Consider the following 60948-nt stretch of genomic DNA (forward strand, 5'->3'; position numbering starts at 1 on the left):
ACACACAGTAGCAAGGCAGTGAGCCTGCTAAGACACACATATTGTGCACTGATTTTACACGGGTGTATTAATAACTTCCTGTATGAGAAATATTTTAAAACTGATGTCATGTTTGCATGTGGGAATGTGTAACTTGTAATCATCCATTCCTAAGCAAGTCTGCAGGCTATGCCATTGTTCCCTTCCTTGACTCAACTCTCTAGGGTATAGAATCACTCTACCTGGAACCTGAGCTTCCAATGCCAATCAATTCTCACTCGAGAGTTATTTTGGCAGTTATTTTGGCTGCCCAGCTATGGAGAACACTGCATGGCATCTGATATACAAATGCTGTTTCTAAAACTGGCTGGTACTGGCTTTAGAGTGCACCCAGTAATCGGTACCTATGTAATGTGAATTTAACTGAGAAACAATGAAAGCAGAGGCAAAAGTACTGATGCTGGGGTTGCTCTTCAGTGTAAGGTGCTGGCCTGTATCAGCACTAGGGAAGTGATTGTCCGCTGTACTCGGCATTGGTGAGGCCACACCTGAAATCCTGTGTCCAGTTCTGGGCCCCTCAATTCAGGAAAGACATTGAGGTTCTGGAGCATCTCCAGAGAAGGGCAACAGAGTTGCAGAAGGATCTGGAGCACAAGTCCTATGAGGAGCAGCTGAGGGAGCTGGAGGTGTTTAGCCTGGAGAAAAGGAGGCTCAGGTGTGACCTTATTGCTCTCTACAACTACCTGAAAGGAGGTTGTAGCCAGGTGAGGGTTGGCCTCTTCTCCCAGGCAACCAGCAATAGGACAAGAGGAAATAGCCTCAGGCTGTGCCAGGGGAGGTTCAGGTTGGACATCAGAAAAAATTGCTTCACTGAAAGGGTGGTCAGGCATTGGAGTGGTGGAGTCACCATCCCCGAAGATGTTCAAGAAATGACTGGACTTGGCATTTAGTGCCATGGTCTAGTTGACAAGATGGTGATTGGTCAAAGACTGGACTTGGTGATCTTGGAGGTATTTTCCAACCTTAATGATTCTGTGAAAGCAAATGAAGGAACAGCACATTCAGTTTGTGTTCAGAACAATAAAAGGAAATCAATACCTATTTAACATAAAGTATCTTTAGAACATTTTGAAAGAAAAAAAAGGGATAATGCTAAAAAGCATGGGTTTAAATTATTAAAATAAATGCAGAATAGAGGAAAAATTTCTGACAAGAATGAAATAATTTCTTAGGAAAGACATGGAAGGTTCTTACAGTTATCGTGGTACTGGGAGGCAGGGTTGATAATAGTCTAAAATTCTGCACTAATCCACAGAATGAACCAAATCATCTTTCCTATCTCAACTAGTACAATTCATATTTGACCTGCTTGTAATGTCACATATTAGGTAACCTTATGGATAGTGATCAGTCAAAGAGTCATGATCGTAGAATCATAGAATTATAGAATGGCTTGGGTTGGAAGGGACTTAAAGTTAGTTCCAACATGATCTTGTTGAAATTGTTGGATGTAGCAGCTGCCTTTTGTTCAGTCTAAGCAGATTAATGCTCCTCTGGTTAGAGATGGATGAAACATTGACAAATGGTTGTCCCAGGGCTAAACCATGTGGCCAGTGAGTTGGAGGTGTAATTGGGAGCAATTAATGTGACCTGCATGTGAAGGGGAAAGCAGCATAAGCACCATGGTACTGATTTGCACCAGGAGCTGCTGGTCTTTGACAATCCCAATAAGAAAGGCACTGTGCCTCTGTGAAGTATCATTTGAACTGCTATTTATTACAACCAGCACTATGAGGAAAGAGAGGATAGCACAGATAATCCTACAACCCTGTACATGCTGGGAACCCTCAGCTGTGCAGCATCAAGTGGGCACAGCACGCTCCACAGAACCCATCCCTGGAAAAGGGTTTCCCATGTCAGGTGTTACAGCATTCTCCTGCAAGACAATAATTCTGTCCATTATTTCTACTGACAAAGGGAAAGGGTGTTGACATGGGAACATCTTGCTGCACTTTTGGATAAAGCCAAGGACCCGCAGATGGTGCAATCACTGGTAGCAAGTGGGAGCTGCCTATAAACTCCCGGTATAATGGGCTACAAAGTTTATCCTGTGGCCAAGGGAGACAAAACAGGTCTGAAGGCCAGGCAGCATAGCACAGTCTGATTGTTATGTGGGTCACTAACTCCTCCAAACACAGTGCTCCTGGGGCCAGGATCACCACAGGAGCCCAGCAGAGGAGGTGGCAAGGAGACATGACTGTCAGGAGAAAGACTCTAAAATGCAGTCTGAAAAGAAGGTATATTTGGACAGACAGTCTGGAAAGAAACCTGGAGCTTGAGAGAAAAGTAGTTTTCTTCTACTGTATTCAAACCTGGAGCAGAATTGGCTTATTGATTGTCAGTACTGGAATGGCACTAGAAAGGATTGATATCTCCTCTTAATAAATGACAGCCTGAAAAAAGTCTGTTCATAAGGGTAGTAAGAACTCTGGTAATATTTTAATCTGTGTAACTAAAGAGTCATGCCTATGGTGCTTCTCCAGGAACACATTTTGTGTCAGCCTTCCAAGTTTACATTTTGCTCTTGTTGAAATCACCTGCAAGGGCTTTCATTGACCTTACTGGTGCCAGGTCAAGATTTATTCAACAGAGAATGCTTAGATGCTATAATGGTGGGGCTTATATACAATCACGCAGAATCACAGTCAGCAATGTATTTCTGACTAATTTTTGTTAATTCATTTATATGACACTTTTTCATGTGTCTTCTACGCTTCACTAAGTGTTTTGTATTTTTCAGAATTTTGGTGTGCTAAAAATGCTGAATAAAACACTGAAATATTTGCTTATTTTAAGTAGTATCCTCTGAGTGGATGGAATATAAAGTTATTCCCTCTGGAACTCTTTTACATCTACATTACAAATCATATTGTTACTTTTAAATGCCCATGACAACTTTTAATTTGATCTTATGAAAGGCCCATTGTCTAAACTTTGTATAAAATCCCACATGCAATACTTTTGGGCATACCCAAAGCATTATGTTCTTTTGAAGCTATTGTGAAGGTCAAACCAAAATATTTGGTCTTTTTTTGAAAAGCCTTGGTATGTCAAGAAGGTTGGAGCTGACAACCGGGAACTGCCCGTGCCGGATAAGAAGTTTCATAAGTTAAACCAAGCAAAATTCAGTGTAGTGGAACAGAACAGAACGCAGCGGAACAAACCACCGGGGTCGGCAACTGGCGAGCGGTGAAAGCATTTATCCCTCCAGCCAAGCCCCGTGTGCCGGGGGCTCCTCCAGCGTCACTCCCCGGCCCTTCCCCCGCTCCCGGCGGCTGAGGAAGTCCATTGTGTCCGCGGCCCCCCCGCCCCCGACGGACATTTCTGGTGCGTTGAGCAAGTTCCCAGCCATGCCGCGCATTCCTGGGAAGATCGGGCGATAAGGGGAGGAAATGACGGAGAGCCACCCCAGCGCCACCACCCGGCCCCCGCGGCCCAGGGGCTCGGCCACCCCCGCGTTGGGGCAGGACCCCCGGGCGGGGCCGGGCGGGCCGGGGGCGGGGCGGGCCCAGGTGAGGCGGGGCCGGGCCCGGGGCCGGTCCGAGCGCAGCGCCCGCCCCCCCGCGCGCCCGGCGGAAGTGAGCGCACGGCGGCGGGGCGGGGGGAGCCGCCCGCAGCCTGGAGCGCTCCCGGCGGGAGCCGCGGGACCGGGGGAATGGCCGAGGTAGGCGCGGGCAGCCCCCGCCGCCGCGGGTCGGGCCGAGCCGGGGACTCCGCGCTGTCCCTGTCCCGCCCCGCCGCGCTCCGCTTTGCTCCCCGCGCCCCGTGCCCTGCGCCGCCCGCTCCCCTCGGGGGTCGCCCCGCCGGGACCCTTCGGCCTCGGGGCGCTCCCGCTGCCGGCCTGGGCTCGGCCCCGGCGGCGGCCGGAGCTGCCCGCGCTGCCGGGCGGCACCTGCGGGCGGCGGGGCCCGGGGGTTGCGGTCCCCGCACGGCCCGTCCCGTCCCCGCCGCTCGGGGTCTGTGCGGGCTCTGCCTGCGGGACGTGCTGCCAGCGGGGAACTGCGCGTCTGGAGAGGCGCCGCTCCGGGCGCGGAGCCGTGCGGGGGAACTGCCCGCGCCCCGCAGGTGCAGGAGGTGGTTTTTGGACCCGAGGTGAAGTCTCCGGGGTGCGGGGAGCTGTCACCGGCACGGGGCAGGGAGCTTGGGGAGGCTCGCCCTGCGTAGGGGGCACCTTGGCGGTCGCTGGAAGAACGCACCAGGTTTACATTTCCTTTTCTTCATCTCCTTGTTGGCTTTTGAGGGGGTTCGCTTGCCCCGAGTTGGTGCGTTACTGTGGTTTTAGAGAAGTTGGATGTTTACAAAGCTGATCCTTAAACAGCTCTGCTGTTTTCTCCGGGAGCTTTTCCGAATTACTAGTGATGGATGGAAGTGTGTGACTGGCTTACTGTTCTTGACTCGATCGAGTTTATTATTCTGCATCAACACAATAAAAACGGTATACCTGCACCTTTGTTAGCACAAGTAACCTCCCAGTCCAGCTATGCTGTTGTTGGGAAAAGGATGTGGCGTAAGATGCACTCAAAAGAAAAGAGTTTGGAAGAAAAAAAAGATGGTTTTCCTAGTCATTGTATTACTTATTACAAGTGTGATGCTAGAGCATAGCACAAACTGATTTGGGGTAGAGGAGAGTTGCAGAGGTTTTAAATAAGAACCTTGCGTGTTTAATGCAGATATCTTTCGAAACGGAACTGAAAATTCAAGAAAAAACGTGTGATGTTTGTACAAGATATTGTGCAATATTCGTTTAGAATATAATCTGTGTTCAGGAGTGGTAGTGGTGGATGATTTATGAAGAATCCAAAGGGGAAGCAGAAATGGGGCAGGGGAAATGAAATCAGACACACAAAAGTATTTTGTTAGTTGGCTTTGTCGTCTTTGAAGGCAATTGTGTCCTTCATTCCCCTGACACTGAGAGTGGGCCTGGAAAAAACTTTATTATGTATCTGGGAGAAAGAGAAGTTGCTTAAATTGAGATCACTTAAATTGGAGATCACTTAGCATATTTGTGGGAGGGGGGAAAAGGGACTATAATTGCCACCAAGTTCTGTTGTTTGTGTTTTGGGGTTGTGTTTTTTGTTCTAAAAGCAAGTTGAAGCAAAGCTAGTAAGAGAAAGTAGGCAGTGAAAGAAAGTTGCATAGAAGATAAAGGCACTGAGAGAAAACACAGAGAGACTGACAAATACTGGAAGTAAAGTGCCCTTTTGAGGACGGGACCACAAACTAGACAACTGATAGGTTATTTAGAGTCCCATCTTCTTAAATGATGTACTCTATTTGAATTTTCTTTTATGTTCAAATTTCCTTTACATTCTTTTACATCTCTTAAAGATGATTGTTTTTAAAAAATACATGGGAGATGTCAAAAAAGATTTAAAATTTTGACTGATTTAATAAAATAGATTTGCCCTTCTTGATTACAATGCAACAGTAATCCTGATTTAGATACTTGAGGTTCCTCTCTCCTTTGGGTAATTATTGTCATTGTTAAGAACTCAAACATAAATGTTCATCAGTATAGGTAATCAGTGTATTTAAATTGATTATTTAGTTATTTTTATCTGATTTGAGTAGCACTCTGTGTCATAACAAAGCTAATTGAATACCTTAAATAGAAAATGATGCACTTCAAAATGTCAAGTAAAAAAATATTTTCTGAATTTGCATTCCTTTGTTTCTTACTTCTCAAACTAAGTTGAAACTGATGATATTTCTTATCCAGTTCTGCTATTATATCTGCTGTGTAGCTGGAGAAACTTGGATTACATTGTTTTAGAAATAAAAATGCTGAGATGATGTTTTGGAGCTTTTTTTTTTTTTGTCGTGTTAGACTTTTATGTGGGATCAAAACCAGACCAGTATGGGATTATTTAGAAAAATGAATGCTAGATTTGAATTTTATTTGAGGAGGATTGTATATTGTTTGCCTTTAAACTCTTAAAGAATCTTAAGGCTGACTTATGGGAGCTTTAAAAATTGCAGTAAATTATTACTGGTAGGTAGGCCAGTGTAAGTATAATGCTAACATGACTAGAATTCATAAAATATAGTACATGTTTTAAGGTCAGCCTTAATGACATTCAGATGATGATGTTCCATTTTTTTATTTTAGAAGTATTGTCTTTTAGTGTTTACAGTCAGTGCAGAAATTACTTGGTATTTATTTATTTTTAGAATAGTACAACAAACTTAAAAATGAGGCAGTACAGCACAAATGCAAATTGTTTGCTTCGTGGAAGTGTAATTGTAAACATGTTGCTCCATTTTAAGCAGAAGATGTGGATGTGTGACTAATTACCAGAACCAGAGTTCAGTTTTTATCAACAGTGGTCAATAAAATCAGTCATCTAAAGAGCATCGTCCAGCCTCTTTGTAGGCGAGGAGGTCACGGTGAAGTCAGTTTCTGCAGAAGAATGATGAAGTTGTTTCCAGACATGGAAGGGAAGGAGGAAATGTTTCAAAGCGTTCCAGTAATGATAAACCTCACTCGAGCTATAGAAGTTTCAGAATAAAATGCTTTCCTCAAAGCTCACATTCAAAAAAAGCTATGAGAAATATTACTTTAATCTGTACCTTAGTCTGTACCTTAGAAATGCAACCTGACATTATTTCCTTAGATTAAGTTTAGTTTGTTCCAAGCGATGGTCACTTCTGAGTGCTTTCATAGAAGAGATTGAAATCGAGGGCAAAGGTGTGTTTGCATGTTTCATGTAACTTGTAATTTGAAGTTTACAAACAAACCATCACTTACAAAAACCCAGCCACAATTGGAAACTTGCAGTAGGTAGTGTATGAGGGCCTCATGGTATTTGTGCTGAGAGGATGTCGCTGGTTCCCGTCTGGAGATTGGTCAGTGCATGATGACCTAGAGTAAATAATTTAGCTTGTAGGTTTCGATATAGTAGTTGATATTTTTAGGAGGTGCATTTAGAACAGGTCATCAACAACTGATGTGATCTTCTGCTTAGATTGTAGTCACAGTGAAGAGCAGAGCATGGTGGCAGTGCTGAGTTATGAGGCGAGTGCTGAAGGTTTAGATGAGATCAGCATTCGGCTGGACAATTTGTGGATGAAAAAGTTCATCAGGAGTCTTAATCTTAGAGAAGTTACCTCAGGATTCAGGAAGTACTTGAGTGGCAAATCAGTGGGGACTAGAAGGGTATTTTGAGGAAGTGTCATTACATGCTTGTCTTGGTTTAGGTTTTTCCCATTTGCATTTCTGAAGCCACCCTTAGAGACAAGATAAGGATGAGATGAACCTTTGGTCTGGCAGGGTGTAGCCACCCTATTCAGCTTTCTACCTGTATTGTTAAAAAAAAAAACAAACAAAAACAAAACCCAAACAAAACCCTGTGATCATTGAATCAATACATGTAATAAGCATTTAGTATTTTCTAATGGATAAAGCAAAAAGGTACATGTGAATTGTGTGTTTGTTCTGTCAATTAATAATCAGCAATTCTGCTTCATAGTTCTGTGAATGTGAGGTTTGTTGACTAAGAAGCATCTGCTGGTTATAACTGAAACTTTGCAAGTTTCCTGCCTGAGGGGAAACTCATCTGCTGAAGCAAGTGGTGGAAATAATTTGGCTACTGCAGCAGAATCGCATTTGGTTAGACTGGTAGGGTGATACTAATACAGTGATACAGACTTAGGTGTCAATGTTTCGTCTCAGTGCGTGTTTTTGATTATGTTTGGTTGAAGGTGTGTACTATGCCCTGCTGCACAGGGAGTAAAATTGTGGTGGAGGGTTGTTTTCATCTCCCTGTGTTAACAGCCACTGTACCTTGCATCATGAACTTCCTGCAGATGGCTGCATTTTGAATGTTTTGTGACATCAGGAGGATATCTGCAGGGCTTACTTCAGGCATGTAACTTAAGAAAAAATGTGTTTTAACATGATCCTCTGTCTGTGCTGTAGAATGTTATAAACCTGTGTGAAAGGTGTTTGGGCATTGCTGCCTGGATAAAGCCCTGAGCACCCTTGTCACCTTCTCATAGCTGACCCTGCTTTGAGCAGGTAATGAAACTAGAGACCCCCACCGAGGCCCCTCCCAGTCTTAATTGTTCCATCAAAGTGATATTCCAGAATAAAGTTACTTTGCAAATCAGGGATTACAGCACTGATTTTTTAGCTGGGGAATCAAAATATTTGAATAGAAATGGAAGAATAGAAAAAACCAAAACACCTAAGCCAGTAGCTAACGTTGATTCTGTATGAAATATTTTGTGTTGTATGAGTGTTTTCAAGAACCCTTTGCAAAGAGGGGTTCGTGGGAAAAATAGGGAATAGGGTGACATGGAAAAAAGCGCAACTTCAGAGGTGTCTGTAAAGCAAGAGAACCAGTAAAAAGTTTGTAAAGCCAACTTTCAAAACACGGGGAGTGCAATTGAAAGTATTATTCTGTAAGGAGAAACATTGCAACAGAACTAGAATTCTTAGCCTTTGTCGAACAATGCTGGTAATAAGCTTGGCTGTAAGGCATGGGGAAAAAAAAATCTTGGCCCAGTACATCAGAATGAAACAGCCTGAGATGCCATCAGTTTGATTATTGCTTTTTTCTGGTACCTGCCTCAAGACAATACTGGGCAGGAACAGAATAGCAGGTGTGCTGCTAGAGAGCTGAGAACAGAATAGGGAGAAATATAGGGATGCAAAGGTTGATGAGTAGTTCTGCAGCTGATGGAACTGATGCCAAGTTTCCTGTTGATTTGTGTCTTCACAAATTGGCCTTAAGGACTTCTTACCACAGTTCAAGTATTTATAAAGATTATCCTGCTAATAAATCTACAGTGTCCAGTAATATGAGCACATGCTGCAGTTTTCTTCTAGCTGTGACACCCAGTGTTCTTGGCAGGGTCTGGCTGCTTGCTTTTATAAAACTTAGATGGAATTTAATTATCTTTAAGACCCCCATCTCTTTAACAGACTTAAATGAAATGGTGATTGGATTTAGAATTTGAGGGGAGGAGTATAACAGCACAAATATGCTGGATAGCTTGCAAACCTGGGGTGGCAAATCTGGATGTATCCACATCTACTGATGGAATGGCTTGCAGGGGCTAATGATGCAAATGCCTGGTTCCAGAAGGGGAAGAGTACTCTGTGGCAATGGAAAACACATGATCTGTAGGTAGCTGTGGCTGCCTACACTGAGGTTTGGCTGGAACATCATGACAGATGCTTGTTGGAACATTGACCAAAACCTCCAGATTCTACAGTTAAAAAGTATGCCATATAAAATAATGGTCCTCTGCACAGTGTCCTGCATGAAAATTGATTTCAGTAGAACACTTCATAAGCTTTTATAAGCACTGAAAGAGCAGGGGGTGTATTTTTCAAGGGATTTGCTGCTGATGTTGAAAGATCTTGAAGTTGGAGGCTTCCTGTTCTAGTGCTAGAAACATCCTATTCTTGCCTAGCCCTCAGGATTAGAGGTTTTGTGATGAAATTTCAAAATCAAAGTTGAGAAGCAGTTCCTGCTTTGGTATTTATGAGCTGAATGATTTGAGTAAAACAAATGAATTGAGTGTTGGTTCAGAGTTTGTGCCCAGTTAAAAATTGCACCTGTATTTAAGCTAGTGAAATTTAATTTGAAGGTTCTGTAGATGTGACATGAAACAAAATAGATTCAATCTTCTGGTTAACTGTCTTAATCTCATGTGTAAGGGGGCACTTTCTAATTTTTCTAAATGACTGGATTAAGGAAGCTACTAAGTTTTTAGTGGAAAGATAGCATGTTAGAACTATATAGCTTAAACACTGATCTTTTGGAAGTGCATGTGTACACATGATTGAGAAACTTCCAATTTAAATTTAGCAGTATTTTAAAAGAATAACAGCCTTACTTCAAGAAGTCATGTCATGAATATCTGTTCATTTTTTTTCTCTGTTTGTAGCAATTTGAGTGCATCTGGCAGAGAGGGCTTTTGAACATCAAAGTGCTTCTGATTTTTATTTTTTTTTCTTGCTAAGGAGTTTTCCTGCTGTGGTAAATGTCTCGCTATGAATTCCTTTGCAGATGGTTAGTACTTTCCACAGTATATTACTGCTGTCGTAGTTTGCTAAGTTTTCCCTGGTATCCCATAAAACTGCTGCTGTCTCTGGTATGCAGGCAAGATTTGTTAATTCTTAAGTTAGCTGTCATTCCATGTTAGGCAAATGCCTCAAATATTTTTATTTTTTTTGTAAGTAATGGCAAAATAACTTCAAAGTTACTGTGAAAATTGCACTTGTTTTGAGGAAGCTTTGGCTACTGTATGCCAGGGCATTACTTTATAAGGAATGCAGGAAATGGCCTGACTTGTTATCGTTGCTTCTGTATTTAGTGCTTGGACTCCAGGGAATTCATGTGCACTGATTTGTGATAACTATAAAGTACTTCTTGTGAATAAATTACCAAATAATATGTTCTGTTCTTGCATAGCACTAGAACAAATTATAAATAGAATATTACAAGCTATGGGGTTTTTTGAGGAGAAAATTGTGCAACTCATCTTAAGTAGAGAAGATGTTAACATGTACATGAGCATATGGTGAGATTACCTCTGCTTAAGGTAACAGGATTTATGTCTAACAAAGTCATCCCTGGATCATTAAGATAGGAAACTAATTTACATTTTGGGAGTCTTTGTCCTGGTAGAGGTGGAATGTCCTGTATTGGTTCCCCTGATGAAGTTTCTTACCACAAACCTATAAATTCATTATTGGGAAAAAAGTTCTTCCCAGTTCCATTTTATGTATTTGCTAAGTTAGTATATGGTTGTTTGTTTTTTTAATGTAAGCCACTGTAAGTGAAAATCTGGTTTGAAATTAATTACCATTCCATGTAGAGGTTTTGATCTGCAGGAGATGATTGGACATCTTGTAGTTTCTTGGTTCTTGATATTAATAAAGTTTTGTTGCTGCCTTTTTTTTAAGTGCATTTTACTCCTTTGAAATAACGAATGATGTGCAATACTCAAAGTTACATAGCAATACACAGGTACTTGAGTGATATAAAATTAACTTTAGACTCTAAACACATTTATTTAATATTGTCACCAATTTTTTGCTTTTATGGAAACTGCTAGGCTGGAGCCAAAGGGGTCTGCAAACTCATGTCTGATCACAACTGGTCAAATGGTTAAAGGAGAATTTGCTTGAAGTTAATGAAGTCTCACTGCAATAGGCAGATTATCCTTCATCTAGGCTGCAGATAAATTGGGTGGTTGAGATTTTAGACTTGCTTTTAAACAAAGCAGGCAGTATTGGTGAAGTATGGCAGCGTAAATGTGATGACTTCATACAAAGTATGAATGTGTCTGTTTAATTTCAAATTTAGGGGAGAAATATGTGGTGTAGCAGATTATAACAGAAATTCATAAGTGAGAAAACAATCTCTTCAATTGCTTCTAGCTTTCATTAAAAAAAAATGAAATGTTTCTTACATTCTTTGAGTGCTTGGCAAGAGTAGTGCTCTTGAAGGTGAATAGATTGGCAGCTGAAAACTGATTATTACTGTTACTTAAAATAGTGTGCAGCAGTTGAGATGAGAACAATCCTGACTCTGTAAGGATTACTGCTAGGTCTTCTGATGACCTTCACTTGTTGCAAACTTCTGCTGAGTTCCTGTGGCACGGTCAGTAATGGTTCAGGCTTCTGGAATTTGAACTGAAACACAGTCTTCTGAGTGAGAGGAGTTCCCTGCTGATAGATGGTCTTAATGGAATTTGCCCTTCTGTTTGCAAATATTGGAGAAGTTTAAATTCTACTCACTCTCTGCTTTGAACTTGGACGGCTACAAAGTGAGAGGTTCAAAGCGAAGCTGAACTTACATGAAAATGTTAACTGGTGAGGTGTAGTTAGCATTTAAAAGAAGGTCTATCGGTATTTTAATCATGCTTATGCCTAGGGAGGGAGCTTTTCTTCTTCTGATGTGTTGTGTGGATTTACTGCTTAAAACTGGCATGCAAATAGTTTTTGCCAAAAAACCTGCAGTCTACTTATAAAATGTGACAGAAATTTATACACTGATTTGATTCTAGAAATTTCCCAAGGACAGGACTTAAATACAGCAATCAAGTTAAGTATATGTATGCTGATGAGACTGTCTTGCAAAAATAAAAACTAAAATTCAATTTTTCAGATAACCACTAATAATAATCTTCTGTCTTGAATGCTGGAAGCCACTGACAGAAATACAGCACTGTTAATGTAAAATTGTAAAATAAACAAGCAGTTATTGAGAGATTGGGATTCTCTGGATGTTATGAATGAATGTGCTGTGATAGCTGTGCACCATGTTTCTGAGTGCTGAGGAATGTATGTTTATCTGCAGTTGTGACTTTGTGGAACAGTGACTCCTTGTGAGTAGGAGACTGCTTGGCAATATGGAGATCAAGGCTGTTGATTTCAGCACAAAAATAAGGCTTCCTAATTTTTTAGAGACCTGGTTTTTGTTGTTGTAATTATCAAGCAGCACCAGAATGCACTGATAATCTTCAGAGTTGTGGCCCAAACAGTTCTGAATAGTCTCAGAAAGTATGATCCTATTTTAGTTTTTTAAATAAAATTCAGATAAAAGTCCCACTGCTATTTAGAATCGTTAGGCAACAGCAAGACAATGAAAACTGCACTTACCTCATGCTGCTGCTTCTTGGAAAAACCAGATAGGAATTATTGAGAGGACTTCACAAGTCAGGGTGTCCTTGCATCTGAAAATTTGACGTAGCAATTTTAACCATCTGTAAGTTAATAAAGAGATTAAAGCCTGCTTGACTTTCTAGGCAGTCTGAGAAGTTGGTGTCAAGTATGTTAGACTTCTTGTTAGGATATTATCTGTGGCTAGTAGGCTTAGACCATCTACAAAATGTTCTGTATATCTTTAGGAGAAGGTTTAGTATGACTGCCCTGCTAACAGGAGCACAGTAAATAATTGAAGGCCACAGCTGTGCTATTAATGGGACCAGAGACCTGCACTATCTATAAAGGAACTCGGCAAAAGGGTTTGGGTTTTGTTTGGTTGTTTTTTTGGTTTTTTTAATTGATTCCCTGATTGGGTTAAACACTCAGCTCTGCAGATAGCCAGTAGAGAGAACTTCATCCTAAAGGCAATATTTATGGCTTAATGTTTGTCAAACTCTGCAGCTTAGTATATTGTTCAGAAAGAATCTGGTGTGTGCTTTTTTCTGTAGACTTAGTCTGTGTTGAACATTTATATAATTATCCTGTGGCATGGATACATACCTGTGACCTCCTAAGCTTCTCGTTAAGACTTTATGCCCCAAGACTTCACCTGTGTGATTTTCAGGGTTTTACTTTGTTAATCTGTCATTGTTTCAGTCTTTCTGGAGACACCCTCTTTGGTTTGAATCTTGTCTTGGTACCTGTAACATCATTTCTGTTTTAATTTTGCTTTGTGAAGGGTTTCACTTGACTATGTCTTCAGACTTAGCTGAAATGTGTAGAACCTCTTATAAACATGTCTGTCCTTCACACTATAAGCCATTGAAATGAAGCAGATAAAACAAAAACTTGGCCAGTCTTAAAGAATTTAGAGAATCTGTTGAGAATCTTGCTATCCATGTGGGGAATACAGAGAAATACCATCACTTTCTTTGAAGCACATATCTCTGATTTGATTCAGGGAGGGGAAAAAAAAAAACCCAGCCCAAAATCCAAACCCTTCTGATGGGTGTGAATACAAGGGATCATAAAGAGTTTAGAGTTATCTACATTATTTGCTGCAGAGAACTCTTAATTTGTAGATCATTGCATGACTTAAAACTCAGGATGATTTGCATCTGTAGGGCTCATCCAATTCAGTGAAACTGTGTTTTAATGAGGATTGCTGATTATGTAAGCCTCCTAGCAGAAACTCATTATTCTTGATTTTTATCTTGCTACTTGATATGCACACTAGCTGTTGCTGAAGACATCTCCTGGACTCAGCTCTGACCCAACTGTGTGCAAAAGCTGTAGAATAAAGCAGAAGTAACACTGAAAACCAACACAGTTCTTGTGGTTATCTCTTACAAGATTATTTTAATAAAGAGGCATAGATACTGTGGTGAATATGGGAAGTTTTATCGTAGTCCTAAGCACAAGACTGGAAATGTAGAAAGGTAAGATGTCATTTTCGTGGTGGTGGCCCTAAGCAAAAGTGACCTTTCAGAGTTTCTTCCTTTACCTAGTAGTGAATGACACTTCCTTAAGGGGCTGTTAAAGAGATTACTCAATGAGCAGCTGTACTTAAATAGTTCAGTTTGCTTGTCCAAGAAATAGCATTTCATAAGCATTATTTTTCTTGTTAAGAGGGTAAAGTACAATATTTTCCAAAGGAAGAGAGGTCCTTCAGTGTCATTATGACCATTATAATCATGGTACAGCAGTCTGAAAGGTCTGTTGTTTTTGTAATCTGTTGAAGTAAGCTGGAAGTCCTCTTGATAATGTGCTTTATCAATGCTAGATATTTGTATAGTCTTTAGAATGATTTCTACTTCCAAGATTGCACCTGTGTAATTGCTCAAATCTGAAAACCACTAGGTACCTGAAGGGGAGCTTCTCTGTTTTGGGTTGAGTGGTGCAAAAAGAAACCAAGTAATTATTAGTATTTACCAGTGAGTAGAGTAAGAAAAATAAATGGGTCTTGCATAATTCAAAGACTGTGGATTTATTTCTGTGGCTTCCTTTTAAGTTTGACACCCCCCAGACAAATAAAAATTGGTCTCTTGAAAATTTTATGTCCTGGGTTTCTGGAGGGCATATGCGGCCTTGTCAGTTGGTGATGTATGACATGATTTCTTCTCTACGTTTCTAATGTTTCATTTCCTTTTAGGTCTGCTAGATCTATTCTGAAGCCAAGAGTAGACAACCAGGGGAGTGTTGCTGCCTTAACTGGACATCTGCTCTTGCGGCATGGCCCAGATATCCAGCAGCAATGGGTTCAAACAGCGCTCGTCGCCTTCTCTGTCGGCCGCAAGGTCAAAAGACGTGGACAAAGAGGAGGCATTGCAGATGGAAGCTGAGGCGTTAGCCAAGATGCAGAAGGAAAGAGGTGTAGCTGGTAATAAACAAACCTTTCATTCTTTAAGCAGCCCCAGACAAAAAGCACAGCCTCATAACAAACAGGACCATGATCTCATGGTGTTTCCAGAGTCTGATGCCAAGAGCATGGAAGATAAACTAAGTACCATTGACATAGAGAAGCTTACACATGCTGAACTAGAGAAACTGCTGCTGGATGAAAATTTTGAATCTAGTAAAGTACCTACATTACCAGCAAGTCCTATTTTGAGCCCATCTTTGTCTTCGCAATTTTATCTTGGGCCTGCGGGTCAGAGGAGACAGTGGACACCTGGGATACCAGCACCTGTGACATGCACTTTACCTCCTATTTACACCTCAGCTTCTTACACAAAACAGACTGGTGTCTTTCACAACGGATTCCATCCAAGTATGTCGTCCTATCCCTCCAGAGAGCCTATTTATCTTGGTCTTCCAAGACAGTCACAATACATTTCATACCCATTGGCAGCTACCACACCTTTCCATCCACAAAGAAGCCTACCTATCTATCCTCCAGTACTCACACCAGAAATGGCAAAAGTATTTGACAAAATTGCAAGCACTTCAGAATTTCTGAAAAATGGGAAGTCGAGCACAGACCTGGAAATGACTGCTATAAAGTCTGCAGTTTCTAACCTGCCAGCCTCGGAAAGCTGTGGGGATGTTAGTAAATTTGACTGGTTAGATTTGGATCCCCTAAGTAAACCGAAAGTGGATAGTGTGGAGACTTTGAATAAAGCAGAGAATGATGGAGAGAGGGCTTCAACTATGACTGCTGAAGATCCATGGGAGGCCGTGCTGTTAGAAGAAAAGCTGTTAGTAAATTGTCACCTGGAAAGAAAAGTTAATGGGAAATCTTCTGGAGCAACAGTCACAAGGAGCCAGTCCTTAAACATGCGAACAACTCCACTTGCAAAGTCACAGGGCCAAACATCACAGGTATGTAAATTGGTATCTTTAAATTGCAGTACAGTAGTCAAGATTAATCACAATATTTAAAGACACTTTAAGGTCTGGGTTTGTTTTGTTACTTGGCTTGAGCAGTGTCCAAATACTGTGATCTTATGGCATATGTATTAGTGCTGTTCAGAAAATTGAACGTTACTACTGAATTATCTCCAAAATAACTCTGCCCTTGTGTAACATTTCCATGTTGACTGAGGAAATTGCTGTTTTTCAACACACTCCTATAAGAAATGGAAATAAGATTTAGAACAATTAAGTATTTAAATCCTATTGATAAATATTTAAATTTTATGAGTAGTTCACCTGATACTGCAAAATAAAAGGATGGTGAGTTAAGAACTGAAAATTTTATCTTGAGCAGCCTTTATTTTGATTTAAAAAAAAAAAAAAAACAAAATTTTTTTTTCCTTATATTTGAACCTTTCAGCATTTTTTTTGTTTTTATTTTATTTTAGAAAAGGTAGCATGGATAGGTGGCGTAGTCAAAGATCTTTTCTGCTTTCCTAGTGTCACTTGCAGCCTTTTACGGGACCACTTTGGTAGGCAGAAAGCTTTCCTTCTGTGCAAGAATGCTAGAGAACTTTTTGATTATACTGTCTTGGATGGTGGGATGCCTGTTGGGTCAGAAACACTGTACTTCTGTTCTGGAAGAAGGGAAACCATCTTTGTGTGATGTTACTTTTATCAGGCAGGGCAAAAAGGTGACTTCTGCTCTAGGATCAGGATCACTTCAATGAAATATTCAAGACAAAACTGTCAACAGGGGCTTTAGTTATGACACTCATATCTTTGGACATTGAGCAGATGCAGTTTGTGTCAAAACTAAAGTGTGTAGCAGGTGATCAATACTGTCACAATCTCATCTGGTTAATTATGCCCCCATAAGTGCATCCTGTTGTTTTCCAAGTCCAGTAAATGACTGTAGATTATTTAACTTTTCCTATATTTTTAAATTCTTTCTGTGATAATTCCATCATAAAACAAGACATTAGTCAGCTCACGAGAGAATACTTCTGGGGTTTTGTTTGGGTGTTTTTTTTGTAAAGAGTAGAAAGACTGAAAGAGAAGACTTCAGTGGAAGAGCCAGCACCCTGGCAAGGATGGTAATGGCAGAAAAAAATTGTACTTGTAGAGGCTGATTAGAGAGGGAGGAGTAAACTATTTGTTTGCCTTGGAGACTTTGGGTTGCAGCTGTTTTGAATCTTAGGTATTGTCTTTCTAGGTGTTTTTAATAGGCTAGGGACATGCCATAAAAAACCCAACCGTTATCAGTCAAGGATATTTTCCAAATTACTCCTTAATTCTTCCCTCCCCACCTCCAAAGTGGAGGAGGTTTTTCTCAGAAATACGAATATTTACTAGACTTTGGCCTAAAGGGCTGTCTGAGTTTCCACTGGAGTGAAATTTTTGGCCCCTTGTTTGAAGGATTTCCTGTTTTTTCTGGGTTAGTTGTCACTATCCTGGCAAAAGTTTAATAGGAGGCTCATAGAAAAGGACCAAAAAACCCCCCTAAACCCAAAAAAACCCTTTACTTCTGTTTTTATGGGATCACATTTTTAGCATTGCATATGTGTAGATCTTGGGTGTGACTTAATTTTGCTCCCCCTCCCCACCCCCCACAGTTGAACTGTGATATATTAACTCAGTTATTTCCTAGTATTTGGAAAGGCATGTAAATTTGGGCTCTATAGCAGTTTGCTTCTCGGTTTGCTATGTCATCTGGTGTTATGTTTGTCAGTTTTCCAGTGGTGTTTGGTTGGTTGTAATGCAGCTGCTGATGGTAGTAGCTGGACTGTATTGGATCAGTGTTTCTGAGGTGTTGTCTGTAGGAAGAAGTATTTGACTGTTGCTGAATGAAATCTGTTTTTATAAATTCCATTTTTTTTTTCAAGAATGCAGGTTTTAAAAGGGGCTCTCCTGTTCATAAGGTCCAGTCTCCTGCTATTTGCATGTCACATAGGAATTGGTTCATAAATGAAGCTCAAGCTCTGCCTTCACATGTGGTCTTTTTCCTCCTGCCACGTTTGATTTAAAGGCTGTTCTGGACCCTTACTGTCCTAATCAGTCATCTTATTTTCAGCAGAGTACATTTGTAACTAGCTCTTAGCAAATGTTCTTCTTTCAGGGTAGATCAGCAGGTATTTAAGATAAAAGAATCATTTTGATATTTACCTCAATGTGCTATAAAAGTGACTTTGTCAGCTTTCACTGCAAGCTTTGTGTGAGAGCTTCCCTTTTATGTCATGTTTTTTTGAAGATGGCTTATGAGAATTTTAGTTCTCTATGTGAGAGTATAGTGTGCCATGTGCCTTGTACAGCAGCATGAATAAATGCTCATTACAGGTAGGGACATCCTTCTCAATACACTTCTGTTGCATTTGCTTTATTCACCGTGGGATCACAACAGCCCATATCAGTCTTGTAGTCAATGAATCTGATTTTCTTAAGCCACCATCTCTTTCAAACAAGTTCTTAGGTTATGGCAGATTTCTGAAGTGAATGCCCATTTGAAGGTTTGAGATTTACTTTCCACTTTTTCTCCTCCAGTCTCTGATTCACAAGTTTTGGCACCAGACTCCAGTTCTAGTCTGTATTATGAGATTAGCTGATGATACAAGACTGTAAATTAGCATGGTCATTTCTGCTAAGTTATTAAAGAAGATAATTAATAGATTTAAAGATGAGTGTCTCAAATAGATATCTTTGCAACATAATCTGGCTCTTGTATCTTTTGCCTATCCCATGCTTCTACTTGCTCTTCAAGTTTAAATATTTTTCCACCTACTGTAGTAGGAAGCTGAGTTATGTAGCCCTTGTTCTTGGCAGCTCTCTTGTATTCTATCCAATTTACCCCAGGTATCTGTGTTCTTCAAAGTGTATTCTGAAGTCTTGCATCTTAACTGATCTGGATCATTCTCCCCCACCCTTTCTGAATAACTCGGTCTCACTGCCCCTTTAAACAAAACTATTAGTAAAAAATTCTGGTCATATATTTTGATTCTATCAAAATGTATGACTGCTTAGTCTCTGAATCAAGAGATTGCTTTGATCAAATAGAAGAATCTATTTGTATTGAGAATCATATTTGTTATGATACAATTGATGTATCTATTTGTATTTGAAGTATTCCCCTTTAAATACTTCAGTGTTTGTCACTCTTTCTGAAAGCAGAGGCAAAAGTCATAATTTTGTTGTATTTTATGTGCTGTGTTCTCTTCCTTTCCTTTCCACAGAGCTGAAGAGTCTTTTGAATTTATATACTTGTGGGATTTTATTTAACATGACTTTTGGTAAATTACTGGATTTTGGGTTTGCTTGTCATTGTTCAGAGTAATTGTATTTACAGACCTGTTCTATTTTTGCAGCCTGTGCTGATATGAACTATCTATCTTACTTGGCCTGAAGCCCTTTCTTACAAGTTATTTCCTGTTTGACTGATAGCTTTTGCACCTCTTAGACTGGCTCTTCTGGAAGTTAAAGAAATTAAAGTCCTTGTTGCTCAAAACCCATCTGAGTCTAGTGGATTTTAAATAGAATTCTTGGTTTTTCAGAGCTTGTCATCCTGAAATTGTTTTCCCAAAAATGATCAAAACTTAGTATTGAAATTCAACTAAAAAGCAAGGAGGTATTTAATGTTCTTATTTTTCTGCCAGGAGATATTGTCCATCGTTGCATATCTGTAGTAACATTAGGTTTCTCTCGTTAGCCAAACGTGACCCTGAGGTCACCCATGGGGAACAAAGCCTTTTTTTTCTTTGCTCATTAGATTAGAATTTATTGTTTACCCTGGCTAAACTTGCATGTGTTCACATGCCTTGCAGTTCCCCAGACTTCATTGAATTTAACAGCAGAACAGCCTGCAGATTTTGCTCTAAGTATTCAAAAGTGTCATATAGTGGCATGAAGTGGAGATGTTGCATCACTGGTATGACTTTAAGTATTCCTCTTCTGTAGTGCTTTTATGCTAGGGTTGCATAGTGCTTTGTGTACTTATTTGCAGTATTCTTTAAAAAGAGTTCCTCAGTAGAATTTAACATTTGTAATAGGCAGCTACTTGGTTTGAAATGACTGAGTTTTGTCTTGAGTGCCGACCAACAGTTAGTTGAACTTTTATTCAAAGTGTTTACCTTTCCCTTGGTCACCTTCCTGTTTCCTTGTGTGATTTTTTTGTATTGTTATTGTGTAATTGCTTAGAGAGTATGTGTACTAGATAGAGTTGCATGGGTTAGTCAACAAGTGTTGTGCAGTTGCCCTAAAGTATTTTTATGTGACAGAACTTGTCTGAGATGTTAGAATAGAAGAACCCTTTAAATTTAAGGTATTATACATGCTCGTGAAGCTCATTCCAGGTTTTGTGGCTTTACAGCTTCCTGCTCTAATTGCCCCCTTTGGTATTGCTAATCCCCAGTTATACAGAATTTATCCTTTTGACTGATCACTGTTCATGCAACGAATATTTTAGCTGAAATAACTAGGTTTAAATGCAATTCAAGAGGCAATTATAGGTTGTATCTCTTCCAAGTTTGTGTAACAAGTTAATTTGGAGGGAAAAAAGTGCTAAAAGGAAAAGACCTGACAGTCACTAGCTCTGCATGATTTAACCCCTTTTCTGAGACTGTCTAATTCAACTATGTTATGTGATATGCTCTAATGACATTAGTTGCCTAGCTGACTATTTTGGCTAATAATAAATAACCCACTTACTAGTTAAGTAATTAATCACTACTTCAAATATAAATAAGTTGTGATGATTTTTTAGAAAAATTATCATACAGTCTGCTTTGTTTTTGGAGTTGTGGTTGAATTAAAGGTTTCTATAAGCATTGTAGAAGCTTTGGGTGATGAAGGTAACTGATCAGAAGCCTTTATCCTCTGTGTGCAGTGACTCTGGGTTGGACATGAGCAAACTCTTCAACTTCTTCCAGGAAGTGTCTGGCTGGAGCTACATGAATCCTTTAGGCCAGTGGTGGCTGTTAGACTATGGACAACTGAGTTCCACCTCAACCCCACTGGTTATTCCACTGCTTTTTGTTCACTTCAGCAGTTCTGTGGCTGTGTTGTGAATTGGACCAGAAAAAGATACAGATTTAAAAACTGCTGCAGATCTCTGTTTGTGGTTTTGTTGGATTTTTAAAGTTTATTAGATTTTGTTGTTTGCAACTTCAGCTCTCTTTTAGCAGTTGTTTTTTAGATTGGATAATTTAAAGATTGTGGTTTGCAGCTTTGGGAGATGGTGGATGCCTGTGGCATAAAGGATAAAAACAGCAGTAAATTGATACCATGAGATTAGTCCTGAATTTCATGTTGTGAGTGCTACTTCCTTGCAGTGTGTAACTTCCTTCCAGTGTACAACTTGTATTTTCCTCCTTTGTAGGGAAAGGTAATCGTGGGAACAACTGGTTTGTAATGGCTCTTTCTGGAACTATACTGAAGGCTGAATTGGAGAAGTGGAGGAAAAACATTTGTCTGTCTTCCTCCTCTGGTTCAGCCAAATCTAGCCAAATTCTAATGCAACAGGTCTCTGCTGGGAGCTCAGGAACTGTTATGCTTGCAACTTAATCTTAACTGATAGTGGTGCTGTAAATAAATTACCTTCTGTCAAGGTCCAGTGAATCTTTACTTTTCAGCTTAGTGATTATATACATTTTTCTCTATATAGCAGTAGGCACAAAAATAACCTTAGACTTATGAAAATTTATTATCTACATGGGGCTTTGCTGGCTATAGAAATATGTTTGCAGCTGTTTAAATACTGTATTATCTTTGAGTTGCAGAAAGACAATGGGACCACTGGCATACTGACAGAAAATGTGCTTCTCCAAGCAATTGAAGGACAGAATCAAGAGCTGTCAGCTTTTTCTCAAGCAGTTATGAAGTAAGAAATTATCGAATACAAATAAGCTTTCAAAACGAAGAAAAAAAGCTAAATGACTCATTTTCACTTAGCTTGACAGGGATAGTCCTACATTTCTTTTTGCTTGATGAGGCAGATTTCAGTATGTGCCCTTTTTCCTTTTCTTATCCCAGTTTTTCCTGGTTTTGTCCTGTTTCGTTTAAGAATGCAACAAAATTGCCAAAACATTGAGTACTAAGGTTTTTGGATTATCGCATGGCCTCTTTATTATTTTGGTCTCATGACTTTCCTCTCACTTTTTCCCTTGTTTTTATAACACTTCTTTATCCTCAAACTATTTTTCTGTATTTTCTTCTGGCTATTTTTAATATAAATTTTTTTTGCATGAATTTAAAGTATTTTTTTTTCCTTCTTAGCTGATGCACCTCACTAAATCCTGGCTTTCCAACCCTTAAATGATTTCGTTTTTATTGCTTCCACAACTGGAATACTTTAACAAATAAAACCTTCAAACTTGTTGCTGCTTTGATCAGGTGGTGAAGTTCCTTAAAGGCCACACCAAAGAAGATGACAGAATGCTCCTTCTGTGGTTTTTTTTCTTACTGCCACAATTTAATGAGAGATTATTTTTTTTGCTTTCTTCCTGGAGAAGACAAACTAGGAGTCTTGCCTTTCTAACTTTCAAGATCAAAATCCAAGAAATAATGGAGGAAATAGAGATCTTTGAATCTGAAGGACAGCAGCTATTTATTAAAATGGGAATGTTTATAAAATCAAAAGCAAACGCCATAAAACCAATGAGAATTCATATACTTGTGAAACTTACTGATTAACAACATTAAGAAAAAGCTCATGTAAAATAGGCTTGTTGCAACAGTTTCTAGTTAAATCTAATTGTTGCCTTTTTTTTCAAGACCCAGTGCTTAAAATACTGATGGCTTTTGGACTGGACAATTCTTGCTAGAGGGTTTTGGGTATTTTTCCCGTTCTTGCTTTTGTTAGGAATCAAGATGATGAAATAAATGACCCTTATAGAGGAGTTCTGTTCTTAATGTCCCATAATACCACTTTAATGTTGATAAAAGTTTTGAGTTAAATTATTTTATCCATGTTAAATAGCAGAAAATAAAAAGCAGCTATCAAAGTACTGTCTATTCTCAAATAGGTGAATGTTTTATACTGTTTGTGTCCTGAATAAAAGCCATTCCCTTAACTAAGGCCTCTTTCTCAACTTCCACAACTTGGAATAACTACCTTCTGCGTAGCATCTAAATTCAGAATAGACTTCTAAAAATTGAAAGATGTGAAGATTTTTATTGTCTTTTCTACATAAAAGAAATTATTAGTTTCTAAAATTATTTTTTCGTAAATGATGTAAATTACATTTTTAAAAACTGTTTTAGAGCTTAGCTTCTTCAGAAGATGGATATATCCTGTAAGCATTGACCTGTTAAATATTTGAAGCTATGTGGAAAACCTGCCTAATTATAAGCTAGGATTTTTTCCTGTCTAACTACTACTTGTATAATTATTGTGGGCAGTGTTCTGTGGAGAGCAGAAAAATTAAATGGTGTTTTGTACATACAATTTAAGTAGAGAGCCAAAGGTAGTCTTTACCTGGCTTGTGGTTATTACCATGTTTTTTTGTTTTAGTCTTAGACTTCTCCATTGCAATGTTTCATATACTTTTTTTACTTTCAGATTGAGGACCAAGTTTCCTTACTCTAATCAGCAAACAAACCCAGGCTTTGTGCTGAGTCCAATCATGCTGCAAAGAAATATAAGTGGGGAGAGTGCCAGTATCAAGGTTTCCATAGAAATTGAAGAATTCCAGCAACCAGTAACTTTTACATGTGATGGTATGTTTCTGCTTTTTAAACTGGAGTTTGCTTGTTAAGACTTACAATGATGGCTTAAGACTGTACACTGAGCCTAGGCCAGTGGCTTTCACTTTTTCTAATCCCTGTGTCTCAGATGCATGGATTGTTTGTGGGAAATGTGGAAAAGGTAACTGAGGAAAGACCTAATTCTGGGTCAGTGCCTCCATTAGAAAATATGTAGAAGTTGACAAAGTGAAACATTTAGTTTAGAAAAGGAAAGTCAAGCAAACCAGAAGCACTATTCTATCCACAGCTGGATAGAATAAAACAGTTTTTCAAAACTTTGACCTACTTTATAGTAATTGAGGGGACGACGACACCAGGACTGGGATTCTTAATGTTCAATTTTTTATTTCAATACTCTTAACTTATTTTTAAATAAACTTCTGTAGCCCATCTAAAAATTCAGACGAATTGCTGCTGGAAAATAAGAATAGGCACTAAAACTATCTGTTATTTGACTTCAATATATACTTATGAACACAAACACTACAATAATACTGTCGTGATGTGCCGCAACCTGCTGTCCTGGTTTCGTGGGTAACCAGGAATATTGGTTTGGGGTGGACCTTTTAGGTTTCCCTTGTACATACATTCATATATTCTGTGCAGTCTTGACTTCATGGCATTTGTATTCAAGGCTGTAACTCTGCATGCTGTCAGCTTCTGGCAGTTTTTGGTGATAAAATATATGATAATAAATTACCTCAGGAGCAACCTCCTGACAGTGGATCTGCGCTGTGATGTTTGCTTGTCCTTTGGTTCTCGACCTGTAATGGTGTAGATGCTTTAGAGCTGGTTGTTCCCAAAAGATATGGAGTTGCTGTATTACTCATGTAAACTAACTGCTCTCTTGGGAAAGGAGCTCTCAATGCTTTCATCCTATATTGATTTGCTGGACCTTTTATTTATTCTGCTGTGATGTAATAATCTTTTGTTAAGAAATGAGGGAGATTGTAAGTATAGCCTAGGAAGGGTTTCTGCTCTTAATCCTTAAGATTATACTTTTCTAATATAACAGGCTTAATCCTTTCCTACAAAAGGCTTTGTTAGAGTAACTAAAATGTTAGGGCTTCAGCCCTTTATTTCTATTATTTTTCTAACTAGCTTGGAATGTGTTTTGAATTCTAACCCCACATATCTTATTCTTTGCGCTCTCTGTTCTCTTCCTTTTTTTCTGATGCTGAAACTTATCACAGTAGAACTACTTGTCTTCCATAGCTGATGAAAGATGGGTATGTGACTAGTAATAGGCATATTTAAAGTTATTCTCTACCTTTAATTCCTTCTGTTCTTGGTCAAATTATTGCATACCTTAGCATCCTGCTGCTTTGCTTTAGTATGCCTTTCAGTCTTGCTCAGAAGGAACTGCAGCCTTTCAGTGCTCTGACAGCTCAGTGTGTAGAAAGGACCAGGAGGGAAACAGATGAACTTTAGAGCTTATTTGGATTCATTTTGTAGTCATTTATTAGACTTTACGTAGAAGTACAAGTCTATCTGAGCAATCATCTTGTGTCAGCAAGAAATGAATGTCTTTGAAGTAGGGCAGGGAAAAGGTGGTACCATTATCTTTGTCTTACTTCCCTGGGCTTTCCGGGGCTGGCAGACCTTTGCCAATGCTTCCTGTGACTACAGCCCATAAACTATCATTGCATCTTTTTTCTCTTCAACTACCATGTTCTCTGCGGAAGGTATTACAGCAGGTTCACTCTAGATTAATAATAGGTTAAACAGTCTTAATGAGTTAAATCATGTTTCTGAATTCATACTTCCTTGCTCTTGAATTTCACAGTCATTTTTCATATGCTATCAGATACCTCTGTGCTTGTAATACCAAATCATTTGTTAATTGTATGAAGCACATGTGTTATCCTGTGGAAAATACTGTGGCATTACCACTGTGTGTCCACCATAGCAGTAATATTTCTTTCTAAAAAAAAAAAAAATTGAGAAAATTAGGAAAGTCCCTGGAGGGGAAAAAACCAATCTGAATTAAGTTGCTTTTATACAGTGTATTTTAGAGGATTTTGAGGCACTTAGTGATATTGTTTGTAAACGACTTACAGGAGATTGCTGGAAACTAGGGAGAGAGGGCTAGAGAGCATTTTGTATTTAATCATTTGTGTTATTAAAACATATCTGTGTATTTTTCATCAGTGACAGCTGGTGGGTGTGGAGGAATGGATTTGCGGTTTGACTGGGATTATTTCTTTTGCTCTGTAGTTGCTGGATAGAAGAGAAATTATCTTCAAAAAAAGCATTTGGAACATGATGTGAAAGTACTGGTAGCTAAGAGTTGCTTTTTGGAAAGGCTTGCTGATGCTGAGATCTGCTCTGTCCAAAGTGGAAACTGCACTAGACAAACAGAAAGGAAAAAGTAAAAAACACTTTCAGTAGGATTTGCCTCAGCTGCAGCTGATATGCAGTTCTTCCAAAGCAGAACAAATAGAAGAGTTCCACCTCCAGCTCTTCAGATAATGATTTTTAAACTTTAAGTGCCTCTGGGATCACTTACCTATTTGAAGTCCTTGCTAAATATGGCAAATTTATAATAATAATAAAAAAAAAGGCTATCTTCAGTCCTGCAGACTGTGTTTGTACTTCTGGTCAAGTGACTGCACTGTATCCTAATTTTAAAAAATTTATGGGCTTTTTATAATGACAGGCTAGTTTTATGGGATACCTTTCTTTGTGAGAAAAAAGTGAACATCTCAAACTATGACATTTAGGAGACAATAGAAGCATAAGAGTCTTTCCAGCAAATATAAAACCCAATTTCATTAAATAACTACAATTTGTGAGTGAATAATAGTTAGTATCACTCGCTATAGATTTATATTTAACTTTTAGATGTAATTTCTTTAAACAGTGAGTTCCCCTGTTGAGCTTATAATAATGCAGGCACTTTGCTGGGTGCATGATGACTTGAATGAAGTGGACATTGGCAGCTATATCCTGAAAGTCTGTGGCCAAGAAGAAGTTTTACAGAAGTAAGCAAACTCCTTTTCATTAATATTTAATTTCATGCTTTTTCATGACACAGTTACTGGAAAGTATATCTCTAGTGATTGTATGTATGAAGGCAGAAATCTTAAAAATGTAGAAGAGTCACTCTTTGCACAAAGACCAGAAGTCTTTTGAGTTGCTCTGGGATACATCGAAGTAGTTTCTCAACACCTTCCTAAAAATATGTTCTAATCTGCCATCTGTTGTGTTGAACACAAACAGAGCATATTTCAGATGCAGATTTTGAGAGCATTTCCATAGATGGATCTTGTAGTTTTCAGCTGCTCTTCAAATCCCAGCAACCAGGAAAAAAATCTACTGTTTTCTAATAATCTGGGGGTTTTGTGGTTTGTGGTTTTTTTGGTTGTTGGTTGGTTTGGTTTGATTTGGGGTTTTGGTTCTTTTAAAAAAGCAAAACAAAACAAAACAAAACCACAAAAAAACCAAAAACAAATGGTGGTTTACAAAACCCCATTAGTTTTCTGGGTTAGAATATTTGGTTTGTGTATTACTCACTGTAGGTAAGAGCCTTGGTAAAAATACAGGTGTCTGTAATAGTGTATCAAAACTTCTGCAGAAGTGAAAATCAGATCAAGTGTGGTGTGGGAGTTGATTGACCACTTCCTTACTTCGAGGCAACAGGTTGCCTTAAATATTTCATGTGAGATTTTTAAAAGGCACTGCGTATTTCTGTTGTGACTACAGCTTGCTTTTGTTTAACAGTAAGCACTGCATAGGAAGTCATGAATATATCCAGAACTGCCGGAAGTGGGACACAGAAATCAAACTGCAGCTCCTGACCCACAGTGCGATCTGCAGCGATCTGGCACGGACAGTAAGTACTTGCTAGTCTTCAGGAGGTTGGGAGTTTGCATCAGAGTTGGTGGATCTAAGGTGTAACCTTCTAGTGTTACTAACAAGTTAGTAGGTCTGCTTGGTGTTGGGAATTGTGTCCTGTCGTACTAAGAGGAAGTGAAATACATAACTGAATTTTCACAAGGCAGATAATACAAATATGGGTAATGTCACTTATATTAGACTAAGTATTATATCTGGAAAAAGTATGCAAACATTTGGACTAAACTTGAGGCCTGAAAGGGAAGCAACAAATTTCAGAGTTAACTAAAAGTTGAGAACAGTTTTTGAGTTTAATTAGATCTGTATCAGACCATCAAAGAGGAAGGAGGAATATTTGGTATCTGTGTAGTTATGCACTTGATGGCTGTCTCTTCCCTCTGTCCCTGTGTGTACACATATCATAGGCTATTAATTAGTTATTTCTTTTCCCCTTTGAAGAAATCACCTTATATCTTTCCCCTGCAACTCCACAGGTATTAGTAATTAAACTTCTAACACAGTATTACCAATTATAGAAAGGCAAGAACTGGACTTAAGATCTAATATTTTATTGCAGGAAGATGATGACAGAACACCCATTCATCTAACCAAACACCTCTACAAAGTAGAAAAGCCTTTCAGGGAACCTATTATAAGGTAATGTTTTGTGGTTATTTTAGTAACCAAGTGCAGATCACTGCTGAACTCCTGACCTATGTTCTCTTCTTGCTCTTGTGTTCAATGACTATTATTTCTTGCAGGCCTTCTATTGAAGAGCTTCTTGATGTGTATCATAAGCAAGTTAACATAGCTCTTAAGAATGAGGTAAGGTCACTGTAAATTATTGCTGAACCAAAAGAAGCATGAGAAAGTTCACTAGTAAGGTCGCTGGGAAAAAGACTTGCAGGTGTTCTTGGGAAAAATGAGATCTTGAGATCTGAACAAGCTGTCAAATGTGAATTTGGAATAATGGATTTTTAGATTTCTCTTCTTTTCTTGCAAACTAACTGTTACCTAATCATCACAATTAGAAATCTATCTTCCAAGTCCTGGGGTGAAAAACAGCCTTTTCCTGAAAAATGCTCGAAGAGATAAATTCAAGGGAAAAGGTCTGAATCGTAACTACAACCATGATAGATATATTTGGTAACAGATAAAAATCTCCACAATAATGAGCAGTAATAGCTGTGTACAATGGGAGTTATAACTGACGCATGTTTGAAACGTACACTTTGTGTATGTTTACACTTTGTGTAAAACTTATTCTTCATTATTTGATTAACTTGAAATACCCTGTCAAAAACATTGTCTATTTTGGTGTATGATAGGTAGCTTAACATGCTTGCATGTCAAGTAGTTTGGAGTGATTTCCCATATGCACAAGGTTATGGAAGTAACCTGCTTTTCTCATTTCCCAAAGGAGAAACCGCATTTAACTCCTGATAATAGTGTAACTTGGAGACTTAAATGCTTAAACATTAACCGTGTTTCTTAACCCGTTTCTGTAAGAGCAGTCTCGAAACTAATTACTTAATTGCAGTACTTTTCATTTCCACTATGTTTGTTTGCCTCTCCAGGAATGCAGGTCTGAACAAGCTGATGTCCACTATTCACATACACCCTTAATTTATTTAATTCCTTTGATGGTGATTCACCATATTCTCAAGGGTAGTTTTGAAGACAATCATTTTGTAGAAGAGGGAGCTGTTGCTGCTGCTTAATGGTGGTTTTGTTGCTTTGCTCCTGCAGCTGCTTCAGCTTGTTTGTTTTACTGTGATTTCACAGGCTGAGATGAGGAATGCAAAACATCTCAATTCAGACTTATGTTCTGCTCTTTCTACAGTCTTAGGATAGGAGATCTAGTTTGTAGATGGTGATGATTAGGTCCAAATATCAGCAGTTGCTGTATTTGAAATTTACTTCGTGAAATGAATTCCTGTACATGTTCAGTAGCTGAAGCTTCCTAATCAAAGTGAAAAAGCGTAAAGTAATCCATAAATAATTTGTACGTAGGCTTTGATTTCACATCATTGAACACTTTAAAAGTTATCAATTGTCTTCTTATTGAGATTGAAAGCGTGTGAGGAAAATAGCAATGGAAATTTTGTTCTTCATGACTCAAAGCAGCTGTTAACTTCAAAGTGTTAGCTTTGAAAGTACGACTTAAATATTTACAGTGTCCTTTGACTTCTGTGGTTGTTTTCTTACCAGGACAGTTAATTGTTGCCAGGAAACTCTCAATTCAAAAACTTTCTGATTCAAATGGCTTCTTTGCTATCCATTTGTAGGAAAGCCATGACAATATGTGTGAGAGGGTAGGGATTGGGAGTCAATTTACATCTTACCGAGAGGATATTGCACTAATAATCCTTCTTATTTAGTTGTAAGTGCTCAGAAGTAGTTGTGAAAGAAACATATACATTATGCTTTTTAAAAAGTGAAATGTTTTCATTTTCTACATGCGTTCTTTAAAATTGGGTGAAGACTTTTCTTACATTAAAAAACAAAACCCAAGAAACCTAGGATAATTTAGATTTAACTCGAGTGGATTTTCTGTTGGAAGAGTAGAAGGAAGAGAATGTTAGGAGCATCTCAACTTTGTCTTAAGTAGCCTACCAGCATATTCATTCTCTGATTAGAAGCTGATCTATTCCTTTCAATAAAGATTCATATTAAGCGTGCAACACCCCTTCCTTTCTTACCTACTCCTAGATGACAGTTTGCAGTTGCTTCATCTGGAAGAACCATTTAAATTAAATAGCATTTAAAGCAAAAGTTGCAACAAACTTTTTTCAGAAGTATGTTAAAGTGAAGTAAAAGAGATAAAGTTCCATTATGGAAGCAATACTGTAATGTAAGCAGTAGTAGTGTAAGTGTAATTTGAACCTATATGTTTGAGAAGACTCAAGTTGAAACACTGCTTCTTTAGAATTGCTTCCTCACACTAAGTGAATAGCCTTTTTTTAAACTACACTTTACTTTTACGCCGTGAGGGAATTTGAGCTTAGTGTCTCAATAGAAAATACTTGTTTGCCAACAGCTTAACAGAAAAATGGTTGGGAACCTCCTAGTGTTTCCTGGAATTTCATTCTAGAATCTATACTACTGTGTTTTTGGCATTCATAAGGAAGTTCTTGATACCGAGGTTTTTCTTTAATCAAATTGTTACACCACAGTTTAATGTAATTGAGATACACATCTCCTAGTGAAATTTTTGTGGCAATTCATTAAAAAAAAATTAAAGCTCTACTGGGTTACACAATTGTGATCAGATCAATCTGTTCTCTCATACATTCCTTATTAGAACCAGCATAAAGCAGTAGATCATGTAATTAAGACTGTCAGAAAAATCTGTTCTACATTGGATTGTGTAGAGACTCCTGCAATAACGGAATCAGTGAAGAAGCTAAGGAGGGCTGTTAATCTTCCAAGGACTAAAAATGCTGAGGTAAACTTTCACACTATAAACTGCATTTTGAGGTACTCTTTTTAACACTGATAAATAGTATTTCATGATCTTTGGTAGCTGGAAATATCAATAACAGTTCTGTCAGGATCGGGTTGGGCTTTTTTTGCTGGGTTTTATTTATTTATTTAACCTAATATTTTCTATTTATGTTGATGTTTCTCTGCTGTTAATGCCTTAATCACTTGCTTGTTGAATACTTTCCTTTTCTACATAGTGACTTTTTAAAAACTAGTTTTAAAGTACTGGTTTCTGGTTCTGTAACTAGAAACTTTTGTCAAAGCAAATGCCATTAAATCTGACCGAGGGGAACTGACAGCTAGATCATGCTCTTTAAAATCAGTGCAGTTATGCTAAGGAGCAATTTACATCATGCATTTTCCCAGTAGTGTTTAAATGACTAGCAATAGCATCTTAAAACTAACTGCTCATGCTCCTGCATTCCTGAGCATATGGACAAACCCAAAATCTCTCAAACAGCACAGAATTTGATGCTTATATAATGCAGCACCTTATAATGAATGATTCACTTGAGCAGAATTGGTCTCAAGTCAATAAATGGAGAAGTGTGCAAATAAAAAAAGCTAAAGAATCTTGTAATGCTGTTTCTGTTGTCCAGCTGCCTTATTAGAATGGCGATTCATGTGATGCTCTGTTCACTTCTGCCTTCATTGGTTCAGTGATGTATTTGTAGTACTGAGCAGAAGTCTTGCAAAGTGCACAGACAAATAAATATAGTTGTCCCAAGAACTAAAATTCTTGCAGGGAAATGCAGAAGACATTTAGAAAACAGTGGAATACAGCATGTAAAATATTTTTTCAACATTTGCTTTTTGATAGGAGAAAGCTGTAGAAATAATTAGATTACAGTGTAAAAATAACTCCCAAAAATAACACTATTCCACTAGAGTCTGAAATAGGTGGGATTTTATCAGTAAAACAGTGCCTTTTTTTTTTTTATGATGCACATTGGCTTACACAGTAACATGCATGAAGGCTTATAGGATTGCTTTCAGAAACAAAATTGCTTTAAAGACTGGAGACAGGTGCAACCAAACACTTTGAAAGATATTGTTTTTTTGTTTTTTTGTTTTTTAAGTAATTCCTTGTGGTTGGAAGAAGTGACCACATTTCTTATAAGAATGGGAAGTTTTTTTGTAGTTCAAACTGACTGTTGACAAGATCCTCAATAGTACACTAAAAGCATAAGGAGAGCTTGCTTTCTTCAGCAGCAGTTGTCGCAAACTTCTTAGACTTTCTCTGAGGTCTTAGGAGTTCACTGGGTTTTGATTTTAAATCACAGACTCAGTTTTCATTCAAAGCTTTAGTTTTATCAGGAGTTGAATTTGGCATGAAACCCTTCCTGATTAGAAGAGAGTCGAGACTAGACATTGCTGTGGTGTTGTATCATGTTTAGACTTCCATTTTAGCAGACCAAGAAGCAAACAAATATAGTCCAAAGTAACAGTACTTACTGTTCGGTTTTCTTAGTTGTTTAACATTTTTTTAATTCAGTAAATTTGCAGTAACTCTGCCAGCAAAAGATACCTTAACAAATGCCACAAACAGAACAGCTGTTCAGACGTCAATTACTCGGTAATAGAGCTAACAGCCTCTGCTTTCATCCGTAACAGCCCTGAGCAAGTTTTGTTTCTACCCGGAGAAGTTAGGGTATCCTGAGCAATATTCCAACGTACTGTGGCTTTTAGGAGTTCATAAGGAGTGTCAAAACAGTTGACTTGACAAAACATGAACTTTTGAACTTGATGAGTAGTTGCTGCACAATGTGAAAATTGTGATGCTGTCAGGTAACTCTTGAGGAGCTTTGAGTGAAAAGATGTGTTACATAAACCTAAATATGGGCCTAAGTCAGATATTTAATAATTTCTGTACGAGATGCTTAAGAGCAATGGAAAACTAGTATGGATTTCTCAGTATTGAAATTTGCTCTAACTTTACTGTCTAGGCGTCCTTAAAATGTGGTGATGACACTAGCAAGAGCTCACCTGGTGAGTAAAGTTCTTCAATTTTTATTCAAAAACTGCTCTCAGGTGGTCGCTTTAGGAAAAATGCATTAAAAATAAATTATAATTTAGGTTCACTGCAGCCTGAAAACCCTCTGAAAGTGAGTATAGACCAGTTAACAAGAGCAGTAGAAGCTCTTGTGCGACTCCACGTGAATTCCTGTAGCAGTTGTGCAGCAATTTCTCCAGAAGATGGTAAGAGTACCAAGGAAGCTTGTACTGCCACAGAACATCTCCAGTTCACAGTATTTGCTGCTCATGGAATTTCTTCTGGTTGGGTGTCAAAGTAAGTAATTTATTAATTGTAAAATTCCTCTCCTTTTATAGATTTTTTTTTTCTTGTTTAACTTATTTTTTTTCCTTGTCCAGTTATGAAAAATACTACTTGATTTGTTCTCTGACCCATAATGGAAAAGATCTGTTCAAACCTGTGCAGTCCAAGAAGGTTGGCACATACAAGAACTTCTTCTACTTGATTAAATGGGATGAACTGTAAGTGATTTTAGCATGTAAAAATTCAGTAAAATATTTTGGTTTAGCTAGTACCTACCCAGCTAGCTGCTGAATACGGTCATTCAAGCAACTCTTGGTTCTGATTCCATTTGAAGTGTCCAAAGAACAATGTGCAAGACTTACTGACCAAAATCAAATATTTTTCCAAATGGTATTTTGCTACTCATTTTGAAAGTGGGAATGGAAATGCTGGACAAGTGCCCTGTGCTAATGTGTTTGTAGTGCACAATTATAGGGAGTTGGGGAGGTTGTAACACTTTGTAATGGGAACAGGTTGTGCTGCTTAAAGAGGGATCATATAAGTCCTACTTAATTTATGTAAACGGAGGAGAAAAACTCACTTTTACTAACATTAATATTCAATTGGTTTTTGTTCCAAATACATTGTAACAACTTTATATCTGAATTCAAAAATCTGATTTAGTACTATTGCTATAAAGAGGGCAGATGCAGAAGTGCTTTAGAGTATCAGTCTGTAGCATAAGGGAATGTCCAGTTTGAGCTACTGAACTCCAGTTTCCCCAGGGTAGGGGAAGAGGGTAGAAAGGAGGAAGGAAGGGCATGCAGAGAAAAAATAGGGAGATAATGGCAGCTGGTATTTGATAACTGAGAGGGGAAAATTTTTCACTATCTCTGCACAGCTTACTCCCTCCTACTTGAGTTATCAGGCAGTCTGTCACAGCTGAAGCATCATGGGAGCTCCACTGTGCCCTATATCTACTCTCCTGACTGCTTTTAAAGGTCAGAGATAGACCCTGAGGAATACCCTGAAAGTTTACAGTGAACAAATTATTTCAAACCAGGAATGAGAGTTTCTAGAACACCTGCCTTCAGAGAATACTCCAACTACATTTTTTTCCCCGTGATGCAAGGGATTAATTGTCTGATCTTTTGCTTGCAAATGCCAGTGTATTACAGTGAAAGATCTGTTAGTTTACTTAAAAGCTGCTTACTGTAGTGCAGTATTTTATAGTGATATGCTACAGAGAAATCAAAGAGAACATTTTACGCAGTAAAAACAGTGTAAACAAAAATGAGGATTTGATGGCTCAGTGAGGTGTATATTCCTGAGCTGCTTTCTTTACAGATTTTGTACCACTTGATTTTAACTTTCAACACTTCTTAATAGATTCTTTCATTGTCAGCTGACCCTTTAAATCTGAATGATTAGGAGGTGGCTAACATGGAATTGTGTGTGTCCTCCTAGTGAGTAGAGCAGGAACACTGGTTGTGCTGAACAGGTCAGTTCTGTGTAAGAAATGGGACTTAACAGACAAAGATTAAAAACGATTGTTCCAAATCTGACTGCAGTGCAGAAGTACAATTTAACAGGTTTTACAAGCTATTGGGGAGGGAAATGGAGTGAAATATGATTGCATGGAAATTTACCACTTGTTCATCAATGTTAATTAACTTTTTGAAAGCAAGAGGCATAAATGGATTATATGGATAAGCCTGTAACTTACTAACAACTGCTTTTCTTCTAACTGACTTATTTTTAATACTTTTATTTTGTAGAATAATTTTCCCCATCCAGATTTCACAGTTGCCTCTGGAATCAGTCTTATGTCTGACTTTGTTTGGAATCCTAAATCAAAGTAGTGGGAGTTCCCCTGACTCAAATAAGCAGAGAAAGGGCCCAGAAATTTTGGGTCAGGTTTCTCTACCTCTCTTTGATTTTAGGCGGTAAGTATTCAAAACATGGGTAAGATTATTAATATGATTTGCTCTGTATAAAGCTTACTCCACTCCCATAACTATAGAAACTGCCTCTCTGGCACTGAATATAATAGGCCATGGTAAAGGTAAAATTGTAAACTATATTGTTACAGAAATAAAACCTTCCATTAAATAGGGAATAAAATACAGTCCTATGTTACAGGATTTCCATCGAACTGGCTGAAAAAAGTTACCTGCTGAAGGAAGTTTAATATTGTTTGGATTATTATGTCCCAGAATATTCTGAAATTATTCCTTTTGATTCAGAGCTGAATTTATTTTAAAAACTTAAAATAAAGGGATAATTAACAACTGTGTTAAACTTATTACGTAGTTCTAGTTTGAATTGGCTTTCCATCAAGTACAGCTGCTGGATCCTATTATACTTTTTTCACTAAGAATGAAAAGATTACTGTAACTTTCCCAGGCTAAGTGTTTCTGCACCGGTTCAAGTTTCCTTGTCCTTCAAACTTTCATTCCAAAGTGCATTCCAAAATGCTTATCACTTTGGTAGCTGCTCAGTGAGACATTAACCAATAGACTTGAACCACATATGCCAGAATTAGGCTTGATGTTGCAGGAGTGATCACACCAGTTCAAAATAGCTTCAGCATTTATGCTTATGATTTCCTATTTATCTGTGCTCTGACTTGTAGGTCTTACTGGAAGCTTAAATTGACCACCACGGCTGCAGAAAGACAGCCAAGTCTTTCCTGGAAAGTTACTGCTGTGCATTGCTTGTGTCTGTTTCATGTGCTTTATGTCCTCTGGTTCTAGGTTTGACTTTACTTGTCCTGCTTCCTCTTTTGTCTAGTAATGATTCCAACAGCTTGAGGGTCTTTAAGATTTTAGGATTTCCTTCATTGCAAAGATGGCCTGCAGCTGCTTTCAGTCTCTACTTGAAACTTGGATTTCTTTTCATAAATGATGTGTATTTCAAACTTCTGTTTAAATGTTGCATTTCAGTCTCCTATCTAAATACTACATCACACAGTATTTGAAAACATAGCTTTTGATTTGAATTGCAGATTTAGCTTGTCCTTCTGCTTCATGGTGTTGTCATAGTAGTTAGTTTTGGGAGAAAACTGGATTTTCTGTTTATGCAGAGCACTACAATAGAATGTGTTGTGCCAGAGTTCGCTCAGTGGCCTGTATGTAGCAGCTGCAGAGATGCTTAGTGGTCTAATCCACTTGCAGTCCATGTAAATTAAATTCAGACCTAGGTAAAGATACTACCGAAATATTTCAGTTACAGTTGAGAATAGCAGCAACAGCAAGCAGGAGCTAAAACTTGTAGCTAACTAAAATGTAGGAAGAATAAAAATGGTCACGTATGTGCTTTGAAAGAATTCACAGCCAAGTAAAAATCCCTTCAGCTGAAGTGTGTCTTAAGAGTGACTTAAAATGTCATTATTTGTAAATGAGACAGAAGGGTATGGCAAGTATATTAAACTGGAGAATTATTAAAAAGAACAAGCTGTTCAGTTGTGCTCTAGTGGCACGATTTAGTAGCTTTTATTGGCATAATAAGCTCCCAGTTAATCAATATTTACTTATAACAAACTGTTCTTTATTTGAAATACATATAAACCCTAAAACATCTTTCAAAATATACTTAAGGTTTGGTCTTCAAGCAGTCTTTTGAGACAGCATTTTGATTTTTAAAGACTGATAGAACATTTCTGTACCTAACATTCACCACTTAACTGATTTATGAGGTGTCCTCAGTTGTTCCCTACTACGATTGGAAATGGTATTAATATTGGAAATACAGTGGCAAATGGAAATGTCATTTGATATGCACTTGCAGAATCTGGTAATGTGGGAAGTCCAGGCAGATGGTAGTGTTTGTAATATTCATATGCCTGGACCTTTTCTCTGAGAAGGTAAGAAGTATGTGTGTGTGTGTGTGTGTGTTCAGTTTATTTGTCAGAGTCCAAAGTATTCCTTTTCTCACTTAAGGAACAGGCAGCACTTAATTTATCCGTGTCAGCTGTGTCAACACGGAACATTTTCCATTGCCTTTTCCGCCTAACGGTTGTGTGCAGCACTTAAAGAAGACATCCAGTGAAAATTAAAATAATTTGACAACTAATATCTTGGTGAAGTAAACAGATTGTGATACTAATACCTGTACATGTTTTTTTTCTCAGATTGTTAACTTCTGGGACAAAGCTCTTGCAAATGTGGACCTCATCACATCCGCATCATGCGCCAGGGATGGCCACTAAGAAAGGAAATATGGAAAGAATAGTATTGCAGGTTATACATAAATCTGACTTGCTCTGACTATGTGTTTTTTGAGTACTGTGACTTGTAAGTCTTACAAGAGTCGTAATAGATGAATGTTTTGGAGAGAGGGTAAATACTGCTAAGTCATATTTCAAAGCCAGTATAAAATAGTGATTACTTAACTGTAAGGGGAAAGAATAGAAAGCTCCTGGAAGTCCATACAAATCAGTAATTGAATAACTATTTTGAAATAAGAGAAATTGGAGGAACCTTGGCAGTACATCCTGTCAGTACTGGGAAAGAACATTTTTGACAGAAATCCATAGAAATGTGTGCTGAGAGTTGCCTAGACCTAAGCACTAGCAATTCCAGTTTCTTTACAGTATATAAGCACCTCTCTTTCTAAACTCAGAGTATGAATTTCTCTCCAAAGAGAAGGCGCCTTACTAGGCATGGCTTAGCAGTCCCAAAACATGGTCTGAGTTGCTGGTTGGGTTGAAACCACTGGTGTGAATTTGAATAGTTCTGTGATTAGTGTCCACTCTAAGCACTCTCACTTCTCTACTAAGGTGCTCCAACCACTGCATTGTGCAGCAACAGTTGTACATTTAAGGACCATGTAAAAGAATTGAGATGGAAAAAAACCTTCAGGAAACAGTATCTGAAGACTTACACATGTAGAACTAAAGAGTTCAGATGCCTGAGGCTGCTGGAAGAGCGAGCTTTCTCTACTATGCTTAAGGACTTGCATCATCTTTTTTTTTTTTATTTTCAGATTGACTTCCCATCCCATGCATTTGATATTGAATATAAAATTCCTGAACCTGCAAAGACTACTGTGCATCATTCCATAGAATCATTAGAAAAACCATTGAGAGAACGTCTCCTTGCCATTCTGTCCAAGGATAACACTATTGGGTATGTTCATCCCTTCTAGCTGTGGTCTCTTTGCACATGACAATTTGTGGCTAGTGTATGGAATGCTTATATATTCTTAAGTTTCTTTAATACTCTTTTTTTTAATATATATTGTGAAGACCTATAGAGACTTAAGAGATTGAATTAAACATCTGAAATAATGGTACTGACTTGAAGAATTTCCTTTTTTTTCATGGCTGGTGTTATAGTAGTCTCTTGTTACAAGATTGCTGCCCCTTTGGCTGCCTGTTACAGTTGTCTATTCCTGCTTGGCAGTTTCTGTTACAGGAGCAGTGGCTGTTCATGTGCCATGGAAGCTTTTCTAGCAGGCTTTCCTGCTCATCTGCACCAAACTGATATTAACATTTTGGTTTATTTTAGATTATACTAAAACTTAATCTTGTCCTGCCCAAATTATAACTTTTAACAACTGTTTCCTTAATTGTTTGAGGCTTTGACTTCTCATTTTGAGTTTTGCAGAGGAAATAACTATTTCAATGTTATTTCATTTTGTGCTTTTGTCTGCAGGCTGTCGAAAGAAGATAAAGAATTTCTGTGGGAGAAAAGACATTACTGTCATAGCCATACTAGTAGCCTACCAAAAATACTGGTTAGTGCACCTCACTGGGACTGGGCAAGTCTTCCAGAAATATATTCGTTACTTCAGAAGTGGCCTCCTTTATCACCCTTAGCTGCACTGGAACTACTTGATTCAAAGTAAGGAAAACAGTGTTAAATAAATTCTGTGTGTGTTGTTGAGCATTAAATGACTTCTCTTTGGTAGCAGATCCTGAATGGTGTTCTGTAGGAAAATATTGCTGAATTTCTTGTAGCAAAAGCTAAGTGTTCTTAAAATCTTAAGGAACGTGTACTTGCTTTATTGATGTAGGCTTGACCAAGTTATGTAGTGAAAGCACATGTTTAGGACAAGCACAGTAACCTCTCAAAACTTAGTGCTGATAGCGTGGCTCTATGTGGTTGCATCTTATGTGATGAAGGGCCTCACAGTTGTAGGTTTTTTTAAGCTGTTAAAGCCTTTATATTGATTCTTTTCTATCTACCTGATCTCAAAAAAAAAAAAAAAGTCCTATATGAACAGAGATAACTAAATATGGATTTGTGGTGACTTTCTAGGTTTGCTGATCAGGAAGTACGAAATACAGCTGTGAACTGGATGGAGTCATTAAGTGATGATGAGTTAACAGATTTCCTGCCTCAATTTGTACAGGTAAGAATTTCTGCCTACACAGAAGTTTAAATTTTTATTGCTCTTGAAAACCCAAAGGAATTGCTGATGACTAATAGCAGAAATGCAATTGCATGCCTCTAATAACTTTAATGCATAGTAGGGAAAACAGTTTGAGTAAGAAAAAATCACTTTGTGACTGTCTTAAAGATTTGTGGTGATTCTGCCTGTGCATTAGTCATAAAACCTCAGTCTTCATCTAGAATTAAATCCAGACCTGATTTATTTCATTTTCTTTGTATTTAGGCATTGAAGTATGAAACCTATCTCGACAGTGCTCTTGTGAAATTTCTTTTGGCTCGGGCACTGGGAAGCATTCGAATAGCACACTACCTGTACTGGTAAGAAGTTCTCTGTCCTGTTTTTCACAGACCAAAAGATTAATATTTCTGAAAAAAACCCCTTTGTAATACTAATATAACAATGACTGTTATCAGTGGTGATAATACAAACTGGACATCTTTTTGGGAGTTTTTTAATGAAAGAAAAGATAGTGCCTCTACGAAGCACAAACTTCTTGCCTTTTCCATCCTATATATATATATATATATATATGTATATCAGTAACTTCAGACATATGTGGAACTGATTCATTAAAATATTTTAATGTCTTAACATTGCATCATTTGCAGTATTTTCCTTAGGAAAATTTAACGTACATGCTTTATTTCAGGCTTCTTAAGGATACACTGTATGATACGAAGTTTGGTGTAAGGTATGAGCAAATTCTTGGAGCTTTTCTTTCGGTCTGTGGAAAAAGGCTGAGGGAAGAGTTGGAGAAGCAGACCAGGCTAGTGCAGCTCTTTGGAATGGTAGCAGAAAAAGTAAAGCAAACGAGTGGATCTGCTCGGCAGGTTTGTATATATTTTTAATATTCTTTAGGAAGATTAGACTGATTATACCCTCAAAACTAATCCATTCAATTGTCTTTTTAGTCTAAGTTCAAAATGTTATGTATAGTTTATAGGAAGATCTGTCAATCTATTGCTATGCATTTTAACAAATTAAAAGCGTAATGAATGTGATTTTTTTTGTCAAGTTTGTTGTCATCAGAAACATAAGATTGTGATACAATAGGACGGTTTGTGTATGCAATAAACTGGAAATTAATTTAAACCTATTACTGCTGAAGAGTGGTCCCATTATACAAAAGAATGGGGTATCTGTTTATGTGCTAATAATACAACTTAGTTTGATAGAGTGGGATGCTATCATCTACTTCAGTAAAAAAAACCACCAGAACGCCACGACATTGTGTGATTAGTGTTCTACTGCCAGACTTATGTATTTTTAATAGCTAAACCAGCAGTTGTAGTTCCTAGCATTCCTTTGACTCTAGAGTTAAAACACTTGTTTTAGGGTAACTTTGTTCAGAAGTTTTCTGTAGATGCTCTAGTTAGGAAAATATCAGCTGAATTTTCTTTTTTTTCCTGTAGGTTGCCTTGCAAAATGGTATGGAACGTGTGCAGTTATTTTTCTTGAAGAACAAATGCCGTTTGCCACTCAATCCCAGTCTTGTGGCAAAAGAGTTAAATATTAAGGTACTGCACATTCAGAATTCCAAAACCTTTTTGTAGAAATTAAATCTAGGCAAAGCTAGAATGTAGGAGAAGCAGGTAAATGATGTTTCCAGAACTCTGCAAGGTTTGACAGTATCTGCTCAACCACAGTCTTGATTATATCATCATGCATGACTGAAAACCTAAAGGTCTGTTAACGCTTGAACTAATCCTGTGTTGGAGAGACAGTTCATCTTGCTTTCCTTCTCTACTGTAACTATTAAATTATGAGTATGTACTTGAAAGCAGATAAATGAGGAAAAATACTGTGAAACACACACTTTTTTTTTTAATGTGTTTGTATCTTCTAGGTTTCAAAAAAAGCTACTAATAAAATATTTATTCATGTTTTATCCACTCTTCAAAATGTATAAAACATGACTGTGCAGTACTATTGGCTTTTGTACAAGAATGCAACAAATAACAGCCAAAGGACTCGTTATTCAAAGGAAGCACGTATTCACCACAATTGCAGTGTTAAAAGTCTGAATAGACACATTGTGTGTCAAACCTGCTTGTTGTCAGAATGTCTTGTTTTCTGGGCTAGCAGGAAGAGCCTTTTTGACTGTTAACACTAAATCTACTTGCAGGCATGTTCTTTCTTCAGCTCCAATGCAGTACCGCTGAAAGTTGCACTGATAAATGCAGACCCTCTGGGAGAAGAAATTAATGTGATGTTTAAGGTAGGCCTTATGTGTGTATTGGAGAAAAGAAGTTGAATGATAATCACTATTCCATTTCATTGCTATCAATTAACTTTGGCATAGACCAATAAGCTTAGTTTTTGGGAGTTTGCTCCTGTTTATGTAGAAACCAACATCTGAGCAGGTTGTAAAACGTAAGTCTATCACATGTGGAAGCTTAATTGTAGCCTGTCTTTTTAGCTGTGTAACTATGAGGAAGTAGCATAATGTATCACTTCCTAGAAATGTAAACCAATTAAAATCTGTGGTGTTCAGTTTTGCTGAAAGCATATTATGCCTCTAGTTAACTTTTATTTTTTCATTTAAGGTTGGAGAAGATCTGAGACAGGATATGTTGGCCTTGCAAATGATTAAGATCATGGATAAGATCTGGCTGCAAGAGGGACTGGATCTACGGATGGTTATCTTCAAGTGTCTCTCAACTGGAAAAGACCGAGGTGCAAAACCAGATGCTGCTTTTAATCTTTGCTCCCCCACTTCAATTTCCTGTCATGCTCATAGTGAAAAACTTCAGTGCAGAGGGGACCAAAGAACAGTTCCACTGCAAGGAACTTCAGTACTGGAGAGTATAATGTTAGATTGTTCTGAATTTCCTGATGGCTGAGTGGCACTTAAATGTGTCTCTTGAGCATTCTGTTGTCAGTGAACAGTGGTGCAAACACATAAATACAGTGATAAAAGCTGAGGTTTCTCTTGATGCTCTTATTGCAACACAAGAAAATAATGGGGCTATAGCAATCCTTATTCTGAAAGTTTAATTATGGTGAAAGAAATATTCCAATCAAAACCAAAATTCCAAAATATCTGGAATCTGCTGCAGTGGAGTCAGGGAGTATCATTCACGTACTGAAATGTGCAAAAAGAAGAAAAATTTAAAACACTCCCTGCCGTGCACACACACTATCCCCCAGAGTTAGTGTCGTATGCTGGTGAAAGTTCCTTGGCAATATGAGGCTGTCTCTTGGGTTTGAAAGTAGGTCACAGAACTCGAGTGTAAATACTGCCCTGCACCTTGAACATGCTTTTTTCTAGTTTTAGCTAATTCTCTAGAGTTAGCCAATAGAAACCAAAGATATTTAAGAGGATAAACAATAATTTAAATATTTCTTTGGTCAGATGCTAGAACAACATGACAAAAACTCTTGAATACATGGAAAAGTTGGAAATTTAGGTTGGCAAAACTAAGCAAAAAGCTTCTATTTATGCAAGACTTGCTTTTTAGAGAAACAGATGGCTTTCCCTCCTACTCTGAATGATGAATTGATCTGCATAGCATATTTTTTTCTTGCAGCTAATATTAGTGTGTCCCTAAAGTACTCGGAAGGATTAAAGTGGGAAAGTAAAGTGAATGTAAATTAGATTTACCTGTAGTAGCTCTTGCCAAGGTGGAAGTAAAATTCTGTTTATCAACTGAATGTTTTCCTTTTATGATTTAGCTATACAAATATTTTTAGTAAATTGTCTTCCCAAAATAAGACCACAGGTAAAGCTCACTGTCTGGTCTGTTTCAACATTTGACAGCAGTTTAAATTACTAGATGACCTCAGTGTCAGCTATGAGAAATGTCAGCATCAAAATATTTTGCAGTTACTGCTTATAGACCAATAATAGTTTATGTGGTAGAAAGCAGTTATTCAGAGTATAATTTATATGTTCATTCTAGCGACTGTAACTAATTGTAGTAAAGTAAGCTAAGTTGGATTGCTACATGTGTTTCATGGTTTGCTTTGTAACATAGTCTGTGAAATTGCTTAGTTGACTAATAGAATTATTTTTACATCTAACTGGGTTTTGAAGAGGTTAGTCTAAGATTATAAAATTTATCCTTGTCAAGAAAAGTTTCTACTGAATAATGGAAATGCAAGTATAACATATGCAGTATAACATAAGGAGATGGTTAAATACACTTTGTTGTGTTTTATATAAAGGCATGGTAGAGCTTGTTCCTGCTTCAGATACACTTAGGAAAATTCAAGTGGAATATGGAGTGACAGGTTCTTTTAAAGACAAACCTCTGGCAGAATGGTTGCGAAAGTATAACCCTACAGAGGAGGAATATGAAAAGGTAACTTATCTCAGCGTTGTTCTTATTCAAAGATCTTTTAAAAGGAATAAATACCAACTTATGAAAGAATGAAGTTCATATTTCAGGTCTTCCATTGGAATTTGTTTTGTATATTTAAGAAACACATTGGAAATACAAGTCTTGTACCCTTTTCTTTGCCAACATAGTTTTGTGATTTGACTTCAACTCTTTTTCATTTATATAAAAAGCAAAATGATAATTTTTGCTGAAGAGTGTGATTTCTGAAGATTTTTGCAAACCTATCTGTTTAAAGAACAGTATTTGGGGAAAAAGCAGATTTTAGGGCCTGTCTTGCCTGGCTTGAATTTTACACTCATCAAGATTGATAGTTTAATGCATGAATTATACTTTCCCACTGATATTTGATCTCAATTCACTTTTTTCCTCTCCCTCCCAGGCTTCAGAAAACTTCATTTACTCCTGTGCAGGATGCTGTGTAGCTACTTATGTACTGGGAATTTGTGACCGCCACAATGACAACATAATGCTCCGAAACACTGGGCACATGTTTCACATTGACTTCGGAAAATTTTTGGGACATGCACAAATGTTTGGTAGCTTTAAAAGGTATTTTCTGGTTTTAAGCAATCTAGAGAATGAAGTGATGTTTTTAGTTTCCTTTTATAAGCGTTATAATTCCAAGCATTCTCTTTTAAATTCCTGTTATTTGCTGTACTCATTATGAAGCCAATATCTTCCAGTTTAACCAGAGAGTTTCCAAAACTCATTTGAACTTAAACATACAGAATTAATTTGGAAAAGGCTCCAGTTTCCTATTTCCATATTCTGATCTCTGGAACTGTTTTAAGGCAAAGCACACAGGCATAACGTTCAAATAAAATTACTGTTCTAGCTACTGGTAGATCAACATAAGAGATTTGGTCTCCTAAACATGATTTAAATTTGGTGCTTCCAAACTGCACTCACTTTTTAAGAACCTTGTGCTATACACAACTGACAGATTTCAGTGGCGATTTCTTTCCCAGTCATGGAAGCCAAGTATTTTGGTACAGAAAAAGATTAATATAACTTTTTATTGATATTTTGGAGTCTTACTTCTAACACAGATCTTGGTGTTATACTTTTCCAGAAATATTGGATAAAGCTGTAGTGTAGTTTGATCTTGATAGCTATTGTCATGCCATGTATGTATTGCATGCCTGTGAGGTGAACTTTACCAATGGCTGAGAAACTGAGTGTCAGAACCTTTACATCATCTGAATATGAGTGTGAAACAATTGAAAGCAGACTCTGGATCATAAGAACAGTAGTGAATGTCAAGATTATGGAAAAGAGTGAACAGCAAATCTGTATTGACTAATCCTCTGTGTAGGGGAAGATAATCTATATCCAGGATAGAGGAGTTATGTTTTAGTCTGGTGATAATATAGTCATTAGATTTGTTTAAATATGTTATGGCTTCCAGAAATGAGGGAGGGAAGGCATTGTAAGGTAACCTGGCCTCCAAGTGTTGATCCAGATCTACTGTAGGTCCAGTACCATGTGAATGTGCCGGGTAACCTGAGGTAGCACGAGGGAGCTGAACCCAATTCAAAAACGTGAAATGGCATTAATGGAATATTTAATATCATTACTCCAGGGTGGAGGTGGAGGAGGGGAGGAAGCACATGACAAGGAATAGCCCTTATAATTAACTTAGGAATTCTCTGTGCTTTTTGAACAGGGATCGAGCTCCGTTTGTGCTCACGTCGGATATGGCTTATGTCATCAATGGTGGGGAAAAACCCACCATCCGCTTTCAGTTGTTTGTGGATCTCTGCTGCCAAGCTTACAACTTGATAAGAAAGCACGCAAGCCTCTTCCTTAACCTACTTTCATTGGTAATCATTTTTCAAATTCAATTGAAACTTGATAGATCTGTCATGCTGGGTTGTATTAAATGCTATTTATGCTGCAGAAACTCTTAATGTATGCTTTTAAAAGCCAGAAACATTCAATCTGCTTTTTGGGAAGGTTTATTTGCAAATTTTTAAGCTTTTTTACTGCCTACCTCTTTCCTGAAGATTTAAAACCAAGATGATACCATGAATGACACTGCGTAGTGTTTTTAACTGCTTTTAATTCAGCAGAAGTGGTGAATAACTGCTGTTATAAAAGTAACTGTTTGCTATCACTGTTTGAATTTGGCAATTTAGTGCATCTACAAATGAATTTGAGAGTCTAAGTTTTAATCATTTCACTATAAAAGCATGTTGTTTCATTTCATTAAAACTGTAAATTTTAATTTCCTGCAGATGCTTTCTTCTGGGTTACCAGAGCTAAGTGGGGTTCAGGATTTGAAGTATGTCCAGGATGCTCTCCAGCCCCAAACAACAGATGCAGAAGCCACCATTTTCTTTACAAGGTACTGGATAAAATGAAAACTAAAATATCTCCCAGCATCATTCTCTTAATGGGAGGTTTCTGCTATGAAAAAAACATATGAAGGATGTTTACAAACATGTCTGTAGAAGTCCAATAGTTACACTGTACAATCATAAAATATCAGTTAACTAAGTAAGATCAGTTTCATATAAGACTAATGCTTGTGGTAAAAGACTTTGCTGTCTTTAGGAGTAACCTAAAACCTGGCTGTTTGAGACTTGCATTTTGAATACATCCTAATTTTTTTAATAGGAGTGTATATGATGTAATGCATTGTAAAGAAGTTCTCTCTTGGAGAAGTGCTTTTGCACACTGGGGAGAGAGGGATGATGTTCCAGTGTCATGGGTGGGGGTGTGCATATAGTATAACTGAGTAGTTGCTGTGTGTTAGAAAATGTGTTACTGTACTTCACTTTAAATGTACAGGGGAAACTGCCATAGTATGCATGCAACTTAAAATTGCAGAACAGTTTGGGTTGGAAGGGACCATTAAAGGCCATCCAGACTAATTCCCCTGCAATGAGCAGGGGCATCCTCAACTACATGAGGTTCCTCAGAGCCCTGTCCAACCTGGGCTTGAACGTTTCCAGATGTGGGACATCTACCACCTCTCTGGGCAACCTGTTCTGGTGTTTCACCCCACTTGCTGTAAAAAAATTTCTTCCTTACATAGAATCTAAATCTACCCTCACATAGTTTACCCCTTGTCCTCTTGCAACAGCTCCTGCTAACAAGTTTGTCCCCATCTTTTGTATAAACTCCCTTTAAGTACTGCAGAGCCACAATAAGGTCTCCCTGGAGCCTTCTCTTCTGCAGTCTGAGCAACTCCCACTCTCTGACTGTTCTTATGGGAGAAGTGTTTTATCCCTCTGATAATTTTTGCAGCTTTCTCCTGGACATGATCCAAGAAGTCCATGTCTTTCCTGTCCTCAGGGCTCCAGAGCTGGATGCAGTACTCTAGGCTTTTTAGCAAGTCTGGAAAGCCTTCACTTCTTGGATAAAACGTATTCCAAAGTTTGGATACTGAATCTTCTATCAAATGTTGATATGATGCTATTTATATAGTCCATTGATCACACATACTTTAAAAATGTTTTCTTTGTCAGTAAGAAATTGGGGGGTGTTGTTCTTAGACTTCAGTCTGGTTTATTGACAGAACCCCTTTTGTGTGTTTTGATGTTGTTTGTTTGTTTTTTCTAGGCTGATTGAATCCAGTCTGGGAAGTGTTGCCACAAAGTTTAATTTCTTCATTCACAATCTGGCTCAGCTGCGTTTCTCAGGTTTACCTTCTAATGATGAACCCATCCTCTCATTTTCTGCTAAAACCTATTCTCTTAAACAAGACGGCAGAATCAAACAAGTGTCTGTGTTTACGTATCAGAAGAGATACAACCCAGATAAACATTATGTAAGTATGTGGAGTCTGTTTCCACTCAGTGAAGATACTGTTGTATTTTCTTCCAAAACACAGCAGAGGCAGTTGACCAAAACCGTCCAAGAGATATTCCACAGCATAAATTGTCACACTCAGCGATTAAAAACTGGGGATAGAGCAAGAAAGCAGGGGACAGGAGGGTGTTGTCATCCAAGGTGGCTGTTTGGGAACTGGCTAAGCATGGGTCTGCTTGTGGGAGGTGGCGAGACGTTTTCTTTGCGTCACCTTCCCTCCCAAGGACTGTCTTTATCTCAGCCCACGGGTCTTCTTGCTTTTGGTCTTCTTCTCCCTTCTGTCCCACTGGTTAGGGAGTGAGACTGAGCAAGCAGCTGTGTGGGTGCTCAGCTGCTGGCTAGGGTAAACCAGCCACAGGAGTGCTAGAGTAGAGAGTGGGTTTTTTAGCATCCCATAATATTCTTCAAAATGAAAACACCTCTTGAAAAGGATCTAGAAGGAAGTAGAAAGGACAGAAGTAGTGTTGGTGGAGATTATTTTAAAATATGGGAATTTGAGTCATGTTTATGGGCTTATGTAGCCACCTTCTGTAAAATGGCTCCTTCCTGAGTAGGAGTCTTTAAGTCAAGCACTCTGTTTTTGGTCTGACCTTCCATTAAAGTTGTATTTGTTCCTCTTAAGTAAAAGCATCATTTCCTGTACTAATGCACCTACATTCCTGTCAGCCTTACAAGGGGCAGAAAGCATTGCAGTTTGCCCTCAGGGTTTTTATAGCCCTTGGTTGCATTTTAAGATTTAATATTTGTATTCCTGTGCAGATGTGCAACTCTCTTCAATGATTTTTTTGTACTGTTTTATTTATGTGCTGCTATTTGCTGGGCTGGAATAATCAGCTCAAGTTATATTTTCCTGAAGTTTTTTAAGAAGTGAGCTCTAGTGATAGATGCAAATGTACATCTCTTTCCAAGTTGTATTTGCTGTAAATGTCTTAATCTGGTAAGACACCATCTAGGGAAGGTAGAGCAAATCTGAAATATGCTGGAAGTGAAGAAGAGCTTTGTGCTGAATCACTGTATAATAAATGTATTTGAGTACTTCTAGTCTAAGCCAAAACAGCCTCTTACCTTCCAGGAAGCTGTTAAGGCAGTCTAGGTTCTGTCTAGATTTTTAAAGTTAAATTATACATTGTACATTGAACTCATCTGCCCATAAAATGACTCCACTGTGCAGCTTCTCAACCTTCATTTCCTTCTACGAAAGTGAATAACTGTATCCTGGGACTGCACCCTGGTATTTTTAAAAATTCTTTTTGTATAAATGCAGTACACTTGCATCTGCCCACAAAATTATCACTTTAGAAGTGGAATCTTTTGGAATCTTGAGGGAATTAAATTGAAAAAAACTACGTTTGAAGGGTTCTGTGGTAGTCCTGGTCCCACAGATACGTGTTTCCATGTAATCCTGCACCGATGTAACATTTTGTATACCTGTACCATAGGTGTATGGTATGACCTTACAATAAGGCTTAAAAGGGAGAGTGGCTCTCTTAAAAGAGAGCTTAGCCTTAAATACCTTCATCCTCCTGTCAGCTGTGGATCTACATTATAGGAAGATCATGGAATATTACTTTGCATTATGGGCTATTTATAATTCTAACTCCACTATAAAATGCAAACGCTGGGCTGTGGGATATAATAACAGGATATGTATTCAGGAGAAGGATTACCACAGGAGAAAGAGTTGATTGTTAAGAAAATTATATTGTTAAGTCAGTTCTATAATATTGTTATATAAACTACTTTTATCTTTGTGGTTTTTGTGTTTTGGGCAGATCTATGTAGTGAGAGTTTTGAGAGAAGGGCAAGTTGAGCCAACATTTGTCTTCCGAACATTTGATGAGTTCCAGGAGCTCCACAACAAACTTGGCATTCTCTTTCCTCTTTGGAAGTTACCAGGGTATGTTCCTAACTCACTCATCACTATTATAAAAGCAACAAAACTGCTCCCAGCTGGGTGGAGGAAGAAATTGCTTGAAATGAAGACAAAACTGCTGAGGGGCAAATTAAGACTTCAGAGTTGGCAATTAAGGGAGGAAACAGTTGTCTCCAAGTTTTAAGGAGAGGAGCCAGAGAAGCATCTCAGTGTTTTGGGTCTGTGTGTCATATCACATATAACAATTGTCTATAAATATTTCCTTGCCTTTTTGTAGTGTCATAACCTGTTGGCATGCTGTGTTCCCGCTCCTCATTGGCAGAAAATAAAATGGATGTCAGCATTTCAGGATGGAAACAACAATGAAATCAAACTGTACTTGCTTCTGATAAATTAACTGACAACCCAATTTCACTCTTCTCTTGTAGCTTTCCTAATAAGATGGTTCTGGGAAGAACACATATAAAAGATGTAGCAGCTAAAAGAAAAGTGGAGCTCAACAGCTACATACAGAGCCTGATGAACAGCTCTTCAGAGGTGGCAGAAGTGAGTAGAAATAATTGAAATGAAATGCAAGTTTTCAGGTTTTGATGCTTTTTAACACTTAAACTAATATGTAACATTTCTTCCAAATTTAGTGTGATCTTGTTTATACTTTTTTCCATCCATTACTTCGTGATGACAAAGTGGAAGGAATAGATGGAATAGCCAGACCTACAGGTAGGTAATGTTTGGGCGGGGGCTGGTTTATAAATTGTATAACACCTTTACAATGTGAATTTTTTAAATCTGGTTTAGTTAACTATAGTTTTCCCTCATTAGAAAATGCATCACTGTCTGTCCAACTGTGCCTGCATACAGTTTCAAGGAAATACATACCAAAAATTGCAACAATATATGTGATCACTTGGAGTTGTTCATGGCTTGACCAAATTATTCAGGTTTTCATTCTGAACCTTGAAGCTGGTTCTTGCAAGAGAACGCAAAAAATCTTTAAAACCTATAGCCTTGCCCATATTAGGGAACTAGAAATAAAGTCAGAAACGGAGCTTGGTGTAAGGCTTATATTTTTTCCCATATGTAGTAATCGAGTGTAGCACTGATGAAAAACATACAAATATTACAGAAGAAATAATTGTCTTATTTTTTCAGATACAAGTCCATCAAGTCCTACCTCAGGCAAAGTGGGAGGAGAAGTGAAGCTGTCCATATCCTACAGAAATAGCACTCTATTTATCATGGTGATGCACATCAAAGACCTGGTAAGTACAGATGCTGCACTTGCTGCCAAAAACTGGTTCCATTTGTCAATTACCATCTTGACTTAGTTCCACCATTTCTGCATCAGTCTTTCTCTCTCCCTCCAAATTTTCCAAGTGCCAGCTTGATTAATTGCTGCTTTTGATTAGCTTGATTGGAAAGTCTAGATACTTGAAAATAAATATGCAATTAGTTATGCACTAATTAGTTTTCTAACTTGTCTTGTTTATTTGACTGTAGGTTACAGAAGATGGTGCAGATCCAAATCCCTATGTAAAAACATACTTACTTCCAGACACGCACAAAACATCCAAACGCAAAACCAAAATCTCCCGGAAGACAAGAAACCCAACTTTCAATGAAATGGTAAGTTAAAATGTATGTAGTAACTCCCTATGGTTTGCTATTATCTCTTATTCTAAGCAGTAATTAAATATTGTCTAAAAAAAAAAAAATCTGTGAAGATATAGAAATGGAAAAGAAAAAGGAACTGTTTTGAAAAACTTTGTGCCCTGTTTAAAATAAGACAAAGCAACTGAGTAGGTCAGTGTGCTGTGACAAGTAGGTAGAAATTTCTCAGACTGACTGAGGAGAGATGGGGAGAAGGAAAGGAATCTTAAAACTAAAGACCTCCCTTGCCCTGGATTCACTGGCTCATGATGTGGAGAAAAAATGAATTCAGAAGTCTTGGTATGTAAACTGTACTTCAGTCAAAAAACACTAGTCCTTCTAAACACTTAACACTGGGAGCACAAAATAAAATAGGGATGTATTTCAGCCCATTCTCTGAGAAACAGATGTACTGAATGGTCATAATGTGCAGTTAAGACACCTGTCAGTGGCTGGCAGTCAGAAAAAAAGGGCAATCTGTGTAACATATAACCAAAAAATTCTTGACTTGTTACCTTCTAGCTCGTGTACAGTGGATATAGCATGGAGACTCTGAAACAGAGAGAACTTCAGTTAAGCGTGCTCAGTGCAGAATCGTTACGTGAGAACTTTTTCTTGGGTGGAATTACACTCCCACTAAAGGACTTCAACTTGAGCAAGGAGACTGTTAACTGGTATCGACTAACTGCTGTACCCTATCTGTGAACTCATTTCTACACCTGAGTAAGACCAGAACAGTTGTATTCACTTGTGCTTTGCGCATCTTCCTACTTGAAGATAACTTGTACATCTTAAATTTCAAGACTCTCCATTTCAACAGACACGTTGGACCAATGTTCATGTAGCCTAATCTGGAGGACTTCTAGAAAACCTGGTTTATGCTCATGTGATGTTACCAAGGCATCATTTTAAATGTTTAAGAGCTGTGGGTAAAGGAAGGGGTTTTTAAACCATCCACGAAAGCGAGATGAACAGTTTGACCATGCTGGTTGGTTGAACCGTACCTTAATCTTTAGGCCTGTGGATATAGTGCATTTTTGCTTTTAATTTGTTACCGCTGTTGTGTCATCCATGGCATGATGCTGGAGAACATCAAAGAAATTGCATATTTTAGGATTACATCCCCACTACTAACTAGGTATCACAGAAGCAGCGACAGGTAAAAATCTTGGTGGCTTCACACAGACCTGTAGAAATGAAGGTTGAAGGGCTGGAAAAATTCCTTAGCATTGCATATAATCCCAGATTCATGCTTCTCTAAGATTTATTGGAGTGAGTGCCAATAATGGAAGTTGTAAATAATGGTGCCTTATAATTCAAATGCTTCTCTTTTACCTCATTTCTGGTATTTAAATATGTATACATATTAACTTTCAGCTCCTTATAAAGGGGTGACATTCTCATATTTGATACCTTGCAGGTCCTACTGGAAGTCTTTTCCTAAAATGTGTTATTTACAGGTAACATCACTTACACTGATCTTCATAAATAGTTCAACTTAGATACATTTTTTTCTGCCCATGATCTCCAGAAATTGAATGAAGACTGGCTGAATGTGGTACCGTAGGAAATGTGCCCAGCTTCTCAGTGGCTTTTTGGTTGTAATTCCCAGAACTTTTAAATACTGCAGTGATTAAGTGTGAAACACATTTAAACACTAACCCGAAGTGGCATTTGCACCTTTACCTCCTGATAAAGGATGGCCTCTAGTTGAAAAGCACCGCTGCTGGATGAATTGCAGGCCAGAAATGAGTTGTGTTAAGTGAGCTTTGAGAGAGGAACTGGACTGCTTTTTTTTCTTTAACAGTTCTCAGCAATACTGTTTTTCACTCCCAGTAAGAACTACTTCCATTAAAATACTTCATTCCAAGAAGCATTAGATTTGAACTACGTTGTGACAGCAGAGTGCAAATGTCACTATCTCCTGTTAATACCACTGGTTGCTTAATAGGTGTTTCTGCACTACAGGTGTCGCCTTTTTGTTCACCTTATTCGGGGTTTAGGTTGTTCACGTTCTGTCTAAACAAAGCTATAAAGTTGCACAGTCTTCTTTAGTACAAAATCTTGAAGCGAACTTTGAAAGTGAAATATGCAACTATGAACAAAGACACAATATGGGGAAAGCCTTCTATCTACCCGACACTAAAAACCTCTTTTATAATCCGAATTTCCTTCCCCTGCTACTGACCAATCTCCCTTCAATACAGAAGAGAGAAGTAAACTTGAATCTCCTGGTGCCTAAACTATTCACGGTCCAATTTCGTAGTAATTATTACAATTAAAAAGCTAATGCTATCTTGAATGTTAGAAACTGGGCCAATACTAATGGGCGCTTACAAATCCCAGTTGTAGTAGGCATCTTCCGCATATTTTTCATTTAGTATTTAGCCTGTAAATAATAAACTGTATAACTAACTAGATATATTTCCTGCTCACTTGATGCTTTTGAGACTTACTCCATTCCATCATTAGAATCACAAGTCACTTAAAACACAGGAAAGTAGACTACTGTTTTTGTGAAACGTTCCATTGTGAAATAAAATGAAAGCAATATGGACTGCCTTTTTCGCAGTTTGCTATTAAAGCACAGTGTCTTACAGCACAAAATACAATTAAACTAAAATCATTTATAAAATGATTTGCAGTTTTAACAGTTGTCTGGACTGAAAAAAAAAGTGTAGTACTGTATTATTGTTAGCACATGTCCTGACTTCTGATTTAATCTTCTTCATAGCTTAACTCATTTTGTGCCTTTCCCTTCCTTTTCAAAATAGTCACTGGCTGGAGCTTTCTATGGTCATGGATTTTATGTTGTCTATGGGATCTAGCCTTGGCCTCTCCTCATGTGTAGAGGACCAGCACCAAGCTTGCACCTCTTTGCACTATTCTCAGTTAAGAAAAAAAATCTGATTGTTGCAATAAGAATTTACCGTGCTACATACAAAACCCAAGATGGATGTGAAAGAGGGAAATATTTGATTGGGATGGAATTTACCAGTATACTAAGTAGCTTGAGAAATGTAGTTTTAACAGCTTTTTGTACCTTGTTACGTGAAAAGAAAAAAAAAATCTTTTATGCACCGTTTGACCTGCAGCCAGAAGTGTAATTGTCCGTACAGACCTTGTGTTGGTATCCGAGAGCAGCAGCTTGCGCTAGGACCTCCTTCCTTTACTAACCTACAACTTTGCACTGAACTTTTTATTACTGCCTTTGTACGACCTTACAGCTGCCTGTCTCCGGACGCATGTGCGATCTCTGGTAAACGCTCTTTTCTCTATTTTTACAAGTGTTAGGGTTGTGTAGAGACCCCCGTCACCTGCCTTAACGCCGGGGCTCCCCCGGGGCGCGCCGTGTCCCCCCTTCCCGAGCGCTGCTCGCCGGGAGCCCGTCCCTGAGGCGGTGCTGGGGGTGAGGGAGGGCAGCGAGAGCGGGCGGGGCGCCGCCCTCTGTCTGTGTATCTCTAAGAACCAAATACTTTTAACTAAGCGGTAATAAAGATGTACAATGTCGCCCCCGCGCCGTGCGGCGGGTTCAATGTGACTCCGTAACTCTCCTGTAAGTACATTAAACACTATTCTGGAATAAAACCCAACGCGTGTCCTGCTCTGTGCGGGCGGGGCTGGGAGGGAGAGGGTGAGGAAGGGGCGGGGCGAGCCACTCTGATTGGCTGCCGCGCGGGGGGGCGGGGCCAGGCGCGGGCCCGACGTTTCCTGCGGAAGCGCGCGCGGAGGCCGCTCCTTCTCTCCCTCCGCCGCCATCATGGGTCGCATGCACGCTCCGGGGTGAGCGCCGGGATCGGGCTGGAGCCGCGGGATAGGGGCGGATCGGGGCTCCTCGGGGGGATCGGCGGGCTCTGCGGACCGCGGCGGGAGCGGGAAGGCTGCTGCGGGAGCGGCGCGGCGCGTGTGGGGCTGGCGGGGGAGGCGCGCGGCCGCGGGAGATGGCGGCGGGGTGGGGAAGGCTCGGGCCGCGGCCCGGGGTCCCGGAGCTCCAGCGCGGCCCGCTCCGCTGAGCATCTTATGTGCTTCTTCCTACAGAAAGGGCCTGTCCCAGTCGGCCTTGCCCTACAGGCGCAGCGTGCCCACGGTGAGTTCCTTCCCCAGCATCTTTTTCGGGCCTCACAGCGCAGCTCAGGAGTGCCCACGGAGGGAAACGAAACGAGAGAGCTGTAATTTGTGTCATCGCTTTTAAATTATGGCCTGGTAGAAGGCTGCCTTCGCCTATGATGAATCGGGTTGTCCAGGGAGGTTGTGGAGGCTCCCTGGAGACACTCAACCACCTGGAGGCGTTCCTGTGATCTTGCATTGGCATGTGCTGGCCTAGATGATGTACAAAAGTCTCGTCCATCTCTGTCAATTCTGTGGTTCTGTGATGATTCTTACGGTGCTGGAGAAGCAAGTGTCCTGTCGTGGCCAGACGATTCATTAGGCAAAAAAAAGTTTCTTTTCCTCTTTGTGTGTCCTTTTACTTAAGTGCTGCTTCAGTTACTTCTAAGGGTCTATATGCTGGTAATTCCTTGAGATTAAATTACTCTTCACACTCGAGTTTGGCCTTCTCTGTTGTGGAATAAACCGCTTATTCTCAAAAATATTTACAGCCAGTTTGTTGGTCAGGGGAGTAAAGTAAATAATTTTGGTGCACCCTTAGTTCTTTCAGGTTACTTGTACTTAAAAAAGGGCTTTCTCTGTCCTTTGGTTGCAAGACCATTTCTTGGAGGATCTGTTTTGTTGACAGAAAGAACAATTTGTGGTGCATGTGGAAAAGCATGGACTGGAAAACAGTGAAATGAGAACATAATTTCATATTTTGTGCTTTGATTTTAAATAGATACAATTTGAAGTAAAATGATATGAAGCTACTCAAACTACTGCTGACAGTTAAACGTTTTGATAAGTCAGGATGATCAAATGTTGTATTTGCTTTAAAAAATTGTGTGGGTTTCTTTGCTCAGTTTTATTTATATTCTGTTTCAAATTGTAATCTTCGGAGCACTTCCAAATTTATTTTTGCTGTGCTTTTCAGTTTCATACTGTGACAGTATTAAAAAGGAAAAAAAAATCAGGAGCTTCTGTAGCTCACTGAAAGTGAGGATTACCTAGCTTGTTGGTGTTGTCTTCCCCTTAATAACTGTAGAAGCAGTGGCTTTATCAGCACAGTTTAACATAGAACTGTGCCTTTTCTATTAATTCTATCTCAGTAGATCCATTTGTTTCTTTTTTTTTAATTAATTAATGTACTTAAAGTCTGATTTTTCAGTAATCTCTGTAGGTGGTTTACTAAGAGGTGGCTAGATGGGTCTCAATTTTGTATTTCTGTCAAAGGGCCTAGTTTAAGAATTCCTTCCCAATGGCAGTGATTATTTTTTTTTGGTCTGTAACTTTGTGTTTCTGCTTCTGGTGGGGCAATTGAAGTGAACTGATGGTAAAGCAGTTGGTTTTTACAATGGAGGCTCTCATGTTTTACCTCTGCCTTCCCTCACCACGTTTCACCAGCACTATAGGTATATTGTGTGTCAAAAAAATTCTGTATTGTTAAAAGTACAATTTCAGTTCTTGATTGTTTTTCAAGCACTACAAAGCATCTATTTCTACCATTTATAAAAAGCTTTCATGTAGCTAGCCTGTGCCCTCTGTATTAAGCAGTGTTAATCAGTTTGGGGTTTTTTTTTCTCATTTTCTTTAGTGGCTGAAACTCACTTCTGATGATGTAAAGGAACAGATCTACAAGCTGGCTAAAAAGGGCCTGACTCCATCCCAAATCGGTAAGGATTATAAACCACTCCTGAATGGGGACAAACCCACATTTTTCTGACTGTAATAATGTAATTGTTCCTTCAATCTGTTAAATAACATGCTAAGAAAACGCTGCATAACTGGTGTACCTGTGTGTGTTCACTGTGGATAGCACTAAGAGCCATAAAGTAATATCCTGAGTTGGAAGGGACCGATGAGGATCTTGATGTAACGTTGTGTGTTATAGGGAAGTTTAGTCTGCCCAGTTTCCTGGAGGAAGTTTTCAAATATCGGCAGCCCTTGTGCTCAGGATTTACTGAGCAAGGCACTGTAGCTGCATCATAGACCAGTTCTCAGTGGTTTGGACCCTTCTAGAGCTGGTGTTTGCATGACAGCTTTATGTGGTCATGAGCTGTGTATGTAGTGTATGTGTAATTGGGTGCTGTGTAAATGAATTCTTTTATTATCGTAATCCTGAAAGTGATAATAATCCCTCCTAGAATAATAATTCATAGAGTGATTGAATACATTCCTTTAATGAGCCCTGTTGAAAATTTTCCAATAGTACTGTAGCACTTCATGTACTACCTGTGTAAGAGTGGTGGGTGCGTTAGTTGTGTTTTAAGATTTATCATAAAGTGTTTCAGCATTTCAGTAAGTTGTATTTTGCTCACTCATTGTCTGCCGTTTCTTCAGTGTCCACTAGAAAGGTTTTTAACTTGCAGAAGATGTTTTTTTGGATAGCTTGTAACTGTAAGGTTGTTTTCACAAGATTTCTTGGTGTGTGGTTTTTCTTTCCAGTGTAAGATGTGAATGTTTTTTCCAGGTGTGATCCTGAGGGATTCCCATGGTGTTGCCCAGGTTCGCTTTGTTACTGGCAACAAGATTCTGAGAATCCTTAAATCAAAGGGACTGGCCCCAGACCTTCCAGAGGATCTTTATCACTTGATCAAGAAAGCTGTTGCTGTTCGCAAACATCTTGAGAGAAATAGAAAGGTGTGTGCTCATTGGATAACTCAGTGTTTGTGGTTTTAAATTATACAGTATTTATGTACAGCTTGACAAAGCAAAGAAGCTTTGTGTACTTCCTGTTAGCCCTGCTTTGAGTAAACTTAAGGGGTTGGGGAGGCATTTTGGTCAAGGAGGATGGTCTTTGTCTGTGAAGAGGATTTTAAAAGCAGCATTTAAACCACGTATTTCTGGTCCTGTTCTGACTTTACGGGATTCATCAGGCTTTGGTAATGGGAATGTGGAGTTTGTAGCAGTAGCTGTGGATTTTTTATTTTGTTGAAGCACGTCTGAATAGTACGTTGAGAAATTAAAGTAGTGCTTTGTTATAATGTAACTTTCTTTTCAAGGATAAAGATGCCAAGTTCCGCCTGATTCTGATTGAGAGCAGGATCCATAGGTTGGCTCGCTACTACAAAACTAAGAGAGTGCTGCCACCCAACTGGAAGTAGTAAGTCTTTTGCATTCCTTTTGTCACTGAAGACTCAAAGGTTTTGTAAACTGCTGGGGCTATTACTCAAAGTGTTATGATCAGGTGTGTAGATAACCGAGGCAGCAAAGAACTGGTATTTTTATAACTATTAACTGCTGGGTAAAATGACCGTTGTAACATTTAGAAACACTTAGTGACCTCGTTTGTTGAGACAATGTTTGTTTTTTTTCTATGGACTAGATAATTTTTATAAGAATACAAACTGCAGTCTTTGTACTCGCTCGAGATACTTTTATAGTTCATGTTACTTTCAAAAATTTTTGAGAAATGGCTTAGTAGGTATGGCAAAAATGAAAGTCATTTATAGTTTTTCTCTTGAAAGGCAGCCACCACAGGATTAGCCTTGCTTTTTCTAAGAAGACTTAAGTGCAGCTATCCAGGTTCTTGAATATATGGTTTTGTGCTGTGTTCCTAGTATTTATATTTTAAAAGGAAGAGTGAAATCTTATGCCATAAAAAATTTTAAACAGGCAGTGATTTAGCTCAAGACTGGCAGTTAAAGCTTTGAACTGTGTGACAACTAGTTTGAAAACCTGCCTCTGCAATTGATATTTCTCTCTTTTCTCTCTTCTCTCTTTTTAGTGAATCATCGACAGCTTCTGCCCTGGTCGCCTAAGAGCTGGCTGTGACTTAATGAAAGAATAAATTTTCTTTATCTGAATTTGTGTTGTCTCTAAATGATCGGTGTCTTAGAAGCTTCTGCTTGTTTCAGGAAGCTGCTTGTAAGTGGGAAGTTTTCCAGGTGGAGCAGGCGTGCAGCCATGGTACTGAGTCATTCACTGCTGATGCCTTTTATTTATATCAGGCTCTTCCTCTGTGTCCTGCAGGAGGAACTGGGGAAGAAAGCAGTAAGAGGAGGAAGACCTGGAAATTTAGAAATTGAAGAAGGGATTATGCAGGAGATGAGGGGTTAGGGAAACAAAGAGAGATTTATTCATTAATTGCAGGTCATGTAGAGCTGTTGCTTGTGCAGAAAGGTTAAGCAGACCTCAGCCAGTTCCTGATACTAACTGTTGCTGTTTGTAAGTAATTTTAAGAATAATCTTAGGAATTCGGACAGGTACAGACAACAGTTAGCTCTCCCCAGTGTGTCCTTACTGAGGTAGTTTTCCCTAAACCCAAAGGGCAGGAGCTGTTGTAACTGTTGCCAAGGTTATTTATGCCTCCAGGTTCTGATTGCCTTTACCTGAACAGTCACCTTTCTGCTGGAGAAACGTGGAGAACAGACTGACTGACAGCTTTTTCCTTTTCTAGGAGAAAATTATAAACGGTGTTACTCTGGGTAGTTGTGACTTGGATTCTGAGTCTTGGTGTGTTACTTAACTTTTGCCATATTGCAAACTTAAGTGAGTTCAAATAAGCCCTGTCATTTTTGTGGAGCGTTGTAGCTAATTTCTAGATCTTAACCAGTGGGACCTGGTAACTTCTGAATTTAATTTTGCAGAAAGACGGGAATCCTTTGCCAAATTACAAAGCTAAATATAGGCATGTGATTTTTTTAAAAAAGAATTTTAAAAGGGAAATACTTAATTCCGGTTTAACTAAAAATGCTACTGTCTCGTCCATCTTAAATTGCCATCCTCTATCAGAAAAGCACAGGGACACTTTCTCTGCTCCTCGTTCCCGACTGCCTGTATGTAAGTAGGGAAAGCACCAGGAGGTGGCGCTTGGAAACAGGAGTTTCCTATTGCAAACAGCGCCACCGGGCGGTCACATGCTGAGGCCGCTGCCCCGAGCCCGGGAACAGGTGAAGGATTTAAAATGTACCGGCTGATCCAGTGGCCTTGGGCATGTTGGAGCTCACACAGTTCTTGTATTTCGTGCCACTGGGGTGTCTCGGTCTGAACACATTCTGTGCTGTCTTTTCCTGGCACTGGTTTGCTGGAGGGGCTGCAGGCAGTCTGTGCTCACGTGGCATTTCACCCATCCAGAGGTGCTGAAAGCTGCTGACTTGGTAGGAGAAGAGGGAAGGGTAGGGGTTGTTACAGTGATGGGATCTGCCTCACAGGGGTGCAGGGGAGGAGTACCACCATGTCAATAATTGCCTTGTGCTGTACTGTCAGGAATGAAAACACATCGTAGGCTTGCAGTAAGATCAGATCCAGGTGTTGAAGGTACTCTTGAGGATGGAGGAGAGGTACCCCTTATCTCTTATTGAGGAATGGTAATGGTATCGTGATTGTACTGTTACACACATGGAGTCCTGCTGCTTGTCTTGCTGAAGATTCTGTATTTCCTGTAAACATACAGGCTGGCTTAGGT

General features: G+C 38.7%; 2 protein-coding genes across 4 annotated transcripts; both read left to right on the forward strand.

The window, feature by feature from the left end:
- Positions 1-3640: 3640 nt before the first annotated feature.
- On the forward strand, positions 3641-55040 carry PIK3C2A (phosphatidylinositol-4-phosphate 3-kinase catalytic subunit type 2 alpha). 3 transcript variants are annotated; one of them, XM_027737213.2, is made up of 33 exons: positions 3641-3703; positions 14856-16024; positions 21820-21926; positions 23607-23764; positions 26655-26775; positions 27515-27626; positions 28206-28285; positions 28390-28453; positions 30933-31076; positions 33061-33103; positions 33191-33404; positions 33488-33610; positions 35150-35317; positions 37504-37612; positions 38358-38500; positions 39029-39217; positions 39635-39728; positions 39993-40087; positions 40420-40600; positions 41183-41287; positions 41896-41988; positions 42317-42446; positions 43938-44074; positions 44493-44662; positions 45780-45936; positions 46351-46460; positions 47681-47888; positions 49702-49826; positions 50231-50348; positions 50441-50522; positions 50955-51064; positions 51303-51428; positions 51975-55040. In XM_027737213.2, the coding sequence occupies exons 2-33, from the start codon at positions 14936-14938 to the stop codon at positions 52155-52157; spliced, it is 5088 nt and encodes a 1695-aa protein (XP_027593014.1). In that variant the 5' UTR covers positions 3641-3703; positions 14856-14935; the 3' UTR covers positions 52158-55040. The 3 variants fall into 3 exon arrangements, with proteins under 3 accessions (XP_027593014.1, XP_027593015.1, XP_039238380.1); XM_027737214.2 differs by lacking the exon at positions 3641-3703 and having other exon boundaries at positions 21826-21926; XM_039382446.1 differs by lacking the exons at positions 3641-3703; positions 30933-31076.
- Positions 55041-55180: 140 nt separating this feature from the next.
- RPS13 (ribosomal protein S13) lies at positions 55181-59347 on the forward strand. The gene is made up of 6 exons (XM_027737175.2): positions 55181-55235; positions 55491-55539; positions 57136-57214; positions 58012-58181; positions 58544-58644; positions 59269-59347. Exons 1-6 carry the CDS (start codon positions 55213-55215, stop codon positions 59300-59302), a joined length of 456 nt encoding a protein of 151 aa, XP_027592976.1. The 5' UTR covers positions 55181-55212; the 3' UTR covers positions 59303-59347.
- The last annotated feature ends 1601 nt before the right edge of the window (positions 59348-60948 follow it).

Source organism: Pipra filicauda, unplaced genomic scaffold (genome assembly GCF_003945595.2).
Source record: "Pipra filicauda isolate LSUMZ 115617 unplaced genomic scaffold, ASM394559v2 scaffold26_size5592650_pilon, whole genome shotgun sequence".
NCBI classification, from domain to species: domain Eukaryota; kingdom Metazoa; phylum Chordata; class Aves; order Passeriformes; family Pipridae; genus Pipra; species Pipra filicauda.

Bases quoted from the DNA above. Each gene is read 5' to 3' on its own strand.
- PIK3C2A (XM_027737213.2), top strand. From the start codon at position 14,936: ATGGCCCAGATATCCAGCAGCAATGGGTTCAAACAGCGCTCGTCGCCT. The intron at 27,627-28,205 runs GTAAGTACTTGC...ATTTTATTGCAG, and splicing joins GCAGCGATCTGGCACGGACA to GAAGATGATGACAGAACACC. The intron at 42,447-43,937 runs GTGCAAAACCAG...TTTTATATAAAG, and splicing joins CTCAACTGGAAAAGACCGAG to GCATGGTAGAGCTTGTTCCT.
- RPS13 (XM_027737175.2), top strand. From the start codon at position 55,213: ATGGGTCGCATGCACGCTCCGGG. The intron at 55,236-55,490 runs GTGAGCGCCGGG...TTCTTCCTACAG, and splicing joins GGTCGCATGCACGCTCCGGG to AAAGGGCCTGTCCCAGTCGG. The intron at 58,645-59,268 runs GTAAGTCTTTTG...CTCTCTTTTTAG, and splicing joins CTGCCACCCAACTGGAAGTA to TGAATCATCGACAGCTTCTG.